This window comes from Pelecanus crispus, chromosome 5 (assembly GCF_030463565.1).
Source record: "Pelecanus crispus isolate bPelCri1 chromosome 5, bPelCri1.pri, whole genome shotgun sequence".
NCBI classification, from domain to species: domain Eukaryota; kingdom Metazoa; phylum Chordata; class Aves; order Pelecaniformes; family Pelecanidae; genus Pelecanus; species Pelecanus crispus.
The window spans coordinates 10,997,529-11,069,617 of record NC_134647.1 but is presented as its reverse complement, the minus strand read 5'-3'; positions in this window follow the sequence as shown (position 1 = coordinate 11,069,617).

Genomic DNA, 72,089 nt, shown 5'->3' with positions numbered 1-72,089 from the left:
CACACAGTAATAAATGTGCAGGAGTAAAATTCACAGAAGGAAAGGAAATATTGGCATCCAACTTTACAATGTGGACAGCATAGTGATAAATAAAATCTTCTATTTTCTGCAAATGGAATACTACACAGATTCCCCCACAGTCCCTCCTCATTAATAAATGGTTGAAATAAACACTCTTGGAGTTATTTCTTACCAAAAATGCATGAGGATTCAGGGCATGTCTACATGTGCTTGACATATTTCACATGTGTAATTTATGCAGCTCCCATATTCCTGGGACAGAACACGTGTTTCACACACGGACTGTGCAGTCCATATTAGCTACAGTCCACCTAGGAATAAGTGGGCAGGCTGCAGATGCAGGGTTATTTGCTGAGCCTTTAAGCATGGTAACAGTGAGAAATCCTGCAGGAAACTTTATTGCTGCTACTCAGGACCAGGCAAAACTCTGCAAAGACTTCAAAAGGGAGTACCTGCATGCAGCTCTCCTCTGCATCTCTGTGTGTATGTGTGCCTGAGTGTCTGTTTCATATACCCTATTAGTGTGGCTTACCCAGGATTCCTTTTCTGGCAATACGCTCACTTTTCAGACCATAATTGATTAATCGGTGGGCAAACGTCAGAGGTCATCTGAACAGAAAGAGGAGGGAGAGCCTGCTCTGTAGGTCTTGGTGTGCAAAGGACTTTGCTCTGGGAAAGAAGAATATTCTTTTGTCATAGGACAGAAGGGACACTGAGAGGTTTTCTGAACCTTTCCCCACCCCAAGGCAAGATCAGTGACACTTTTGCAATTCTTGATGAAGTTTGTCTAGTCTGGTTTTTAGAGACCTCCCACGAGGGACAATCCAGTCTTCCTGCACCTCGTTATCCTTAGTATTGCAAAGATTTTGCTAACACCCAACTATATAATTAAAATATGAGCCCATTACTTCTTGTCTTGTCCACAGTGGACAAGAAGGAGAGGTTATTCTACTTTGCACAACAAAAACTTGAGGACTGTACTCCTGCTCACTTGTTCAGTCCTCCCTTCAGGCTGAACCACCTCACCCCTTTCCAGACTGTACCTTTTTGGGCCTCATTAGGAATTATGTGAATATCACTTTTATTTTGTTTTCTTACAAGAGCATCATAGGAGTCATGTTAAAAACTCTCATTAGTTTAAAATATATGACAATAACAACCCCTTGCCTAACCACAAAGGCTATTGCCCCATCACAGAAAGAAGTTCGCTTGGGTTGGCATACTTGTGGTATGTCATACAATGTATACTACACACTACCTAGGACCCTATTAATCTCTGCTATATTCCAAGTGCTTACCTGGAAAATCTGCTTGAAACAGGATTTTGTTTGACTCTTTGTTGTAGCATTATTCCAGGAATTCATGTTAAGTTGGCTGGTCTATAATGTGGCTGTTTTGTCATATATTTGCTTATAGTAAGGTATTTGCACTGTGTTTTCCATGATGTTCTTGCAGGGAAGCTAAGGGGCCATACTGGCAAGAACAACACACTTGCTCCCACATTGCTGCCAGCAGCCACCTCCTGCAGATCTAACGTGGTACACGCCTTCTCCCTGTGGGGATCTGCCAAATCGGGAAACATTTTTTTTCTAAAGTTCTCTTCTCCTTCTCACAAGACATGGAATTGGAATTTTGGTTGGCTGGGCAGGAAAAAAATTATGCAAAGTCATTGGTTTTCCTGCCTTTGCTAAAGACGAAATCCCTGTCTTCATTTCCTACTCTACATATTTATACAAATGGGTATGTTCACCTCTGAATCTGCTAGCACACTGCTAAAATCCTGTTATGCTACCACAGCTAAAAGCACAAGCATTTGGCTAATGTCACTATGAATATGCTGGTACAAATTCAGAGATGCAGAAGTGATTACTGGATTTTTTGAGCAATATAAATAAACTTGCAGTTATAGCCATGCTATATCTGTACATAATGTATCTCTCATAAAGAACATTCCTGCTTTAAAATCTTCTAAGGTCTAACTGTCACCTCTGTAAGGCAAATATATTCTTACTCAGGATACAACTAATAAAATACTGCTTGGGAAGTTTAAAATATCAGCTTGGACTCCTTTTCAGCATCTGGAGACATAGTTATGAAGTTTGTGTATAAGAGACATTCCCATAAGATGTATGGGAAAAGCACCACAACACAGCTCTCCACAGAGGAGAAGATAAGACTACCAGAAGAGCAAAATTCTTGTCAATTAACAGATGCTAAATAAGGAATACATTTTAAAGAAGTGAAATAAATTCTATTTCTTTGGTAATACTCAGAATCCAAGCACCATCATGATGTTTCATCATCTATTTGTGTCTTTTCTCTCATAAAGCACTTGAAAAATCTTTCCAGCCTCTGTTCCAAGATAAGCTTTTTGTAATGACTTATGATGATAATCCACTCAAGATGTAAATTACTGGGGAGAACAGGAGAGAATTCTAACTGGTTTCAGACTCAAATACATTTGACAGACTTATTTATAAGGTCTGCCATTTCTATGCACTTCCAACTTTCTTCTAAGCTTACCTAATAATAAAATAATCTGTGATTTAAATGTCATGGCATCCTCCTCCAAAGTATGTCCTTTAATAAGATGGGTAAGCAGATTAAATACTTCACCTGAAGGCAAATAAAGAGAAAAACTTGTGAATAGATTCAAGGAATGAAAGTTCTTCAGTGAAATTATTAAGCACTAGACAACACTATCTAACAGCTCCAGTAAGATATAGTCTATGTCAATAGGAATGTGTCTTCTGGCAAAATTTGCATTTTTGTTCCATAATCACCTATCAGTAACCTTGGTTAGTCCTGGGGTATTGTCTGTGCTAAGTTTTTTGTCTTGTGAATTGTAACAGTTGTTATGGCAAATTGACCTGTGTGATTTACTTGACACAACTGGCCTGCAAAGTAATAGCAATTTCATGAACTTCACAAACATCTATAGAGACCTTTGATTTCTTAGTAATCATCGTTTTGGAGGAAAAATGTGATCTCTGTCATTGAAGCTGGAACAAGTTGCAAGTATGAGGTTTTGCTTTAAGGAGTTATGAGCAACATTAAAAAGTCCCTAATATTATCAACTATTCAAGACTAAATATGGGGAGAAATCATCTTCAGGTGGTTTATATCACAGTTGCCACTATACTGAGGTTAAGTATGTTGACAAGCAATTGTAAAGAAAAGGGATTTGAGGTCAGTAACAAAAGTCCATCTGCTACTTTCCTATATTTGTTTCTTTAAGTAAAAATAAGAATGGGAAAAAAAATTGGACCAACTGAAAACTCGCTTATGAAACAATTAAAACATATTTTCTGTATAACTTAATTCACTTAGACCATTTAGAAAATCCTACCTTGCAGGTATTGCAGCATTCCCAAAACCACAAAGACTCCTATCTTTGGCCCAGAAAGTTTAAGGCCAGAAGGGATTGTACTAATAATTTCCTCTGGTTTTGAGAGAAATACCAAATAAGGACTCCTATTCCCTCATTTGACTTCATACCTCCTTTTTACCAACTGTGTATTTTTTTAGAGAGATAGTCAGTTTGGACCTAAAGAGGGACAAATTGGGAAGTGGTCTTAATTCTAGACTGCATTTCTAACCTTACCAACCAGACCTTGTAGTGTCATTTTTTACAGTGCAGTTGCACAACAACAAAGAAAAACTGTCTATTATGAAAAAAACAATCTTTTGAAATAAGTTCTCTCAAACCTATTTTACTTTTTGGATGCATCCCCACCTTCCCAGTAAATTATACACAAACCTTCCCAGTATATGGTATATAGTAAATAGACCTTCCCAGTCTCAGTGTTCATCACCATAAAGAATAGACCTATCCCATTTATAAAGGAAGGTGAAAGACGGGGTACAGCTAGTGGTGATAACTAGTGAAAAAATGTTCTTCTAGGTCTGTTAAGTTATGGAAAGGTCTATGAAAGTTATTAAGGATTCTTGTTCACCATTAATGTTGTTGCACAAGTTTGGACACGTTAGGCATCACCTATCGGAAGTATTGCTGAAAAAGTTTATCATGACAAACTCCTGGACTAAAGGGAAAACTTTTGATTAGATTTATGGAAAATTTGGTCTAATTCCCCTGGAAAAACCCCAGAATGCTAGAATATTACAATGTTATGCTGAAAGATATTTATAGCTGTTATCAAATGGGACTTTGATATATGAACAATTACAGGTTTACTGAAAAATCATGAGAAACTCTCTTCTTTCAAAGCCAGCTGAAGAAACAGCTACATGTTCTCTTGTATATCGATAGTTCAAACAAAACTTATGGTGTTGGTCTGCATGATAAAGACACATACCTAAACCCCTGAAAAACATTCTCAGAGACTGATGAGGAGACTGGTGAATTAATTCTTTTTAACTGCAATTATCTGAATGTGTGGGGGAAAGAGAGTGAGAAATAGTCAGCAAGAGAAGTAGGTGCAAGGATTGTCTGGGGAAGGAGCAGGGAGACAGGGCTCCTTGGACATCAAATTCATCAGAAAGGCAGGTTTACAGGTTTCTGATCAAGCAAACTAGCTTCTGCTCATGATTCTTTTGCATTTAAGAAGACAGGATTTTGATACTATCCCTGTAAATAAAGGTGACTGCATGAAAGAAGGGTGGTTTTGCTTCATTGTTTGCAAGGGAAGAATCCTGCTTATTCATTTCAGTAGCAATCCACTGGGAGGAAGATGATGTTACAGCCTCCCATCCACTTTCTCTCAAGCCATCATTTTGTGACTGAGGCCATAAAGAAGCAAGGAATCCCATTGTCTGGTTGCACTGATGACAGATTATGGAAAGCTAATCTGAGAACTGCAGAGGCAGCCTATGCCTTTCCAAGAGGGCATGAGACTATGGTGGCTACAAGACACCAGATAAGAGTGTTGGTATAATGCTTTAGGTGCCAAACCATCCTGCTGCCTCTTCCCTTCAAGGAGGCATTGACTGTGCTTGCCCAGGTTGAGTTTTACTAGGAGCCTTTTGAAGACTTCCCTTCTAATGTGAGTCAGGTGAGCCTGAGAGTCATCTCAAGATCTTCTGGTTTTTGCTTGGTCAGCATCTGGAATAAGAACCTCCAATACAGACATTGCAATAGCCAGTTCAGATAAACTGGGGTGTCAGCAACTTACTAACAGGCCTTTCCTCTGAGTTTTACACAAATATATAAGCTTTATTTCTGCATCTGGCTTGCTGCTGTCAACTCCTCTCTCTTCTCTCTCCTCAGTAATGTCTCTTGCTGGTTCATGTGACCCTGGCAAGCAACAGATTCCTTACTACTTGTTAACAAGAGTTAGAAAATGACATATTTTCCAAGTGAAGTCGGTGGAAATCCCCTGTCAGCTGTGAATTGTACTATTTAAATTATACTACTGTGCTGACAGATTCAGATTTGCTACTAACCATGTTTGCAAGAAAAATCCAGGTATGGTAGAAAATTATTTCTTTCAAGCAATGCTTTACCTTGGAACAACTATAGAGAAAGGCTTTTGGCTCTGTGAATTACAGATTTCAGTGGCATTTCACTTAATCTTTATGATTATCCATTTACATAAACTGTGAGTGGGTTTAAACTTTCCACACTGCCCATGAACTAATCAGATGAACTTCTCATGGTTCATGTTTTGGCCTTCATTTTTCCTTTGTGTGCTTTCTTGTGATGATTAGGCACCAGGTTCTTCTCATGTGGCTGGATATTTCTGCCCAGGTTGAGGGGCAGCCTGGTACAGGGTGGTGGTGGTTGCTGCCTGCTCACTGATGGTAGCAGGGTCCAGGAGACCAGGCTCTGGAAAACCAATTTGACCTCCACAGCCTGGGGTCTTGAAACAAAAGCAACTTGCCTGAGTGATTACCAGGTGCCTGGGCACCCGTTCCAGCTACTGGCTTTGGGGCAGAGGACACAATACTCTGTGCTTCTATAAAAAATGGTAGATTGGGAGATATGGAAACTGGTGCTAGCAGGATCCTTGGGGAGATAAAATGCAGCTTTGCATCTGCAGTTTACACATGGATGAAGCTTTGGTTCTTCTTTAAGATGCCTTGATCCTGCCCTTTCCCAGGGGTAAATGTAACCGCAGCGGAAAGCTGCAATGTACATAAAGAGGCCAAGGCACCATCCAGTCCAAACCAGACCTGTGACAGTTCCTCACTTGCGAGGGGATATGGCCACAACGTGGGCGAAAGGAAGGCGCCGTGGGTTCCACGTGGCCAAACCACCATGTTATGAGGCAGCTCCACCAATTCATTAAGCTGAAAGACCATCAGGAAGAGGCTGTGGAAAGACTCACGTCTAAACCCCTGTCTGGAGAGCCAAGTATGCGGACTCTGGCTGGAGTCGAGGACCAGGGTATGGCTTCAATTACGCACAGCAGTTGTGCGAGCAGCAGAGTTTATGGAGCCTGGTTTCCTGTGGGTCCTCCCATGTGCCTTCTCTGGTGTCTAATAATGTCATCGTGTCCATGCTGCAAGATGTCCCTCTGGGAGGGGCACTCTTTTGTGTCTCTCTCTCCTGTCTATCCACCCCTTCTTCTTCAACTCGTGGGTCAATAACATCTTTGGGCCCTCTCTGCCCATGTCAGAGGAGGTGGAGGCTGGCTAGCAGGGCTAGAAGCTGGGGTTGGAGGAGGGACTGACTAGCAGATGGTGGGTGCCATTACATAAAGTTTGGTCCCAGGTTTTAAACCCAGTATGAAACTGGAAGTCTTTTCCAGATGACAATAGCCTGATCCTCATGCCAGTGTAGTTAATCACAGTTTGCCTGTTGACTTCAGTGTCCTTTGGAGCAGGCTCAGAGGCCCTTAGGGCTATCTACATCAGCTATCACGGCTGTCTGTGGAGGAAGGCAGCGCTAAGCATGCCCAAATGCCTGATACCCAGGCTGCCAATTTTTGTCTCTCAATAAAATGAGAGAGCAGTGGGGTGGGAAGAAATAATCATGGTGCTTAAGGTATGCATGTACAGTTGGGGTGTCATGACTCCTCCTCATGTTGAGAGCGCAGGAGCCAGGATCTGGCAGCTGTAGACACTAGGTGGTCTGAATTGCTCATTACCCTCTTGAACTTAGGTGCAATAGCAGGCTCTTAATCTTGAATGCTATAGTTGGCAGTCTGAATAGGACCCTTATATCCTGCAGCTTAAGCAGAGACTGTAAGAATGAAAAGTGGTATAATGTAATCCACAAAGAGGGAATAGGAACAAATATTTAGGAATCAATCTTCTTTACTTTATAAGCAGTATCAAGTAACCAGGAAGAGCTCAGCAGAAACTGACCATGGAAGCACCGGAGAAATACTCAGTACTTGGCCATAATTTAATTAGCTCTCAATAGCTTCCAGAAAAAAATCTCTAAACCTGCATATATTTAAGATAAGCCTTTTGTTCCATTTGTAACCCGCAAACTGACAAGGAATCTAGGTCCCTTCCCCCTTCTCAGACTCCATCCTCTTTTTATTTTGTTCCCCAAGTCGAACTTGATGCTGCTTTATTTTTTTCCCTGCAGTACTTTTCTTTGACCTCATTCCCCCCTCCAAGTAACTCTATCCTGTGCTGCTATGTTCATGCCCAGCCAAACCTTTATAGATGGCTTAATTATTTTCTTTTCTCAAAGAAAATTCAATCTGATCCCCAATACACATAGGATAAAATAAAATGAATCAGCTGGGAAGCTGCATTATAAAGGGGGAGGGGTAAAAAAAGTTATGTAAAATTTCATGTCGCTGTCAGACTGTTTTCATAGAATTTGTGTTTGAGATTAAATTAAATCCCTAAAACTGCTTTGATAGCTTCATACTCAGGGTGAAACGAAGCAGATGCATTTTACCCCAATACCATGCTTCTCATCTCCCCTTGCAGAGAGAGAATGAACTGCTTTGTGGAACAGTTCTATATACTTACAGTATTAAGCAATTCTTCTTTTCCCCTGGCATTGGTATTCTTTTATTCAATTTATCTGTACTATAGCTTGGATAATATTTACCAGATGTTAAATAAATAATTTAAGATAACACAGTCCTGCATGACAGTTGTAGCATTTTGGGTCACCTTTTTATTCAATTTTTTTAAAAAAATCACTTCAGTTCAAGATTTCAATATAGTTCAACTCAGTGGTGACACTTAATACTTTTTCCTCTCCTTTAATTTGAAAGTAGTGTTCCCCAAATAGTTCATTTGCCATATTGTTTTTATCTTTAACAAGATAAAATAGACGTAGTGGGTTTACTATTTCAGGCTGATGCTGACAAATATGAAACCAAAGAATATGAAGAGCCAATGTTTTGTAAAAGCCAGTGTTATATAATGAAACCAAATGCACCACTTGGAATTTAGAAAGAAATCCTAGTGTGAAGATAAAAGGACATGAAAGATAGTAAATGCTGAAATGATACACCACATAATGGTATACTGTCAAGAAAGAAAGATAACATGATAACTTACAGAACCATCTCAAAGCCTACATAGGTACTTGACCTATAGTTTGCAAGGAAACAATCTTTTTGTTTCATCTGGCTCATATTAAAAATAGGAAAAACAAAACCCTTATTTTTTTCCACTCTCACACATATGGTTTAAAATCCATGCAATTTTTAACTGTCTAAAATTCTTTTAAGCAATTTAAGACAGAAAGAATTATTAAATCACTTTTCCATTTCATTTAATGAAAAACTGCACCACTGCCGTTGGTCTATGTACTATCAATTTTAAAGCTAGTAGGGCTCCAATTGGTCCTATGTGCAATCCATCACGAGTGGCATCAGATTTGTATTGCCCAAATTGGGTGCTGCTGAAGATAGAACTGAATAAAACCTAACCTAATGTGTAAGTTAACTTTGAGCAAAGCTTAAAATACTTCCCTTCTTCACCTCTTTTCAGTTTTTGAAATGTGACTGTTTCAAAGAGTTTCCAAAGCCTAACAAACCTCGCCACCCTCAGTGCACCTGCACCCAGGGGACTGCCCTTCTCCTCTCTTCTGCAGGACTGAGGGGCTAAAAAGCTGTCTAAGAAATTCTTTGTTGAAATTCACTCTCCTCTTATGAGGAGAAGCAGCAACCTACCAACCTAAATATCTGGTTTCCAGAAACTGCAGTTTAAAATACCATTAGATTGAAGTCAACCTTTCATCTAACCCACGTACACAGTTTTAAACAGCTGTGGTCTGCATATAAATGCTCACAGGTCTGCATTGCAGCTGAGACTGCTTGAAAACCTTCTGTCAATCGTTTTTTTGATAGCAAATTGGGGTTTAATTCAAGTTCTTCTGGATGTTCTTCTCAATATTATAAGTGTCCACAAAGCACAAGAATCACCTCAACCCTTTCTACCAGTTATTTTGAACTTACCCAGGTCTGGTACCAAGGTTTTTGTTTTCAGCTGAAAAAAACCTGATTTTCATTTTCTGAAAGCCAGAAAATCTTTGTCTGGGGTTATCAGTTAAGGATCTTTAATTGTCAATTAAAATCTTGATGACTACAGTTCTTTAAAAAAAACAGGGCCTCATCTGTCCTGCAACTAAAGCCTATTGAACAAGCCTTGCAAGATGAACTTGTCCCAGTTTCCCTGGTGATAATGCTCATTTTCACTATAGCTATTCAGAAGGTTGTTTCTCAGAGGCATTGCATTTTTTTCCCTGTTCTAGAGCCTAGACTGGCTAAATTCTATACTCTCATCTCCCATTCTTCACAATAGCAAAAAGTAGCTATATTACTTCATAGAAGACACTCTTTAACAAATAAGTCGCTAGAAGAAAAGGAAAACCATGATATCTGGAAACATACGCTCTCTACAGCAGGAGCTGGAAGTGTTCAAAGCATTTTGAAGCCTTCTGATTTTACCTGTGACTCCTGTTTCAAAGAGTTATTAGTGACGCTAATGCCAAAGAATATAAATCTGTACCCTAAAAAGACAACTTGCTTTTTCATTGGGATCATTGCCAGGGAATAGATCCAGCACGACGCATTTCAAGGGCTAAACAATAATGGGTAAATTCTCACTTAATTGACAATTATGTGTTTAGCTGGAAAATGTGGTATCTGAAGGCCCACTCACAGTTGTTCACAGGTGTGCTTTGGTATTTATGTGCAGATATTACTTGCTGTGGGGCCCACTGCTAGCTTCTGGCTGCTGCCTTGCCTTGCAGCTCCGGGTACTTGGGAGGAAGGGAGGGAAGGAAGTGTTGCTCAGTGCTCATCGTTAAAGCAATTCAGGAAATAAAAGTGAATGTCTCTCAGCACAATATATTCCTGGGAGCCTAATCTGAATGAGCAATTCATCGGCATGTTTCTATTTCCAGCAGGGGCTGTGCCAATTAAGAGGACTGCATATAAACCCTTCTAGTGATGTACACTGGGAGGTAAAAATAATGATAAAATATGGATTTATTTTTTTAGCTATTCCTTTAGTAATAGTGGAGATGGAGCAAAGCGAGCCTACTGTCTTCTTCTTTCACAGGCTACTTCCATAAGTATCTGGCCAGTTAAGAGGCAAATTCTCATTTGGAAGTGCAAAGAAACTTGTCTTTTACTTCTTATGCACCCAGATGGGAAAAGAAATGTTCCACTGTAGCCAAGATTTGTTCTTGTATTTGGAGAATTAAAAGAAACTCTTGCATCTTTATAGTCAGAGTGTCTTTTTAGCTGTTGCTGGCTGTGAGAAAGGTAGGGGATTCTGGATTAATTTTAGCTACAAAGAGTTATGTCCTTTTATTCTTTTAATATGAAGATGGGATGGGAGAGGAGGGCACACCTGAGAGAGTCAAGCCTGTGGGATTCTGCTCTGCTGAGTGGCAAGGAAATAAAGAAAACAGCTGAAAGGACCCCAGCGACGTTCAGAGATTAGCAGCTTTGGGATCCTCTCTGTGTTGCCTCAGTCAGAGCTGCAGAACTGCTGTTTCATACATCCAACTGTGGTTTTATGCTACTTCGTGGCTGCAATGATGCCTTCGCAGTAGTTCTGCTGTGAATCCATGAGCCTTCAAGGGAGGATTTCAGCCACAAAGTGGGGAGAAGCTCCTCCTGCCCTGGGAGGAGCAGGAATTTCCCTCCACTGAGCAAGAGATAAGAGTTTAAAAAACAACACGATTCCCATAAGAGGAAGCAGGGAATTCAGGTACCTGGAGCTTTCCAAAGAGCTCATCTTGGGAGGCATCAATCGCTCCCAAATCCCAGTGACCTGCTCTACCATGGGCAGCGTGGGACTGCTTGGTTGCAGTGGGCACTGTGCAAACACAGTATGATCGCTTCTCAAGCCAAAGGCTGCCCAGAAAAAATGAAGGCATTTCCAGTTTGCTGAAATATTTGAAGTTCCAGCCCTTGTTTTCACTGCAATGCAGAATGAGCCTGAGACCTTTAGAAATTTTCAGGGTAAGAAAAAACAAACAGATGGTTTTTGCACTACTTTAGTATAGTAAGTGACCTTCATTCAAAACCTTGCTCTAAGGACTTAATTTGAAGTTTCTTCTGCATAAAGGCAGGTGCCAAACCACAAAACTGTTGGCTGTCTAGTAGTGGGAGGGTAGTGGAAAGGAGCAGAAAACATCTCTCTTTATCTGCTCTCCTAACAGTAGTTGTGTCAAAACAATTGCAGCCCTGGCCAGCTAGGATGTCACAAAAACTTCTTTAGACCCAAACCTGAAAACTAGGAGAGCTCCTTGATGCTGGTCTGTCTCACAGATTAATTGGCAAGTGGGTTCCTTATAGCACTGAACAAGCATGTGTTAAAAGTATTTTAAGAAACATTTTTTGAAAGTACCAAAAGAGCAAACAAAGTAGTCTTTGGATGACCTCTTGTTTCTCTTGACTAGCAGTAGCATTCATTAATCTTCAGCATACGATTAAGTCAGCTGTTCAGCTGGCTCCCAGTAAACTAGACTCCTTTAACTGACAAAGCCCCTGCCATCTAAGAATTTGGTTCACTTTTTCATATCATGCTAAAAGACTAAATACAATCCAATCTTCTAGAGCAATATTGAGATATTACATCCAGATGAAGGGTGGGTGTCATAAGAGAACAGGCTGCTAGCAATATTCTCTAGGCTTCTTGCCATCAGCTTGGGTTAAAGTAGTGAAGCTGAGGTAAAAAGTAAAGCAGTTTTTATTCCTGCTGACATATAAAAAAATGCAGTAGAGGGCACTTCATCAATTTCTTTTGTTATATGATTATTGACCTGAGAGTAAAATGTTTATTGCATTCTTTGCTTCCTAATACAACACTTGTTTCATCTTAGAAAGTACTGTGCTTTATATAGTAAATATCCATGCTTTAAGATGAGGGGAGAAAAAAAAATAATTCAGATTCGTACTCGGATCAGATTCCAAATGTCCATGAACGTGTGTAATGGAAGGTGGAAATTTCATATTTCTCCCCTGCTAATTTCATCAGGATGAGACTGCACTATCCGTTCTGCTTTTCAGAGTGTGTCAGTCCTGCCTGGAAAAGCTTTTTATTGTGTAATGGCAGAATGTTGTCCCTACTGTGCTGGGTTATTGAAATAAGAAGCAGAGTTACTACAGTCAAACAAATGCAAACCTTTGTACCAAACTGACAATAGCATTTACAGTTCTCTTCAACTGATGCAAAAACATTTACACCATATGAAAGCTATAAGGCATTAAATGAAGAGCACATTTAAACAATGAGCTGCACAAAGAAGTCCACCTAACGACAACCTGATCAGCTAGCACGGCAGTGGTGGCAGGGTTTTTGCAAAGATGGGACAGCTGGCACTGCACAACTGGTCACACAAAACCCCCAAATCCACTTTAAAATGAATCTTTCCAGGTCAGTCCTGCAACTACACAAAACTATGGCTTGGGCGAGGGCTGGGCATCCTCTGGTCATATAGGTTGTATGATCACTAAAGCATACACACTATACAGTGCAGCATGGCTCAGGGAACTGTTTTCCCGATTTATGAACCCAGTTTCATGAATAACTGTCTAGTTTTTGTTCCTTTCCTCCCATTGTTATTCTATTTTCCATTATTCTCTTCCCCTCCCCACAGCAGAGAAGGGACTTTCATAACACAAGAGATACCGAGGGAATACTGAAGCAATGGTAACTAAGGCACACCAGGGAAGTTGCAGGCAAACACTGATGGCTATGTGCAGCAGAAATACTCTTTATATTGTTAGTTCCATCTCGTCCTGACCTTAATATTCCCTCCAGGGCTTTCTTCCCTGGCATACGGTGCAGCAAATACCTAGGGAATATTGCAAAAAAATGAGGGAACATTATCTAGTTACCTAAGGCAACTGAAAAGTTTTAAAACTGACCAGCGTAATGGTGTTTCACAACTCCCATTTAACAGACAATGCCTGTCTCTCAAAATACCAGCATGGAAATGCAGAGCTAACAGGGAAGTTTGAGTGCTCTGTCTGTGTGTCCTGCCTGCATCTAATTAACAGCCAAACTATTTGAAAGGAAAGTGATCAAATGGAATGAATTAATTTAAAAAATATAAATGGGTATAATGTTTGTACAATAGAGATTTATGTATTTGCTGAAATGGGGTGGTTTCTAAGCTTTTGAAAGCTAAGCCCATTCCCTTGGAAAATAGTGTCTTTTATTTATTGTTTGTATTAGATTTGGGCCTTCTAGGCGCAGTAAGGGATGTTTTGCCATGTGTTGTACAAGCACAGAACAAAAAGTCCTTCTCAGAAAGAACTTAGATCCCAAGCACAAGACATAAAGCAGGGAGTTACAGCCAGCCACAAAGAAATAACGAGCTACTCAACATGTTCAATGTAATGTCTCCAGTTTCACCTTCTGTCTTCAGTTCTACTCTTCATGCACTGCCTCCAGCAAATGCCCCATCTAGTCTTTGAAAATGTTGAGACCTTCGTAATACACTTGCATTTCTTACATGCTGTAATGAATGACAGTTATCTATGTCTCTCTTTGAAACAGAATGCTTATTGGCTTCAGGATACACAGAACTTGGTAGAGAAAGTCGTGTGTCAAGGATGTGGTTTCAGGCTCTCTGCAAACTCAAACCAACGTTGCTGAGCTGGTTACATTTGGGCCATGTCTCCAAGGGTGGTTTTTATTTTTTTCCCTGGAACTGGAGCAGCTGTATTTTAAATGAAAGGCTAAGCCTCAGGAAAATTAATTAAAAAGTTGAGTCTTTACAGTCAACTGTATTGTATGTGTGCTCCTCATGCCAGTTACAGATACTGTATCTGGCAATAATTTGCACTCTCAACAATTCTATTTAATTTTAATTTAGCAAAATGATTCTGTTTAGCTACTAAAGTCATAAAAACAGATTAAAACATCAATCCAATGAAACATATTGAAGTGTGTATTTAATTTTATGCATACAATTGCTTCTATTGACTTCCATTTCTATGTTTCAAAATAAAGAAATTCTTAAGTGTTATAACACTCTATGATTTTAGTACTGACAACAGGGCCAATGGAATTTCGTCAGCAATGAATTTGACCCACTGCGTTGAAAAAAAGGTGAGAAAAGCTTTAAAGAATTCAAGAAGATTCAAGACTTTCCAGCTAAGTCAGAAGATTGCCCAACATACACCCCTAAGCAAACTTCACTGGAATACTACTGTTCATTTTCTTTGTCCTGTTTTGCATGTTTCATCCTGGCTGAAAGGATGACCCAGACATCTTTCTGCTTGCGACAGAAATAAATAATAATGGAAACCATAAGGGAATAAGGGATATTTAAAAGTTTAGAGTCACAGCGGGGACGAGCCACACTTTGCTTTGGAGAAATGGCAACTCAGATGGAGCTATTCAGACAAAAATAAAAACCCAAGACTCTTCCAGATTTTCAGAACCTATTTTTCTTGAGGGAGTCAGCAAAACTCTAGCTTCTGTGATGTTTCTTTCCATAGCCTATACAGCTATTGGAGAATGTCATAATTAAATATGTATAATAGGAAAACATCATGTTACATACATATTCAAGAGCAAATGTTAATTGATGGGCATAAGGGAATTTCTAGTGCAGAATCTGACCCTCAGAGATGCTGTCTTTGAGAACTAGCTATCTAGATACTTATATTACTCCCAGCACTATGATATCTGGGGGCCTTGCAAACGTTAATGAACTTATCCTCACAACCACCTTGTGAGGCTGGGAAGTTTTAGCATCGACTTTAAGGGAGTACAACCAGGCCCTAGGCATGCAGTAGCAGCCACAGAGGAGCTCAGAAGGAATCATGCTTGCTTCAAACAACATTAACTACTTGTTGGATAATAGCTGGGGATAATGGCACATACAGTGTCTGGTGGGTTGCCCCTCTCCCATAAATAATTTGGAGGAGAGAGCCTATGAAACTCCAGTGAGAGAGGTTTTGCAAGGAAGTAGGGGAAATAATACTGCTGAGCTATGGATTCCCTTCTCTCCTCCCTTCCCATCATGAAAGCCTGATGGCTTTCAGTCATTTGCAGTTGTAGAAATATGTGTGTGTGTGCGCATGTGTGTGCGTGCATGTGCTTAGAAATGAGGAATGACGTCAAGGAGGGAAAAAAGACTATTAGACACATTTGCTATGGGTTCGGACAGATATACAATGAAAAGACAATATTTACATTTTTTGACTTACTTTGTGTCCAGTTTCAGTCATATTGCCCACTGCAATAGCCATCAAAATGAAACCTTTTGTCAACTCCAGCATGCAAAAGGGCTCAGCCCATACATGTGCAAAAAGCAGCCACCTTAGAATTCCTGAGTGCAGGAACTCAGGTGGGAATTGCACAGGCACCTTTGGCCATTTTTCTCCATCAGAAGGTCACATATCCCATACAGGTGTGGCATACTGTTTGAAGGAGAAATGACTTTTGCACATATCCAGTTCACCTTTTGGGATGTAATTTAAGAAGGGACTTTTTGTAAGGCACAGTGCATATTTGGGCACAAGGAGGAAGCAGCCTGACAAACTGAACAAAGCAGAGACATTTTCTCTCTCTGCTGAATGTAAAAACAGGGAACTCGCAAAGCACAAGCATGCTTCATAAATTCCAGCTGCTGTCACTCAGTGCTGGAGAGGAATACAGGGGAATATCTGTTACGAACAGGCACCACAATGGTGTTGGTTTTTTTTTTCCTTCCTGGCAGTCCAAGGCAGGTTTGTGTTTAACACTACTCACTGTGAAAAGCCAGTGGCCAAACTCATTTTGACGGCTCTGGGAACAAAATGTGAATATGCAGTAAACAGCCTCAAAGCATGTTGGTGGGAAGAAGTCCTCCTAAGCTCTGCTTCTGCAAGGTGGAGGCATGGAGACCTCTGCAAGGGGGTCTCCAAAATCAAGGGTACATGTGCATAGCTACTCCCCCCTATCCAGAGGGACTACACCAACCTCCAAGAACATCTGATATTGTCCTCGTACTACAGAGGACCTCTCAGTGCCTTTTCCTGCTAAAGTGCAAACGTTTGTCCCCAGAAATTTGGTTGCAGGATTGGGACACTGAGTGTTATAACCATAGTCTAATCAGCAATTTTGTTTCTACTCTGCAAATCCATCATTCATACAAATTATTTCTGCATTTTTGCAGTCAGACCCTCTGAGCTACTTTTTCCCTTGTCTTTCTAGAATAGGAGATTTCAAGCTGTTTTAAGTGTGCTGCTAAGATATACTTACTATAGTGTACATATGGCACAGAAATGGAGAAAAAGGAAGCTACTACTCCCCCTGAGCAGCTAGAAAATACACCAAGGTTCAGCAGAAAGCAAAACATGGAATTCAAGTTTTTCTTGTCAGGGAGGAGAAAGTTGCAGATAACACATAGGGCAGATGTAATTTTTTCTGTGAGCTGTGTTGTACAATTCCTTAAGGCTCTTTTTTTTGTTTTTAGTTAATACAAACCCCCCCACTGACTGCAGTTGGAGTTGCACGTGTGGAAAAATGACAGGATGAGCAAACAGCAGGAAATTCGACAAGCTGACTTGATTAAGCTTTCGTTGAGCTTTGCAACACCTGCCTATCTATCTGTCTTATGAAGCCGTGCCCTAAGTGAGGAGGAATTATTCCTCACTCTTCCCTATGTGCTTTCCTAGCCATGGAGAAAGGGACAAGGACAACAGCCTCTGTACTGGGATCTGGGGAAAGGGCTAATTAGAAAATATGCTAGTTATATGATTTTTTGAGTAAAAGAATAAACTGCTTTTTCTGGAAATATTTTCATAAAACAGCTTTCAAATTTCTTCCCACGCTTCTGAGACTTCTGGTTAGAGAACATTACTTCAAATTTTAATCTTTCTGGGACAGGAATTTCTTTTTTTGCCTTTTGATGACTGCACAGCAGCTAGCACAATAGAGTGCCTGGTTTCAGGTGAAGAAAAAAACCTGATGCAAATGAATAGGAAAAAAATAAGATAACATTGATAACTCTGAAACCAGAGAAAGAAATACACAAAATAAGATCCTAGGTCCTCACAGAAAAAAATTGGGAACCTTGCTTAAAGAATGATTAAAAAATTGGCTCAATATTTATAAAGCATTTTGAGGTATCTCTAAAGGGAGATGGTATGGAACCACAGTGCACCACATAGGGATTTTATGTGTATTTGAAGATAAACCATAAACTATAATCTTTTCCTATTCTTTGATGGGAGCCAAAATTTTGTCCTTTGTTATTACACAGTTCCAATTCCCTGAATCAAACATTTTTGCCACTGTTTAGCACATTGCAAATAGCAGCCCATGTTAGATTGGGATGTTCAGTCTGGAAGTTTATTTGTCAGAGGCACATTGTCAAAACAAAACCTGACTGAAGGTCTGATGATTTCAACATTGGATTAAATCAACCATTAGCTCCTAAAGAAGCAGGAAGGCAAACTCTGTCTCAGTTAAATACATGAAAGCATATGAAATTATTGCCATATTGTTCTGCAATGAATTTGTGATTTATTATACTCTTTGGAGCTGAGAGAAAGAAGGTTTTAGTTCACACTGGCTTAAACCCCTAGAGCCTAAAATGTTAATGAACATACAAACAAGTTTTGCTTACAAAACTGTATTGTGTTAGGTGGTTTGAAATGAAACTAAATCTCTACCCGGATTAATATGGTAAAAGTGAGCTTGCTCAAAACATAACACAGATTCATTTAATTCATAACAAAGGGTTCACATTAACTCTGACCATTTTTTGTTTTCTTTGAAAAAAATGCAGATTTAGCAATACTGAAGTGCTTTCTAAATTCACTGTAGCTTTGCCAAATTGTCTGAAACAAAAACATAATGTTGAAAACGCTACAACGTTTTATTTCATCATTTTAAAAACAGAATGCTTGAATCTAAATGACTTTTTGTTTTGAAATTTCCTTTAATGTACTTAAAAAGTAAAGCTGCTTTAAAAAACTTCTTAAATTTAGAAGGATTTGTTCAATGTGAAACACTTTTTTTGATTCTGCAAAACCACTCGCAAACCACAACTCTGTTTTTTCAGAGAGTTTTAATTCCTCTGGCTTTAATGAGAAATGAATTCTCTATTTAAAGGATAAAAGGTGTGTTTCTTACTAGCATTAGTATAAAAAGCCATAATAAAGATAAGCCATTTCCTAGGCACAACTGTCAGCAGGTCCAAATAAAGGGAATGTGAGAACCTAAGATTCATCTTGACCTGCAAATCTACATGAAAACTATCCTCACTGGGATTTTAACTTACATTGTTTATAGCTGTTTTTCCCTTCACAAGGACTAGGCTACATGAAATTAACTTTATTTATGTTTTTGTTTTCAAGGACTCGGCTAAATTTAAAAATTCATATTTAAATCCAGATTCTGAATCTTTAAAGTCTGAGACCGGAGGTAGATATTCTTTTATTAACTAAAACCTTCCCTGCTTATTCAAGCCCCCTTTGGCTCTCCCTCTCTGTCAATCTAACATTATCAGCAGTTTTATAAGCCCCAGTCTCCTCCTCGTCTTTATCATGCTGTGCTTCCCCTCTTCATTTACTGCATGGCAGCATTTCTTTTCCTAGGCAGGGCATGTCTTTCTCCCTCTCCATCTTTGTTCTCCACTTGGGGTGTTATTGAACCTAATAATGTTTGTTTACAAGCATGGTGAGATGCATAACCTGGTAGAGCACTCCTATTTTCAGGTAACGGCACCTCCTAATTATTCTTCCGTCATTGTCTTCACAGGAATGAAAATGTATTGAGGAGGCATCCTAGTAGTCTGCTCATCTTTTGCATATACCACCAATATGTCAGCTTAACCACAGAGGAATTGACAATTATAAATCTTTTATCTTCTCTATAAAGGGAGGGAATGGGACTAAAAGCAGGGAGAAAGAAAACAAGGCAAGGCAAAGTTTTGAAGACTACAGTTGTGAAAATAATATCTGAAGAATACACAGACCAGGGCTATAATTACAATCTCAGCAAAAATAAGAGGCATTCAGCCAGATCTTTGGCTGATGTAAATCTGCACAATGTACAAAAATCATTAACACAGGGAAGGAGCTGGCCAAGTGCCTTCTGCTTGAGGCATAATATTCATGATTTAGTAATCTCTGCTCTCAGTGATGGAGCTGGGTGGATATTCACCAGGTGAGAATCCAAGCCCTCATCTTAAAATGGAGATGGCTATTGCATACCTCAGGTAAATTCTGTGCAACTATTGCTTCCACCCCCCCACAGTTATCGATTGTTATTATTTCACTTTTGCCTCAAATCGAAGTGTATAAATCTGCCTGCTTATGCTGGGCTCAGCTTTCAGGAAGCTCAGAGTACTTGCTTATGGGTAGTTATCTGTTGCCTTCTTGAATTGCTGTTTGATATTTTATTGGCCACCCAGAAGGGTAATAGAGCAAATAATGTGCTGATGTTAAAATGCAACTCGGGAATAACATTTTGGTGTGTGTATGTGTCTGGGTGTGCACATGTGTGTTTGTTTTCAGGAAAACCTTTGCAACGAGCATATTAAGCACAATTGGACCTGAAAGACAGAACTGTGAATCCAGCCAAGGGTTCATTATTTTCTTGCACAGTTTGGATTCATGCTGAATTACACCAAAGCAAAAATCTCCTGCTTGGAAAAAGGCTGCTAAAATTTCATTTCAGAAGCTCAAAACCCCCATGTTTTCTAAACAGTCCAGTCTCCCTGCACCCTTCAGATGCTCAGCAAAACTGACACTAACATCACCTGGACAAAGCAGCAGCAGGCTCCCACCCGAGACCCGATCTGAATCCTGATCTGCAGCAGAGCTGGGAGAAAATCTGACTCCAGGTGACATTCTCAGCGTTTCTTGGCTCCTGGATCTGCAAAAAAGGTTTTGTTTGGGTGGTTTTTTTTGTTTGGTTGGGGTTTTTTGGGTGACCAGGGCATGGGCTCTGAACTGAATTCTGCCTTGGTTTGGGCAGTATTTCTTTGGATCTAACAGGCACCATGAACTTCACCGTTTCTATTAAATTTCATCATTTCTGCTGAAACTTTGTGTCATCAGAAGGTTTCCAACCAGCCTTTCTTACAGCCAAACTCCAAATCTGACTAGCTTTGGACATTTTTCTCAGCACAGTTTAAGTTCCTTTGCCCAAATCTCTTTGCTCCTACAGAAAGATAAAGCAACATCTTCAAATATACTTTGCTTAAAAACATTTCTGGCAAAACATCATGTTTTTACCAACAGTCTAATTTTCACACATATTTGTGTAAAACACATCATATAGAAAATAGCACAAATTTTAGCATATGTAGTGAAGTGCTAACTGCATATAGGAGGCATATGAAAGCATTCTGGTTTAATTTGAAATTTGGTCTGTTCAGGATCAGCTGGACTTTAAAATCTGGGATCACTTTGGGTGTTCCTCAGCTGAACCAGAGCCATAGGGAGCACAAAATAGTAGAGGCTGCTAATATAGAGCTTGTGAATATTCAGTGCACTTTAGCCTATGTCAGTGGATTTAAAGGCAGTTTGTAAATCAACTTCCCATTCTGTGACTTCCATTGCTGAGTCCAGAAGTTTAGTCCAGGCAAAACTTCCAAAAACAACAGATACCAATGGCTTATTCTGGATATTTCAATGCTAAATAAGAGATGAAAATTAAATCTAAATGGTTTAAAAAAAAATCTGCAGTGTATCTCGATGTACAGGCTGTGAACGAATGAGAACAAGGGAGGCAAAATCAGACATTCAATGTATCAAATGTAATAAATCCTCTGAGGCTAATCAGCCCTCCTCCCCCCACTAACCTCAGCCCCACGCTATGCCAAATAGTGAAAGCAGATGTCTTATGAACAGGTAAAAAACAATCTGAATTCCCATTCCCCACAACTGAAACAAAATGTAGGGTTTGGGGTTTTGATTTGGGAAGCTTCCAAACTGAACTGCATGAGATATTTTATCCAAAGCCCTTCAAAGAAATAACCCAAAAAGAGGAATTCAATTTAGCTGGCACAAGGAGAGAAGATCTATTGTAATATGGAAGAAATTCAAACACTATAGGAGAGCAAAATGACATCTTAAATTGCTGTGATTTATCTTGCCTTGCTCACCTATATTTCATCAAAATAGCACGCTAACAAACCCAGTTGTAATGCTTAATACACAGAAATCGTGTCCCTGTCCCTTTCCCCCCTCTAATTTTCTTTAAGGATTTGCAACTAAAAATGCTCCATCTTTGGGCTTAGAAAAAAAATATATCTTTCCTATGATCTTCAAATTATTGCTCTTGGCATCAATCTGTGCATAAAGAATGTATTTTTAAGGTGCTTCACTCCTCAAGAGAATGTAAATGAAATAAGAAAAATCTTATATTGGAATAGCTGAGACAAGAATTTTTCAGATCTCTGTGTGTGTATTACAGGTTCATTTTCCTGACTAACTACTTCAGGAGCCTACCAGTGTGATTTACGTCCATCACAGAGATAGGTTGGAGTAACACAATATCATTCCTCGTTCTCTGACTCACAGCCTGGTTAGCTAGTTTGAGATGAGTCGAATTCAGCAAGCATAAGCTGACACTTTCAATAGCATCGTGCCTATTTATACACACAATGAAACTGGATGGAAAGACTTGTTTCCGTCCAGTGGCTTTTTAGCGACCGGTATGAAATTCAATAATCTCAATTCACTACCGATTAGTCAAGATAGTTATATCCAGTCCCTAGCCTGCCTTGAGTCAGACACAGCCTGCTCTCTGCTCTTTGCTTTGAACAAACTCTGGCCAGGCTTTGGTGTGCCAGGCAGGCAACTTTTTGTAGTACAGCCCTTGCCAGCCTCTACTGTCCAAACCACAGCTCGGCACCGTGCTTGGCACCCATCCTGGCAGTACGCGTTTGTGGGCAGCCATTTCCCTTGTGCAGAAGACCAAGGGCAATATGTGTGTAAACTGGTGCTTCTGTCCCTCCTCTGGGAGTATCTGGAAGAGCAAAACCACCAGGTGAGACTGCTTTTCTCTGCCCGAATTTTACATCTACTTAAAGGCGCTTTTGGATCAAAATGATGCTTCCAGGGAAATGATGTATTAAAGGTTAGAGCAACAAAGCTGGACAAAGCTTAAGGTGATGACTGCACCATTTCCAGCCCTTCACATGACTGTGGAGCCTCGATATGTTAATAATAGAGTTTCGCAAAGGGATGTTGGAGGTATTTTCAGAAAATGGCTGAGGAGAATGCCTTTTTTTCCCTTCCTTTTTCTTCTAATACTTGTACCACTGAAACAGCCCCCACCGCTGGAGTAGGTCTCATACCTGCATCTGTACAATTGTCTCTACAAGGCCTTCTGTTGTTTGGGGATCTGTGGGGGAGATAACTAGCAGGAAAGGAATCTGATCTCAGTAGGTCTTTGTGAGAGTTTTGATGCAACCTTTAGCTAATTAGTTTCATTTAATATAAATTCTCATGGCTGAAGTTCTCAAGAGACAGGAGGACTGTTCTATGAAAGGAAAAAGCTCTTATCCTTAGCAATACTTTTGTATGCTCTGTCTTCTTGGGGGAAAAGGGGTAAGAGGTAGGCTGTGAAAAGCCACTATTGCCAGAACATATTTGGAGGGTTGGGTTTTGTACAGTCATTCCTGTGTGATATAAGAAACTAGTTTGTAAAATGTGTACCCATAAAATACCCATTGATTTGTAGAACAAAATGAAATTACTCAGTTGTAGGGACTCCACCTGGTTGAATTGATGCTGCATTGTAGTAAACTTTTAAAGTCATATTGACCATAACATGGCTATGAATTTTTTCCCTGACATGGCTTCCCTTGACCGCAGCCCCTGTAGTCAAGAAACAGGTCCAGTAATGGAGGTGAGACTTGAACTGAAACCTTGAGAGGTCAGATCTGCTGTAACAGTCACAGGGAGCTCAGGAGCTGAGGCATATTTCTGTAGGTAGCTGTATTGCTCAGCCTGAGATCCTCGCTGTTAGCTGTTTCAGACGAGCCCTATGAGCAGTAACCCGGACATGTTTATGTAGTATAGGTAAAGGAAAAACAGAGAACCACATTCCTGTCTGATGCTCAGAATATAAATCTGTCAGAGGAGCCTTCGGAAGAGATTTTGGCCAGGGAGTAATGAAGTGAAGGATCTGTAGGTGAGTACAGATGACTTAGTAAACTAACGTAATGGCTGATTGGGGAATTAGCAGCACAGGGAAAATCTGGAGTGAAACGTACCCTGAACTTTCTTTGTGACTATGCCACTCGAGTTTGCTGAACGTATTTCCTTAGAATTAATGGCGATACTGTAGAGAAAATTATCTGTTGCATTTTGGTGTGTTTTTGCATCACTTGCAAAGCTCCTTCCCTCCTGCTTCCCTCTGACTTTGGGTGAACTGGGAGTCGTGCTGACTGAGCGTTTGCACGGTGCCCATATACAACTCTGGTGGGGTGGGCGTGGGAAAGGGTCAAAAAAAGAGCCAGGCTCTCCCTTCCCTATTGAAATTCAGTCTGCCTTAGTGGAGGGCTGGCACAGGGTAAGCAATGCGTAACAAAACTGGGGCAGCTTGGAAAGCCAGAGCTTGAAACTCAGGAACAAGTTCCTTTTCTGCTGTGAGTCCTCCACTCCAGAGAAGAACCAGGATTTAATTGACTTAAAGTGAAGCTGGATTTACTTAGTTAAAAAGGAAGTTGATTTGTAACTGGTTGAGAAGCTAATCTTTATGATCTAAGATAAACTGAAGAAGAGATGGCAAAGATGTCACTCCACTTCATAAAGCCTGAGTTTCCTAGGCTAATACACAAAACAGTGCAGAGGAACATATTCTGCTTTTTATACAGCATTGCCCAAAGGTTTTCCAATAATCAAACATGACTAGAAAATGGACAATGCCTTTTCAAAAACTAACACTGTGCTATAATTTTCTTTTTGTGTGGCTGTTTCTTCCCACGACTTTTTTAATTTCATCTCCTTATGTTTTCATTCCTCTTTCCCTGTCTTCTTTTCACACATTTCCTTAATCCTATGCCACTGAGTCCCTCTGTTCATTTTTCTGCTCCTTTACTGTTATTAATTCTCCCCACCCAACTGTTGCCTGGGTTAACTATTCTGGTTAAGCAGTAGGGTTGGAAAAGCCAGCACTTATTTTGAGAAGACCTTATGGGGAAAGAGGATTCATACTGTAATCTCAGGTGAGGGTCTAAACATTTCCCAAATTCTCTGACCCCTAAATATGAATATCATTTGACTTTGAATAATGAGCTATTCGTTCATCTCTATATAAAACCTCATGTATCCTGACAGTTCCCTATTGCCTTCCTGTCTGAAGTGGCTCAGGAGTATAAATTATTCTAGCGAAGGTTGGCAGTAATTTATGCTCAATAAATTGACTATAGATCTGCTTGTTTCAGTAGGTAACATGGGAAGGACTTATACATTTTGCTAAATTCCCTCATTTGTTCTCGGATGGACTACTCACCGTCCTGGGGCTGATCATGAGTCCCAAAACGTCATGATAGGCAGGCGCTCTTATGCCTTCAGTAAAACTACTCCTGTGAGTAGCAATTTACTGGTGTAAGGGAAGAGGTAGCCAGGCTGGCCATTGAAAAGTCACGGGCACAACAATGTGGAAACTGGAGGTAACATTTTGCAAAATATGTAAAGGACAACTGATGAAACAGAGACTAGCAATGGCTGTTCTTAAAGAAACCCCCCTCACTTTAACTGGCAGAATTTTACTGTATCTCTTTAGACTGATTTTTCCCAAAAGAGCATGAAGCAGATAGGCCGTGTCGTTTTTTGTTTTCTTTTTTTCTTTCTTTTTTTAAAATGTAAAATGGACTAGTTCTTTTGTAGGACTTCTGCAAAAAAGGGTGATACAATCCTTTTGTCCAAGATGCAAAAGACAGAAAGTAATTCATCACCTTTCAAGTACAATTTATTATGGGTCAGGGAGAAAGGTTTCACTCATGATCATTAGGTTTTAGCAGTGCAGATGCTGGACATGATGAACCAATGAGGCTTATCAGGTGTGATAATCAAAACAGATTTTCTTTTGTATCTGCTGTCATTTCCTCTCTCTCGTAGAGAAATCTAGAGTTCAGATGCTGACTACCATTTCGTAAATATAGACATATTCCTTTATTCTTCTGTGCAGAAATTATCACCTGATATTTTGCATCAGAGTGATGGGAAAGATTATCGTGCCTGAAGTTTGATGCAAGTTTTGAACCTGCATTCCTGGGCCACATGGGAACTGTAAGGGCAGCTCCACCTGCCTGGGCACGAGCACTGCTCTTTTCCTTCCACTAGTACCTATGGCATGGCACCCATGCTAATGCAAAGCAGTGGGCCAGGCAGACGCACCCCATGGCCCACGTGTGATCAGTAGGCCCCAGGCTGGTTACCTTGCACTAAGCATATGCGCAGAAATTTTGAGCCAGATCCTGCTGTGAACAATGCACAAGCAGAGCCCTATGCAGTCTCTCTGTAGACAAAAGGCTTTGTGTCGCTGCAGGGATCTGTGTGCATATAAAACTCTGGTTTACAGTAATCAGCATAATTAAAGGGCCAACTTTGCATTGTGGTGTAATTCTGGCTCTATTCAGTCAATGAAAATGTGGCTGTTGAATTCAGTGAATCCATGGGGCCAGTCCAGCCACCCACATAATTCAGCTTTGCTTTCCTTTGCAGTTTTATAAACTTAACTATTAGCATAGCACCTGAATGCCTCACCCATTAATGGCTGTAGCATGGCAAGATGCTCACTGTGAGGCTCACTGAGAGAAATGGAAAAGCAAAATACAGCACTCAGGGGGTTTGCTGACAATGTGTTTTCAGTACTTGTCAATTGTATAAACTGAGACACCATCAGCTCCAGATACCTCAACCAGCCCAGACTACTGTGGGGCAAAGGCAGAAATGGATTCACTGACACCTAAGACCTGAAGTTTACAGATTAATATTGAAACCTCTGAGTATCCCCAAAGGCAAAGAGAAGTACAGACTTTACTGCACTAGATGCCTCTGTGCTCCTGTATCGCTAAGCGTGTTGAACAATTTTCCAGCGGGGACTGAATCTATATATCTACACGCACATATATATACAGTATATATGTATGTATACACACACACATATATACACGTATACAATGATATCCATGTATGCATACACATAATTATCTGTATTTCAGAAAGCTGCCTGCAGTTCCAAGGGCAACTGAGGGTTCAGAAGTAGTGCTCCAAATGCTGGCATCATTGTGGTCTTATAAGAAATCAAAGAATTTGTGACTGCAAAGCTTGATAGGACAACAACAACATTGGTCCCATTCTCAAACAACATCTATCAACATTTATAACAAAATGAAAATTGAGTCAGTTACATGCAAAATCAGTTATTGTGGGGTTTTGGCAAGGGAGAATTCAATTCTCCTCTCCTCTCCCTTTCTTCTTCCCTCCTTCACTCTCTTTTTCTCTCTCCCTTTCTTTCCATTCTTGTAGTCTGAATCCAAATGGCACTTTTTTTTCTCTCTTTTAAAGGACATGCTCCTTCTACAGAGTATGTTTTCCATCTGGAATTACATGTGAGCTATAATTGGGGTTACCTGTAAGTTTGAGAATGTGAGACTCTAGCAGACAGATGTGAGTATTTCAAGGGAATAAAAAGACATGCCATATTTTTCCAATCACTTTACAGTGATTGTTGCTTTTTTATGAGCAAAATAATCAAATGAGTCATTTCCCCCCTGCCCCTCGCCTTTATGTCAGTAGCTCAGACATCAGTGAAGATGTGCTCTCTGGTGCCAAGATAATGGCCAGCTTTTATTACCATAGTGTCAGAACACCCATTTTGTGCCAAAAAATTAACTTAAGAAAAAGGAAAGTATCTCTCCTTCCACTCACTCCCTTCTCTCCATCAAATAAAATAACAATTCTGTTGGATTAGTCACATTTAACGCAAAATGTCTAGGATTAGGTGTCTTCCTTCCTATCTCATACAAATAAGCCAAGTAAAATAAATGTCTGCTCATCATTTCAAGTAGGAATGAACTTAAACTGGATGTCTACTATGACTACAGATAAGCTTTGGGCTTTGCTGCCACACATTCTCAAGCAGATATGGCCTTCTTGTTAGGAAGCTGCTGCAGGGATCAGTGCAGGGAGGTCCAGTCCCTGTCCTAACCAACTCACATGGGATCTACATGCCTTATATCTCAGTTAGCTGCTTTTTGGGTGTTTCTAAGTGCATGATACTTACCAGAACCGGAGTTTGTAGAGCTTTGGTATACAGCCTAAATTCAGTCTCATCTATAAGGACTAATCCCATATGTACTGAGATACCCTTTTGTAGATAATGCTGATTCATACAATGTCACCTGCCCACTGAGCCATACCAAAAGGGCTCACTTTACTTCCCAGACCATCTTTACTCATATTTTTCACATAGTAGTTCAAAGTCAGTGATTCTTTGACATTTCCTCTTGATGATTATCTTTTTGTGCCTTTAATTGTAAAACAAGCACTAACATGTTTTGGCATTTTTTTTTTTTTTTCAAATAGTTGGCCAGCCACTGGTATAAAGTATTATCAAAATTCCTTCAATGAATGGACAGTGAGACTGAGGAAACATTTTGTCAGGGAAAGGGGGGAGGGAAGAAGAAAGATAAGTTGCTGTCCTTCAAACTCAATATCAGATAAGGAAGTCTCCTAAGGAAAAAAAGCCTAAACTGTAACAGGAGCAGAAGCATTATATATTTAATTGCAGCAGCTACTGGTCTTTCATGAAGGGAGCCTCTAATCAAGGGCTTTGATTATAAGGGACACAACACAGCTGAGATAAAAATCTTATACAACATTTTGAAAAGAAAAATTCCTCAACCTGGTCTTTTAAGAACACATTAGGTAGTACAAACTACAAATGTGTTGTGAATGAAGTCCACTTTTCAACAAGGATACCTTTTGCTTTGTTTACCTAAAATGTGACATAGTGTCCAGTCTACAGAAAAACTAGTTCATCCAAACACTGGCACAGGAAAATGCTTAAACAAGCAGGAAGAAGGGCCATTAGGATGAACTCTTGTACTTAAATGAGCTATGCATTAAATGTGTTGCTGAAGTAGACCCACCAAGCTAGGGCCCTCTTCCTCCAGGGGAAAATTCCCTATAGCCACAACACAAGGACATATCCCAACTCATAACGGTAAGGAAGAAGCGCATAGTCTTGTTCCACCTCACTTTCTTTTCTCATTGTTTTTACCTCTTTTTAAACTGAAGATTTCATCCTAAAAACTCTTAAATCCTTCTGTAACTTCACACATGCAAATTGTGTCCTTCTAGCAGTATATGGGTCTATTCATGTGAATAAAGTTGTGGAATTTGTTAAAAATTGATGGGATTCTCAAATTTAGAAAGTCAGAAGGACCTAGAGCCTGTAGGAAATTTGTACAGCTTCTAGCACGAGGGGTCTCCACCTGTGGCCAGTGTCCATATGTGTTATCATAAAATATTACAAAATTGAGTCATCTTTCAATGAAAATGTAAAGCACTCATTTCTAGGTTTGCTGGTTTTTTGTTTTGTTTTGGCTTTTTGTTTTTGTGATGCTTGGGGATATTTGGAAAGAGACAATACAAAATATATATTTGAGAACAAATCAAAACAAAGTTAGAGCTCATAACTACTCTACAGGGTCTCTTGAAAGAGTAAGCTATGAAACAAACTCTGAACTGAGATCAGTCTAGCCATCTAAGCTTTATATTAAAGAATGGTTATCCATCTGTCATCTATTTTGTGATCCTTATCCATGCCTACATGTGAAGTCCTCGATCACATCCACTTCCTCTGCTAACCAGTCACAACTTGAAGAGTTTAGCCTGCCTTCAGAGCTGTTTTCATCAGTTTCAACTTCATTTTCTTTAACCCAAATCTGCATGGGTTGTGTATGTGTAGTTTTGGGATCACCAGTCCAGGCACTGAGTAGTTTATTCTGCCTCCTGACGATCAGGCTCCTATTGCTGTACGATTTGTACCCAAGTGCTGAAAGGGGCTTGTGCCTAAGTGACGAAAGAAATGTGCTTGAGCCTGAATGAAACCCAGTCCTTTGCTGCCAGCTCGGCACAAGGTAAATACTGGAAAACCCAAACGGTAGAGCGCAAGTGAAGTATTGCATAGCTGTAAAGCTGACGTGGTTGGAAGATGAATTGCTTCCACTCAGGGTCTGATCCAGGCAGAGTGAGCTCAGTGGAACTCTTTCTAGTGGAAATTAATTCTAGACTTCATTGATTTCAAGAGGTGACTGTCTGGATGCCACCAGATCTTTCTTCTCTGATTCATGAATGGGATGGTTCCCACTGCTTTTATTGCCTTTTTCTGTCCATCTATCAGAGTTTAGAAGAGAGTTGTTGCCTAGACCCTTTAAGTTCACCAAGTTAAACCTAACACTGGCATTACACTTTGCCTTTGCAAGAACATGCAGCTGTAGTTAGTAAAATACTGACTCAACAGATCCATTCACTGTGGGGACTCATTTAAATTGTGCCACATCTACTGAATTTCCTGATAATAATACGTTTTTACTACTGTACTTAGCATAACACAGATCAGCCCAGCTAATGGAAAGGGAGTGAGACTCTCTTCCATCATCAACAAAAGTCTGCTCCAGCTGCCCAATCCTTACTACAGGTGATGAAGTGTGAATCAGACAGAGCACAGCTCAACTTTCACATGCAGGATTAGCTGGCAGGATTGCTGGATAGAAAAATAATTTTTTCACCATTAGAATGAGCAAATTTGATCTGGAGTCAAAGAAGCACCCTACAATGCCATTCTTCACGGAGTGGCCTTTTAGCACAGAAGCACACTTGAGCCCATTTCGTAGCTGTTAAGGGAAGAGCAATTCTGTTACTCCCTTGAATACGTAACAACAGAGACTGGTCTGTTAATACCTTTTTTGCCCAGTTTGTTGACAATTCTAGGACAGTTATACTTTTTTCTTTCTTCCCCTCTAGTTATCCATGGCAAAACAAACAAAACTGTTTTCTCAACAGAGACCACTACCTGTTGATTTACATGCAGTAAAAGTCCAGTGCAAATCTAAACTGTGAAAATAAGACTCCCGTTATTTAACTTCAAGGATGGTTCCTCATCAAGTTGGAAAAAAGAGGAGAAAATGGAAAGAAGCTGTTTGTAAGAAACATCTGAATATAGTGGGCCAAATTCTGCTACCATTTCTGCAAAAAGATGGCATCAGATCTGGGTCTAGCAAAAAAAAAAAAAAAATCAAGAACATGTTTAATTATTAGCACATGAACAATTCTTTTTGCCCTTCTTGGAAGGGCTACATGATATAAAATATGCTTGTGGGATCACCACTACTTCCACACTCCAATTTAACTACATGCCTATGTGTCTTGCTGGAAAGTACTCAGCACTTGAAGGACTAAAATTCAGAAAAGATGTTGAGCACCTAAGTCTTCCTGAAGGAAACGTGCTTGATTACAGTGGTTTTTAGCCAGGGGCTTTTAGCCAAAGGTTTTAAATATGCTTTAGAACCAGATTTAAACCTTCAAATCTAGACTAAAGTATGGGCCTCTCACTAGTCTATGTAATTAAAGATAGAAAAGGTCAGTCTCGGACTCTTCTGCTTTGTTCACATAACAAAGAAGAAAGATCTTCATGGGAACAAAAAGCAACTAAAACCATCTTAATCCTGACTCAGCTATTTTTTTATTTTCTGAGGAGCAATTTCAAGCCTAATTCTGATTTTGAATTTGAATATGAAGCTACACATCACAGCATAGCATAGCTATCACTAGGCACAACTATTTCATAATCTTGCAGTTCAAATACGAAAAAGCCTACAGCCCTCTCTATAGCATTTTATGTAGTTAAACATCGCACAGAGAAGACAGGGCTTCTCTTATGAGAGTTAATGAACTATCTCCCCATTTTGATCTCATTTCTAAACCTCTCATTTCCTTCAGTTTTTTGTTATTAATAATCTGTAGCTACTGAAACAGAGACACACACACAGAATGGCTGAGCTTGGAAGTGATCTCTGGAGGCCATCTAGGTCCAACCCTCCTGCTCAAGCAGGACCACCTAAAACCAGTTCCTCAGGACCATGTCTAGTCAGCTTATGAATATCTCTGAGGGGGACTCCATAACCTCCTTGGGCAACCTGTGCCAGTGCTCACTGACCTTCCCAGTAAAAAAAAGTTTTCTGATGTGTTTCAGTTTATGCCCACTGCCTCCGGTCCTATCACTGAGCACCACTGAGAAGAGCCTGGCTCCATCCTCTTTGCACCCTCCCTTTAGGTATTTATATACATTGATAAGATCCCCCTCCCTGAGCCTTCTCTTCTCCAGGCTGAACAGTCCTAGCTCTCTCAGCCTTTCCTTATGTGTCAGATGCTCCCTTTTTTTTCAGGCTGGGTTGTACCCCTTTCCAGAAGGCAAGTCTCTATGTAAATATTCCTTGTTGCTACCCACTTATATTTTATGCCTGTGACTCACCACACTTTACATCTCTATCTGGCATAAGTGCTTCATGTGATACTATGGCCAGCTAAAAATCAGCTGTTTGGATAAAATACTTAGGAATCCTTTAGAGAGAAAACCACAACAACCCATGTCTGCTAACTCAGGCTATAGTGAGCTTTTCTCACCATAGCTCCAGGACTTGAGATAAAACTTTTTCATTGAGATCCTTTTCCCAGTTCCATCAGTATGATCTTCTGTTCAAAGAAGTCTCACTATTTCAGCAGGCTGGGTTTCTATAGTCCACAATTCAAGCCCTCCATTTCTTCCTCCACCTAACTGCCGACAAAAGAGTTGAAGGAAATGAGCCCATAAATACCCCCAAAGAAATAAATTCCCAAATCAGCATGGTAAGAATAATCATAATAAAATAAAGTCTTACAGTAAGTAGATTTTTAAGGTAATGAGATTTCATGAGGATTACGAGAGACTTTTTGTTGCTATGGATTTTAAACAGAAGTTGGGCAGACACAGCACTGATAAGAGATAATATAAACCCCTTGTGATATATAGGTAATTGACCTCTAATTAACATTAGAGGATAGGTCTGCACCAACCTCTGGGCCTTTAACATCCCAGAATTTGTGGAGGATTGTGGGCAAGTCCTGAACTTGAATCTGTAGCTCGGCATCTTGCCTGACACTTTCCAGACCTGAACGTGCATGTGCCATGACTGTGAGGTTCGGTGCTGTGATTCATTTGGTAGAGACACCTTCTCTAATTAAAACACTCCATTAAAACCTCTTGCAGGATTTGCCTTAATCACAGCAGCAGCTGACTCACACAGAAAATGGAATATTTTGTTTAGGGTAACTGCTGTTATAAGCTGATCATATATGATATAGTCCACCAGGATATATTCAAACAAGTTCATTATACCAAGTCTGAGTTTTAAAAAGCAAATTCCTTCTACAGGTGTGAAATTTGCTTATTCTGAACACCAGGGCTTAGTGTGCTCATTCAGTCTAGAAGAAATGTATGACTCATACAAGGAAATACTTTCTGGCATGAGGCATAATTGTTCCAGTGAACTCACTGCAACTAGGGATTACTGAGTTGGTCTGAAACCACAGAATAAACATTTAATAGGCAACAAGAGTATGTTGTATGCTTTTATGCTAAATTGGCTTAAATTACTGGATGGACATCTCAGTGGCATCAGCTGGAATTACTGGAGGCTGAACGCGGTAGATCATGAATTTGCTCTGACATAATAAGGAATGTATTAAAAGCTAAGTAAAAAATAATTCTTAGGCACCAGCGAACAGGAGTATTTTATAGGGGTTTCACAGAATCAATTCTACCAATAATTATATTCCCTTTTCATCAAGGTTGTGAAGACAAATAAAAAATGTATTTGCCAATAAAGTACATAGATTATGCAAAGGTTGGTGGAATAGTAAATACTAATAAGGAGAAGATAGTCACTGAGAGGAACCAGGTAAATTAGGCAAATCCAAAGAAAGCACTTATCAACAGATCCAAACGCAAAGGCAGAGACATTCAGGGACCAGAAATAGAGGCCATGCTTTTAGAAATAAGGACCAGTATCCTGGAAAACAGTGATTCTGAGAAGTTTCTTGGATAAAAACACATGAGCAACTGAACCTGAGCTCCCAGCTCAATCCAGTGGCAAATCCCGTAGTGCAATCCTGAGGTGAACAAGCTAATATGACAGGGAAGGGTGTGCTTCTTTGCAGTGATTAGACTTCTTCAATGCAGCTGTAAAAGCCTTTTACTAGAAAGAGATTGCTCTATCATCTACAAATATTGCTTTGTGTCTTCAGAGCCTATAGCTCTGGTGTCCATATTTTTCCAAGGATGTTAAAAAATAAACTGATTATAGAAGGAGGATTGTAAAAACCTATTCAAAGCCTAGAGAAAATGCTGAGAGTGACAGACCTGATATTTGGTTTGATTACCTTATCACTTGATCATAAAGTCTAAAATACCTTTTTGAGAAACTCAGGATTTTTAATTTACCATAAAAAGGAGTATGAAAGACTGATGATTTAAAAAGTATATCAGACAAAACTAATAGTAATTAAAAAAACACCAACCCAAATGGACAAAACTTCTTGGCAGTGAGAGCCATGAGAACTGAGGGGTTCTTCATTTCTTGATGTCTACCCAGTAAAACTACATTCTATTGTAAAAATGATGTTGTGCCAAAAAAAATATGCTTTCATCAGGGTCAAGTGATTGGTCTCAATGGAAGAAAAACTGGATGAAATTCAGTTGAATGTGATACCCAGAAGAATAAACCAGATCATTTAATGGCACTTCTGCCCATAAATCCATGAATATTCATATAAATCAGGATCATGAAAATGCAGTCAAACTCTGCTTTTGCTTTGGCTTTGAGCTATGTTCACATATTTCTTGTGCACTAATTTAAAAAATATGAGCTCAAATGAGTCACCAAGTTTCCTCTGGTTTCCCAATGCCACCCAAAACCTGTAGACTCAGATCTAAACGAGCTCACTTTCTTCTAATTTTTTATTATTATTATTATTATTTTTATTTCAGGCAATTTTAACAAGCTTTATGGAAATTTGCAAACAAACTTGATCCTGTCAAGTTTTAGTATGTGCAATTTTCAAAGTGCGGCTTTTAATTGTATCTGCTGTCATCATGTCTTGGGGCTGGAAACTGGGCTTCTGGATACTATAATAATACACACTATTATAAAAATAAAGAGCAAAATAGGAAGTTTTGGGTCACAGCTGCAAGGCTGTTGCCAAATCACTAACCTCCTCCCCCTCCAAAACAGCAATAAAAAAATAATCTCTAGAGATTCCAGCACTGAAGGCAACAAAGTACAGTAGTTACATTTGGAGATAGAATCCAGAAACTGCCAAAATGAAGATATGCAATCTCCACTAGGGAAGAGGTGATGAAAACCCAAGTACATAGTCTGACAAGTGAATCATGTCAACAAAAAGAAAGCAACAAAAATCAACTTGTAAAAAGCATCTCTGTGTGTCAAATTGTTCAAAGCAATGGACGCGTTGCTGAAATGAATTCAATAAAGATGAACATCTCATCATAGCTTTCAAGAGTTGAAGCTGCATACCAGAAACAGAATGAAATTCCATATCGCTTTGCAGCTGGTAATGTAGGGGTGATAACAGTGTAGAAACACTGCCTGCACTGGATCCAGATCCTCTGTGCTCAGTAGAGCGATTGAGTTTGATATCCAAGGCTCTTGAAATAAATATGAGTGTGTTTATTCTTAAAGGTGCACTAAAGAGTCTGTATCATACCCAAGGATGTGGGAAGCATGCAGACTGGTTGCTTGTGAAATGGTGGGAACGGCAGTGAGATTTCCTAAAATCTCTTTGCAGACTTGGACAACTTCTGCAAACCAGCTCAGTTTGGTGACTTGGTTGTAAGGCAGTATTGGTAATTCCTGTAAATTCCACATCCAGCCCACTTAGGACCTTTCACTGGAAAATAAGAATGCCTGTATGTTTTCTGGGAACCATTCCTTATCATCAGGAATATTGTGTGCTGAAGAAGTCTTTAATATGAAACAACTACTTTTTGCTGTAAATGACAGTTTCAGTGAACCAAGTTCTTAGTAATCTTGCACACTACCTAGTGGATGGCAAATGCATAATAAATTGGATGGATTTTCAACAACTTTGAAAAATTCCACTGTAAAAAAATTAGTGGTGATTGCTTTGAAAAGATATGGTGCATGGACTCAATTCATCCATCATGTAACTGTGTTGCCTTCATTGGAGTAACACAGAATTCGGTTTGTTCTCTTGCTTCACAAAGTAACTTGATGCAAGAAGGTCTGTAAAGGTGGAACATTTGAAAAACACAACTAAAGCAAGATGTAGTAGCTACACAGAGATAAAAACCAAAGACGAGGCTGAACAGTGATTTTGGAAAGTATTATTACTTATTGCTCACATGAATGTATTTCAAATGTAACTTGAACATTCAACTGTACTTGTATTACTGACCTAAGTGCTGCTAGTGATAATATGCCTGTTCCAGTGATATTTGTTCTCATATGATTTATTCTGATTCTGAATATCTCTGAGCTTTTATACAAAAATATAAGAATGCAAATTATTAGAAGTTATGTAAAGGGGCCTGATCAAATTATGAATAATGTGGAAAAACACATTAAAACTTAAATTAAGGGCATGCAAGCCAAAGATGAAATAATTTCAAGTAAAAAACCAAACCAAACCAAAACACCAGCAAAGAGAAATACATTTTCAGTTGACATGCATTAAGGAAAAATAGTGCACATAATTAAACCCTCTTCTCAGTAATGTTTCTGCAAGTAAAAGAACCTTTTTCTACAGTTTCCATATTCTGAAATAATTCATTCAAGAAATTTTGCATGGTGCATTCAACAAGCAGTCCTAGAAACCATGGTAAGAATACTTTTGAGAGCGGTGTTAAGAGACCAGTTCTGCCAAGCCAAATGGAGCCACGTCAAAATGGCACCAAGCCCAGCTAAGGCTTTTCTGTGTACCAAGCAACATGAACACGATGGGAATGCGGCCAATTCAAGCACGCTGTGTTTCTGCTGAAGGAATAAAAGCAAATGAGAATTTGTTGCTCCTATTATTCTCTCTCATTGCTCCACACTATGCAGTGGACAAAGTATTCTCTTTTATTGCTGTTGCATTTAAAATATATATAAATACTATCAGCCACTGTGGCTCTGAATCGTTCAGCTTCTTCAGCACATGCCTGATGGCATAAATAGTCCCAACAGAATCAACAGGATTATTTTTCCTTTTAAAGGCAGGCACAGGTTTAGTATCTTTACCAAGATGAGATACTGATTCTCTTTTTTTGTGGCTCAGTTATTTTCTTTGTCATTCTTCTCTTTCACTTCTTTTTATTCAAATAAACTATTTCTATCTAAACCAGGAGTTATGCTAATAAAAACTCTGTGTCCCCAAATGTGCAACTTTCTCACAAGTCACCTTAACTTGCATGAATAGTCCCATTTGACTTCAGCATTTTAATGCAAGTAAGTAAGAACACTGAATGTAAGTCAGGGAAACACACTCAGACCCTCACCTGTTATTTAGTCACTGATACTGATAACTGATAGACCCGTGGAGTAAGGAAACAAAAATTGTAAACAAAAAAAATAAACACAGCCCCATTTCCATAATGAGCTAAGAAGCTGGGTGCAAAAGGTCAAAATCTAGACAGAAAGAAGATTAATATTTTCTCTGTGTCCTTCTGTTGTCTGTATCACCTGGAGCAGGAAGACCTGGACTTTGTTACAGGTAAATAATTACAGTTGTATCTGCCATAAATATCCACTTGAAGGGGCTACTGCAAAAAAATTGAGATTGTATCTCCAAGCAACTGTCAAATGGCTAGAATAAATTTAGAGGGCTTGAAATACTGATGTACACTTTCTATCATAGATATCTCTTGGTCTAGACTTTCAGGCTGCATTTTGACAGAACACATTGGATGACTGTGAAATTAGGGACTCAGGACCAAAAAAATTACATAGTGTTGGCACTTGTGGTTTGTGTCTTCTTTACCTATGGTACTAACAAACAGGAAGTCATTGCTTCACAGCAAAACCAGAAATATTAACAGGACATATCCTTTTGCATTTTAAACACAGAAGGCAATAAATCTTGGACCATGATGGCAAACCTAAAGAGGTCACTGAGTAATGGTAAGCATAATATCTGTACTTTTCAGTGCTATAATAAATCTGACAGTGCTCTTTTTTAAAGTTGGGATGCTTCTGTACAGACTGAAGATCAAAAGTTTCTCTGCCCCCCAAAAGAAAAAAAAAGCACACACATGCACTGCAATCACCTGTTTTTCATTTTGCATATTCAGTGGAATATGGAACAATAGAGAGTGAAATAATATGCCTGTCTCTTTTAGTGTGGGTGATATTCTTATAAGCACTGGCTGAATGAGAAAAATCTGTCCCTTATTTATAAGTATAGATAGCAAAGTCATTCAAACTTTGAACTTCCTTGTGTGTTTACCCCCCTCTCCTACTTTCCCAAACACACACTAAAACATCATTATGGGGGTTCCTTCCCGGGCTGACCCAAAAGCTCTGATTTCAGTTTAGATCATCACTCCAGTGAAGGTAGCGCTGACCTCCCCGTAGCCATATCTGACCATATCTGTTTTCAGGGGTCATTCTATGCCTACTCCAGAAGACTCCCCTCAACATTTCTTAGGTCAGATTGATGCGTTTTGGGCTACAATCTAAGATATTAATGCTTCAGAGCCTCCAGCTTGGAAATCTTTTCCTTAATACATAACATATGTAGAAATACTGTGTTCCTCGGAACAAGCATCTTGCAGACACGTAACAGTTCTGCCAAACAGACCTATTTCCACCTGCACTTGCAATGCTGTTGCTACCCACCACCCAAGGTTGAACTAGCTGCCCGGCAGTGCAAAGCTACATAGACTCTATGCTTTTGTAATAGCTAGTGTAAAAGTAAGTAGCAAATAGTATGCATTGAATTTTTTTTTCTTTGTGTGTGTAATTATAGATCTAGCCAAACTCCAGAGACTATTTATGCTAACCTCCAAAACAAAGAATGTTAATAATATATAGGAGAAGTAAAAGGATGGGAACTCTGTTAAACAGGAAGCCATATAACATCTTGTAAGATACTCCTTTTCTCCTTTCATTTGCATCTTGCCATGGCTCTTCCCTGAGTCATGACTTACCTAGCTTACAGGTCAGCCCACATGTTATTGCTTGGCAGACCGTGATAATCAAAGGAAGAATAATGATCCAGGAATATTCAGCAGGACAAGCTGAGAAAAGCAGCACCACTGAGCTGCCAACTTCAGAGGGTAAGGAGTAAGAAGACAAGAAACCCAGCTGTTGAAATGAGTTGCCTGTGGGATGTGTACATAGATACCCATCACTGTAACTGGACCTTAGGACCAGCTTTGGTCCCAGGTGATGTGTGTTTTTCAGCGTGTCTGAAGTTGAACTGCAGCCTGAGTATTACCTGTCAAGCCTCTGTCTCACCATCTGTGAGACTGAAGATGCTTAAAAACATGGCAGAGAGTTTTGCCTGAAGCCTTTATCTAGACTTTGGGAACTATTTATACTGCTTGCTTATATTAATCTTTTCCCACTTCTATGTTACAGCAAACAGAAATCGCTTGTTGTAGGGAATGGCCTGTATAAAAGGTTCTCACAAAAGAAAGCTGTAACCCATTGCTGTGGCTCATTTTTCACACCAATGTCTAGTAAAGCAAACCGTCTCCTGGGCTCTGATGACTGCTGAGCAACGTGCCCTCTTCACTGTCCAAGTTCTCCCCAGCCTAGTCATCACCTCGCCTACTCTGAAACATCTGCTTCTCCCACCTCTCTGATAGTGATACAAATGATAATTTTTCAGTCTTCCAGCAATTATCTTAGCACTTTTTCTCATGTTACCATTTCAGTGCAGAAGGAGCTCCCTGGGAACAACCACCAAGCCACTAAATCTGTCTTCATGACACTTTACTGTCTGCAGATGGTGTGTGATAGACTTTGCTTTTCAAAATGAGTATTTCATCTTTGGTAAATTGTTTTGACTGCATCTGTGAAGTACATCAATTATCCTACAACTAAGGATAGAGTATAGATTTATGTATTACCTGACTTTATGGACTAAAATGCACAACTGGCCATTAGCTATAAATATTATAATACTTGCTTTGACACTGGTCAAGTAACTGCTTCGAAGTGCGCTGGTATCAAGGGAAAGATTCCCATGGGCATCACATGAGGTGAATAGATTCTCGATTTGAGTCATGATCTAGATTAACACAAAGTTTTATGCGTATGAATTTAGGTTGACAGAGTTTGTGCGTTACTCATTTGCCACTGTATAACAAAGGGACAACTCTTTTTTTACCAAGCAGTGATCGCATCTTCAAAATCTTGCCAGTGACTGTGGAGCCTGTAGCCAGATATTTAAAGGTTCCCAAATCGGTTAGAAAGTTTTGCAGCCTCTGTTTGCATTACATTTTGAAAAGAACATGATTAATTCAGTCCAGGACCACAAACAAAGGTTAGTAACTCTGTAGTTGGAAATACATGAAATATTTTAAGCCTCTTGAACTCTATTACTCAGGGATATCTCCAGCTAGTAAGTGTAAACAAGCTAACAGGCTTGCTTTCACCCCTCTCTTACCATGAGTGATATACCAGTATAATGCATGAATACTAATGTAGCAGAGGACACAAACAGGCCCAGCTGGAACTGTTTATTTAGACTTGCCAGGTAGAAAGGAGGCAGATTTAATTCTCTCTATCACCAACAGTGAGGCTTGCAGAATGACTAGAAGGAAACTCAACCAAAGGATACATAAGACCAAGCCGCTATTTAAATGTTATTTCTATATTATTTTCCAATTCAGAAAATTAGAAATGATGTAAAGAGATTTAGGCCTTTCTGTATGAAATGAGGAGAGGAGAGTAGAGGAAGCCTCTGGTGAAACATGTGGCTGGTGCAGGTCATATTAACACTTATGGACATGTAAATGTCAATAGGTTACTGAATCACATATCTAAATTCTGCTTGATGGTAGTATGTTAGTAACATAGACTTATACTAGTCCAAAATGACACTGTGCTTGCTTTTCTAAAATAAATGCATTACAAAGCCAGTTTTGCTTTGTAGACAGGAGTTTTCCAGAGTAGGACAAAGACAGCACACTGTTGGAACGGGTCCAGAGGAGGCCACAAAAATGATCCGAGGGCTGGAGCCCCTCTCCTACAAGGCCAGGCTGAGGGAGTTGGGGTTGTTCAGCCTGGAGAAGAGAAGGCTGCGGGGAGACCTTATTGCTGCCTTTCAGTACTTAGGGGAACCTATAGGAAGGAAGAGGACAATCTTTTTAGCAAGGCTTTTTGTGACAGGACAAGGAATAATGGATTTAAACTGAAGAAGACTAGATTTAGACTGGACAGAAGAAAGAAATTTTTTACAATGAGGGTGGTCAAGCCCCGGCACAGGTTGCCCAGAGAGGTAGTGGAGGCCCCACCCCTGGCAACATTCAAGGTCAGGTTGGACGGGGCTCTGAACAACCTGATCGAGTTAAAGCTGTCCCTGCTCACTGCAGGTGGGTTGGGCTAGATGACCTCTAAAGGTCCCTTCCAACCCAAAGCATTCTATGATGATCCTATGATCTGAGAGCCCCCTTCAAACATTGCTGTCCTTACTTGGGATTTGCAGAACTCATTGACCACTCTGAGGCACTGAGCCTTTACTTGCACTTCACTGAAGTTGTCATGGTGTGTCCGCTGCTCCTGTCACGCTTGTGAGTACAGGGAATAAGAGAGACACGCGGAATAGTGTAATTTCTACATCCACATCCAGGAAATGCAGCTGTGCTGAGGTCTCTAGAGCTTAAGTGCTGAGCTGCAACAACTGGGCAAGGCTACAAGAAGCACCAGCAATTGCCTGGTAAAATGGGATTATTTCATTCCCTTGTTCCTTGGGCTGTCCCAGACATTCAATGCCACTGCTATGGAGCTCACTGAAGCAAAGCCAATTCAGCATAAACTCAAGGTAAAAACTAGTTTGCTAGCTCTCTGAAGGTTGAAGAAAGGATTATGTGTAGCAGACACTGATGTGGGCTGCTGTGCTCTGCTGATTCATTAGCCTATGTCTGGCTATACTTTTCTAAAAGTTTAAACTAAAACTTAAACTAAGCCTAAGCTTTTCTGTTTTAGGAACAAATGAGGATAAAAATTAGCTCTTTTAAATACAAATGTCTGTTGATTCCCAAATGAGCTTAATAAATTTAAATCTTTGACAGATTTATTTGGTAAAGCAGCGAAGTTCTGAAATATTTGCTAAGCTCTGTTACGGATTTCTGAAGATTTCTGCTCTGTCACTGGAAGAAGCTGAGGAACAACCTGCTCTCCCCAATAGGATGAACGAACTGGGGTCTGGAAGAGCTTTATCCTCAGCAGAGTGTCAGTATTGGCTCTTGCTTTCTCTTCCAACATGCAGCACCCTACAGAGTCCTATAAAATACACTATTCCTTTGCATTCATTATGGCTACTCACTACAGCCAGTACCTGGGCAGTTTAGGCCAAGCTGGTAAGATGGAAATGCAGGGCATGAACCTAAAGGAGGAATCATAGTCCATTGCTTGGGTAGAAGAATGGTTGAAGAAGCCGCTCTCCTAACCAGTGAACCAAAGCCCTCTTCTTGAGTTTTCAGGCTGTCAGAATGTGGGAATCTAAATGTAAGTGTTTGGGCTTGGCCTGAGCTTGAGTACAGAAATGTGAAAGTCAGCCACCTCCAAAATAGTGCGCAGGTTTAGAGACAGAGATACTCGTATTGCCTACTTTAAGCATCTCATTTAGGAGCTGTTGATCACCATTGGGAGGGATGATGTCCTTTTTTCTGGTGACTGTGCAGCCTGGCAGATCATCTGCATGAAGCACCCTGACTGGTCTCCATTTTAAATTTCCATGGTGAAGGAGCAGAACAGAGATCCACCGTTTCACTGCAGTGAGTTACCGTATGAGGAAGGCTATCTGAGCTAGAGCATGAAGCAGAGAGAATATCTCAAATGTTACATCATCAACATTTGAAAAGCAGCTACTAGATCCACTTCCCTTGCTACTCCCCCAAGAAGCAAAGCTTAGGCAGTAGGCTACTTGTAGATGTGATTTTCATAAAATGCACAGTTCTACTTTTGGAAAAAGAAGTTGGGTGCAAATTGATGACACATATCCTCTTCCATGCTAAATAATCACCTTTGGTACAGACAGAGGTACTTGTAATAATACTTTGCAAACAAGTTCTGATGGCAAGAGCTTTTTGAATTCACATACTGTAGTTCATCCAGGGACTCCAAAGCCCTTTATCATCATGACTTACATTATTTTACAAAGCAGAAACTAATGGACAGAATATTCAAGACCTGTGCCTATGGTTGTACAGACAGTCAACAACAGAATTGGGAATAAGCCCCATCTCACAGCTTAGACTTGTTTCACAAGGTCACAGACAACCCTGTGGAGGGAGGAGAAAGATTCCTATGTTTCTGCACCGGCTACAGTTTTTGTCATCAAAAAGTTACAAAGCCCACTTACACGATAGCTGGCAGAAATGCAAACACTGACATGGTCACTACCTAGTGCACTCAGATAAGTAATATTCCTGTTCAGTAAATTAGCACGTTCATGACTTATATACTTCTGTCTGTCAGCATTTTTTCTTAGCGTGCATAGACCACTACATCATTCAGAGGTTAGCAGGAAACAAAATTAAACCCTCAGTGTTTTCACCACCATACAACTTGCAAAGTCATTTTTCAATGAACTTAACAGGTTATCTGGGAAAAGACTAATAAATAGTGAGTGTTGCCTTTGACGTTCCCTTAGCAGAACTCATTGTTCATCTAATTTTTGCAACAGATTTCCTACCTCATTTAAAACTTCAGCTAGAAGCGTTTTCCTGTTACATATTGCAAACAGACATATACAGTGACTCAAAAGCTTGGATCGGGTTGTGTAGTCAATATAGTTTTTGGCAAAAGACCGGGAAGCCTTTTTCTGGCTGAAAGCTAAGAATGATAAAAATAGATCCTGATTTTACAGTCACTGTGACAAACTTGCTTCCAAAAGCTTCACAACAGCACAAAGGGAACATACTAGCAAAAGGGAAGTGAGGTGGAAAGATACATATTTTTCCCCAACAAGACTTAAATTCACCATCTTTTGAGGTTTACAGTGATCTTATATCATTGCATATGGCATGCGCTGCACAATGGCAACCAAGAAGTCAGCTTAGCTTGCAACCAGCCATTCTTTTCCAAAGCTTTTCTGTGAGCTCAACACATTTAATTCACAATCACTTATAGAGCTTATACAACCCCATAAAATAACCTAGTCTCCTGAATCACGTCTTACCTACAAGATATAATTTTATTCTATTTCATATGATTTCATTATCTTATTTTTGTCACTTGATCTCATTTTTCTTGGGGTTCTAAAGGATTTAACAACGAATGATAAGAATGAGATTATCAGCACAAAAATAGACAATAATTAAATGTCAGTCATGTCTGTGACAGAACAAATGCAATTCTGTATCTCACTACTTTTGGTGCTGGCTAGTGCAATACTCATTAAATATTTTTGCTGTTAATGCTGATAGTTTTGCAGTTATTTCAAACAGATGAAAAACATTTCACTTACCTACCCTTCATTCTTCCTCCTCTGCAAATAAGTTTTTTCCAGTGAAAGATTAGCATAGTTGGTACCAGGAATTTCAAATGGGATTGTTTATGCATCAAAGAGTAAGTATTAATAACAAAAATGCACTCGCAGTATGATTGCTTTGTGATGATTAGAATATAAATTGTTGGTTCTATATATACAGACACACACACACTGAATTATATGCCTCACGATGGTATGCCTTTTGCATTCCTCTAACATCTGACAGTCAGATGCCATGTCACACACATACTTGTCAATTTGTTTTATCACTAAAATGTTTGTCTGTGATGTTGCATGGAGCTGACAACTCAGCACACTCAGAATCCACCTGAAAAGATGTTACCCAAAGAAATATCTTGCACTTATAGGGATGAGGGGGAAGGAGACAGCCCCTGCCCCAGGATCAAGCAAGTGAAAGCATTAGCTTCACACAGAAAACTAGTTTTCTCATTGTTGATGATGAGAGGTACATGCTAAGCAATAAATTAAGCGAGCACTGTCAGTGGTGGACAGAAATTCCTTTCTGCAGGCTCCGCTCCACCACTTATGAATTATGGGGTCATCTCTAACTTGTGAAAATAACTCACATATCACACTCTCCCCATCTCTAAACTTCTTACTACTCCTACCTGGGAAGCTGGCACAAAAGCGTTAGAGCTGGACAAGGATCCAGGAGACAGAGAGGGACTATTTAGGAAATTGCCCTATGGCAACTCTGTCAGGCTTGTGGGGCTTGTGCAAACGCCAGCCAGTGAAAGCCAGCCCCTGCCACTCCTACCTCTCTGCGTCATTTCTGCCCTTCATCTAAGGGGAAGATGCTCTGAAGCACAGCACATGGCTGGAGAGGGGCTGAAACCGCACCTGTGCTATGGCCCTTGTCAGAACCCCCACCGCCCTTCAGAGGAACAGAAATTTCCCAGGAACACAGTGAGCAAAACAACCAGATAAACAACCAACCAAGACTGTGAAAACTATGGGAATAAATAACATGGTGTTAAGCACAGGCTAGGCTAAGTATGTGAACCTTCAGTCAAAGTTTTGACCTCAGCTTTTGCAGACATACCCAGGCTCACTTTAATTGCCTCATTTGCAGGCTGGAAGCAAAGCAGCTGCTGCTGCACAGAGCTCAGTGCAGGTTGCAAACTCCCCCCGACCGGGCAGCGCTGAGTTCTCTGCTGCCGTGCTCGGGTCAGCCCCACTTACCACGCAAAATAAATCTACCCGTCACATCCACCAGAATTACACAGCTGATAACTGAGCAGTAAGAAATTGCACTGAAAGAAAAAACTACCCCTCTGGTTTTGGTAACGTGGGCAACTGCCCAGCGCGTCCCTGTGATGGGCTGGGGCTGGCTTTGATCAGTTGCACTCTTATTTAGCATCTGAAGCAGCTAGTGTATTATGTCCTTCTCACTCCTTTAATAGGAAAGGGCTGCCTTTATCCAGGAGGCAGAATCATGCTTATTATCATGTTAATTAATACATTTCTAATGAGAAGCTCTTTCTCCAGTTTACACAGAGCCAAAGTGAAAATTGAAATGATTTTGCTAATTTAAAAAGAAATTATTTTAAAAATAAGCAAGGAAGAAGCTTCAAAGAACCAAACAAAAGGAAAAATATTGGAGCTAATGAAATGTTGGTTAATTATCCTTTTGTTCACTCTTTTATATCTTTTCCACGTTCTTAATTGTCTCATCTAATTAGATTATAACTATTTACAACAGGAATTATATTTTACTCTGTATTGCATATAGGGTCTTCATAATACAATGCAAATAACTACTACTAATAATAATTAATGAATAACTTTCTTTTGCACTGTGAGTCTTTCCAAGCCAGAAAGCCCAGCATGGGTGTAGCATTCAAGTATAACCTGTTTCTGGGTCTGGCTTTATCAATGATAGAGGAACACAGCTCGAGATGTTGCAGACTTGGTTATTTCTACTCCTTCTGTGCCACAACAGCTTCCTCATGCTCTAGATCACTGTTCTCAGACCTAAGATCATCAGCCGAAAGCAACCATTCTCTGTAGGTTAATCCTCTTTGGTATTTGCTGAAGGGACCGTGTTACATTAGGCAGCATTAGCTGCTATCTTTAGGAGGAACTTTCCTCTCCTTTCTGAGGTTGTCCAAGAAAAGGTTTGTCTATCTGATCTCAACATCACCAATATGTGTTCAGAGTCCAGGAGAACAGCGAAGCCACTGCATTTCTGGTGCTGAAGTGCAATGCATGGGGTCCTCCGCACACTTACAGCTTCTTTTAGGAAGGTCAACAGTCCCTCCCCATTCCTCAGAATCTTTCTTCTGAGCGGCTCAGTGTTGCCTAATATACTTGTTAAGTAACTGCATAAATTATTCTTTTTCATTGTAGTATGACACAGATGCTTCAAGAGAGGCTGAGGGCTCACTGAGACAGTGGCTCCATGCACCCAGAGTCAGAGACTTTAAAGAGCTAACAGAAGACAGATAACAACATTTCCTTTCTGCCACCTGTTAATTCTTTTTAACAGATGGAGAACTGGAGAATGGAGAGATTAAAAGCCCTGATACAGGAAACCATATTTTTTCAAGACAGTGCTTAAACACATGCTTCTGCAAGCACAGGCTTCTGTCCCAGTGAAGTTGAGCACGTGCTTAAATAGTTTTCTGACTCAGGATCTAAGTGACTCTTTCAGGGTCATAAAAGCAGTGGAACGAGCTGTCCCTGGAAATCCCGGTTCACATCACAGCCTTGGTCTTTCTTCACACGATTTCTTTCCAAAACCATAGCTCTGGAGAACTCTGATAACCTCTTAGGCTCTCCAGCTGGAGGCTGGCAGCCAAATCCCTGAGTCAGTTACTGAGATAACAAGGTTACTTCAAGTTTGTGTACAAGTTGCAGATGTGAAACCAGGCAAAGGTGAGAAAAATAGAAATAGCAATTAATGGAATTAAATTTCAAGTCTCCTACAGCTTAAGCTGCTGTAAATAAGAAAACAATGGGATTTACCTGTGTTTATAATGTAAGTCAGAAGAGAATCAGATCCATGACCAGTTACAATATCATGCAAACCTTTGTGGCACTTCTACTCATTTTAACATTTCATACCTTCATTAATTTACCATGAAAATGATAAAATGTTCAGAATGGAATACTAAATCTCTATCAGTTCTTAATATATCATTGGCTTAGGAAGCAAAATATTGCTTGTGAAGCTGAGAAAGACAGTCTCAGGGGAGCAGCAATGGACTGAAAGTAGGGAGAGGTCTCCCACAAGCTGCTTCTTTGACCTTGGGCAAGACACTTAATTCCCCTGTGCCTCAGTCTCCCATTTGTGTACTCAGGAAAACAATTGTCTCTTCTTCCCAGGCTTTGCCTGCCTTGCCCACTTCAGCTTACTTTTAGAAACATGAAGGTGATGTTGTTTTTAACTACCACAATCCCCTCCTTCCTTACCTCAAATTAACTTCTTGCAGAACAGCACCTATTCAAGCTCTCCCAGAAAGCGTTATGCAGAACTGTAACCTCATAACAGCTGCATGTCAAATCTGGCAGTAAATTCTGGACAGTTTTCATAAAAGCGTGCTGTACAGTCTCTTGCAGTATGATAAACAACTAATGCACACATTGCAGGTACTATAAAAATAATCCACAAAGCCTTCCTATGCAGCTACAAAGAGATTTTAAACTGAGATAGGGAATGCCATAGCTTGTACCTGGGCCCTTCCAGATGTGCTGCCTTGCTCTCTGTTGCTCACGCATGCAGAGATGAGACCTCCATGACTCCTCCATGCTTTATTTCTCTTTCTCTGGTGCATAAGCTGCCTGGAGAAAAGGGTGTTCGCCACAGTGCCCCACACAAAAGGGACGTAATCTTTGCAGGGGACTTTCATTACCCATGCTGTAAGTTTAGCAGAAAACATCTTTCATCTTTATTTCCAAAAGTCTCTGTATGTTACTGTACAGATACTTAAAAATTAAAAGCACTAAAGATTTTTTTTTAATAAACCTTCCCCTAAGCATTGGAGAAGTAAAACAGATGATATGAAAGGCAGAGTGTTAAACAGCATTGTAAGGGGAAAACACTTCAGTTATCAAATGGATGCTCTTTAGGTCCTTATTCCATTAAAACCTGTATCTGTGTTGCTTTCATGGAGGATGTTTTGCTATCACATGCAAATTCCTTATTTTTCAAGGAAAGCTTTACATAACCTGCCTATTTGGCCTTTGTTAGTCATGCTACGAAAATTTAAAAGCTTTGAAAATTGTCTTAACTAAAAAAGCCACAAGAACAACAATGCACTTTCTTCCAGTCACTGATCAGGCTTCTGGAGAGTAACTAGTAACGTGAATTTTAAAGAGCAAAAGGCAACAAGAAAATATTTAATAGTACAACTAACAGCACAGCATACCTTCTGCAGAAACCTGTCTGCTTTACTTTCCTTTTATCAATATTGCCAAGAAAGTAAATTTGTCACTGTACAGTGAGAATCTCTCAAAGATCTACTTTAATGTTTCACGCTACGTTTGCAAAACAAGAGTAATAAAAATAATGACACCATTATTACTCTTCCCTCTTTGTTTTCAGTTCATCACTTGCATATTTGAATAATGAATTATATTCACATTATCTCTACACTTTTGCTCTTGACTTCCTCTGCTGGCTGAAAGTAAAGCTATTATCCAGTTGTCAGCTCTGAAGAGCCATTCAACACAGCAGCCAATGATCCTGACATGTAGATATACTACTATGCAAAATTATCTAGAGTACAATTTCAAGCTATATATGAGAAAATTACCAGCCAGCGTAAAAATGAATCTTCAGCTTAGGTGAAATATTAAAAATTTCATCAGGGCCACTTTAGAACATAAATAAGTAGACAACAGAATTAGTTGTGAATTAGGCACAAAAGGCTAATTAACACTATTGTATCATCTTGATTGACTTAAAGTCTATTAAATCACTATTTTATTGTTTGAATTTCTGAACCTTACAGGAAAAATAGAACCTTCTATTAAGAGGCCCCTGTTCATTCTCAGATCTGCAGCTTTTGACTGAATTTCATTAAGACTCATTCCACTAACCAATACTTTGCACATGTAATTTCCTGATAAAGGAATGATTGTTTGTATCAGTTGATTTATATAGCTTTTTTATTAAGTGCTGTGTTAAGTTATAAACAAATCACATAGAACAAAACCCACATAATTTTCCTTTAGTGTCGCATCCCTTCATGTAATTATAAATATAACTGGAGCTTCAGATGAAGTCAGATTTTCACGATGCAGTGGAGGGGCATATGCAGCCTAACAGCAAACATTCTCAAGGGTAAAGACTTCCTTCTCATCATGCTCAAGTGTTTTTGTCAGGAAAGAATAACTGGAGGTTGGGAAGGTGAGGAGGTACCCTCTACCAGAGAGAAAGCAATGTCCCCAGGATGACATTGAACAAAGAGGTATAAGAACAGAGTGGAAATCAGAGTAAGCTACTGTGCTTGCTTTGAAGAATTATTTAAGAGAAGAGCAGCTGTTGCCTCTGTGGTCAACATTTATTCTTCTAAATCAGCTGCCTCAATCTCTTTTCTACCAATTAGACCTACTCCTGTTCCCATCACTATGTTAGGAATGCTCTTCAGATTTTTGAAAGGGAAGAGACAAAAGCCCGACTCGTCTTTAGTGCAATACAAGGTGGAAATAACTGGTTATCTATAAAGAATGAAAAGTATGTCTTGTGGATCTCCTTTGGGGATGTCTCAGAGCCCATCAACTTTTATTGAAATTTAGAGATGACTGCAATGGTTTGAAATGTATTTTCATGGATTACAGCTCCTGAAAATTTACATCTAGAAGAATTTTAGCTCTTTACCAACACTCTTTCGTCTCATAATATCACCTAGTGTAACTTAGCATTGCAATCGCCTCACCTTAAACATGGATGTGTAAGCAATCAGACGAAATGATTTATCTAAGATCATGGAATGAGAATAACCTTTTGCCCAGGAAGCTCAAACATGTCCTCTTTCTCCTCCCAGAAATCTTGTTTTTATGGGATTTGAGGACAGTAGCCATTCCTGGATATCTGGCAGCTTGGCAGTAGTTAACAGTACCTCTCTTTGGTCTGTGGACATCGGCAAGTCCTGGACAGAGGAACATCTTCTACATATCAATTGCACGGTGCAGGCAAAATGAGTTGGATGTGTTCATGAATGTGCCAAAAAATGTCGACATATGCACAATAAACCTGATATGCCTGGCTTACTGCACACTGGGAATCCATCTCCATAATGCATGCATGCATATTTCTGCCTGGGAAATCATGGACAGCAGCATGGCAACCCTACATAGAAAGTCCTCTTTGAAAGCCATGCTCTCAAGCCAATGTTTAATTCATTAGGTTAGCCTTCCTTAAACAGTGATCAGTAGAAATATTTAGCTCATGATGCGTTAGAAGAAAGTCTAAGACACTCCTTCCCAAAAAACAAATGTATTAATTCACATGTGTTACAAAGAAGGAAACAAGATGGAGGGAAATTAAAGTAATACATTCAAAGTTTAGCTCAATTGTTATTTGTAAATGAAAATTGCTGTGGCAGCACAATTTGGGATGTGGATTTTTTTTTTTTTAGCTGTAAGATGTGGCAAAATGAACTACAGAAGTTGAATAAAAATTAGGTTATGCTGATTCTTACTCTGTTGATCTGCCATGAACCATAGCACTGTCCACCTGATAGAAACAGCAGTCTGTGCTGTTGGCTAAAGTCTGGCTTGCCTCCCTCAGTGATCTATTCAGTGTGCTTTCAGATCCAGAGTTATCACGTACTAAAACCTTTGCTGTGTAAATGGTTAGAGAATTGAGCAATGGTTAGAGTATAAGCAACCTATCCCATGCTACATGATCACTCAGTCATGGCTTGCATATCCTTCCAGCAGCACCTTTGTCCTTTTAAAGAGTCTGAGAGAGCTGATAGTGGGCATACAGATGGGTGAGAAATATTAGAGCAAGCTTGTGTCTCGACTTGGAAGCAATAATTAAAGTTAGTTGGGATTCCTCCTACCTAGCTTCTGAACCAAACTAGGCATCCAGATACCACCTACGGGGTGAAAAAGGTATTTCAGAAGCATGATTTGCTTTGCCCACCTTAGACAAAAGACACCTCTGAAACATCTTTTCTGGACTGAAGAGGCAGCAAGACAACGCAGAAGTAGTCACCTACAGCACGGAATTCTTGAGTTAGATGAGGAACTCCCACACCTAGAACCTACTTGTTAATACTTACATTTAGATATATGCTTAGATGTCCTTGGCACTGAGATAGAGGAGCCCTAATATTGATTCCATGCCTTCAGGGCTGTAAAAAAGAGCTAAGAGCAGTCAGGTGATGTAGTACTACAAGAAGAGGCAAGTGAGTCCTGCTACCTGATGTTGGTGCTTGTCTGGGAGCTGGAAGGCTTATTTCCAAGTCTCTGCTTGGCCACAGTCTTTCTGCAAGTGTCCCTGGGCATGTCACTTAATTCTTTCTTCTCCATTCCCAGTCTGTAAAGTGAAAGCACCAGCACTTAACTACTTCACATGGATGTTGCCAGAACAAATATAAGGCAATTTGAAGAGCCCTGATGATATAATAATGAGAATCAGATAAATGCCACTGATGTGGGAAAGAAAGAGGATCAAAGAAAGAACATCAGAAGTATGCAGTCACATCTGAAATTAACAAATGGACATTTTAAGTTTCAAAGGAAATCTTTTGGGTCATTGAATATACCATTCTACACAGCAAGCATTTTTCCTTATATAAATATTCAAATATGTTCCCACCATAATACAGTGTTTCTTATATTGAGAAAGAGTGTTACTCTGTTCTCCTCATGGCTAAGAAGTTTTCTGTAATATTGAATTAAATAAAACTTAGGATTTCACAATTAAAAAAGAAACAAGATGCAATTAATAAAAAACCTCAGACATACGGTGACAAAGTAGGGACTTATTGTCATTTAGACAGAGGTGACAAAACTTGTATTGCTGAGCTCATTTGACAGAAATAGATGCAGTATGCCAGTAAATTTTAAATGGAGAAACAATTTTGGCCATAGCTGTCTTTGGAAGTCCAGAAATATTGAACAGGAGCTTGACTATCAAGGAACAGTCATAATAAAGTGATATTTTTGTCCCAATGTTCTTTTTTAGCTAATATCATCACTGATGTGTTCAGATCCATCTGAGCCAGTTACTCTTAATCCAGATCCCAGTTTTATCCAGAACATATGCCTCTGGGAAGATGCATTTTCATACAAAAAACACAATACAGTTAATATGGCCCTTGTAGCTCAAACCTTTCAAAAGAATCCCTTCACCCAAATCAACAGTACAAACTCATTGGTCTGGGTTTTTCTCTGGGTATTGGCAGGTAGCAAAGTGCTTTATTAAACTTCTGTAGCAGCAACTGAATGTACCTCTGAAGATAGATTATTTTTAATTTAGTGCTACAAGACAACTCATGGGCTTCATATTGGGCAATCAAATATTTTCATAATATTTTGCTTGTTCAACTGTTTTTTCAGTCAGTAAATCCAACCCCAAAGAAAACAAACAAAATCCCTAGATTTTCCAGAAAATGCAAACAGTAAAACTGAAACTACCTGGGATAAGGTTGGCAGTTATTGCCACCTGCATTTTCCTAAATAAACCTTTTCCTTGCCTTTTGTGCCAAAGTAAAACTGAGAGGCATGGAAAGTGGTAAGTGATGGAATTTGGAAAACCCACACCACCACAAAACCCAGGTATATTATTGTTACTGATATTTCTTGCATCAACGTAGTATGTGGTGGTTTCAAAGACCAGGACCCCATTGAATTAAATTCTATACAGACTAAGAGATTGGCCAGGGAATCTTCTGGCAGAGCTAGCAACTGACCTCTATTCCCACTGCCCTCCCCAGTAACTATCTTTTCCCTTCATCGCGCACACTTCATACAGGAGTAACTCAGAACAGACCTCGGGCTCCATTTAAAAGGAGAGTTATATTTGCTAACAGTAGTTTCTAATTCATGCTCATCTTTCATCTAGAATCTGTCCTTCTCTGAGTTTTGTTTCCCTGCTTATTTCTGTACCTAAACCTGGGACCTAATAAGTCCTGGGGACAATTTCAAGCCTGCTTATCCTTGAAGGTAATTTGCATGAGGATTGAAGCTGGCCAGAAACACTCTCTTCTTGTAGGGTTTGCATCCAAGGAGGAGCATCCAAGCTGTGTGGTCCCACTGAGGCTCTCCACATGGTATCACAGGAGGGGAAGGACATGTGCATGGGGACAGCATGCTGCAGTAGGGCATGGCACAGACCGATTGCTCCCAAAGGCCAACTTATGCTGCACATACAGCAGAGCAGTCAGCTCCTGTTCCCCTCCATCTGGAGCAGTGTATGATGTCCAGGCTGGGACTGCTCTGCTGTAGCAACCCCAGCTTTCCAGAGAAAATCCTGTCCTGCAGCAATCACATGGTCACATTTGGCTGGCCATCCCTTGGGTTTACCTTTTCCTAGAAGCCAGGAAGGTTGCTTCAGACAGCTTGGACAGCTTGAGTCTCTTCCACATGGTCTCACTATGAATTGCTTTCTCACAGATTTCTTTTCTCTCCAGACTCCTTTTTCAATGTCCGGTTTCTCACAGACCTTTTGAGCACTCTTTTCTGCCAAAAAAAAGCTGTGCAGTTGCACACAGCCACACATTTTACCAAGTGTAAGCTCTGGTCCCTTGTTTCCAGACCTGGAGGGTTTTACCTGTTGGCTGTTGTTAACAGTCCCCTCCGGAAATATCTTCATCATCTTCTTAAGAAAAGAGAGCTGTGTGTCTTCATGGACATGTGGTCCCTACTTATGATCTCACTGAAGTTGGTGACCAAAATCCCCATTTCTATGCAAGAAAAGTATGACCCAATACCCTCACATGAGTAAAAGCAGACTCAAGTGCTAAACCCTCAGCAGAAAAATTTTGTAAATAACCTTGCTTTATTCTGATTCAGGTTATTCCAGTATAGCTGGCATTTAGAATTGCAGGAATATTTAATTATATAGAAAGCCTTAAGGGGCAATAACAAGCTGGTTTCTGAGCTAATGGGAGAGAAAAGAATACGAGATTAAAATCTAAAAATTAAATAGAGGGTCATTCTTTTTAATGACTAATAACTCTCAAAGAATTTAAGTTTCAATTAAATTCTGACTCCAAAGGTATTTATGTAGTCATGAAACTATTTTTAAATACTTCACATTCAGAGTGCTCCAGTTTCCTCACTGGTTCTGGCTAATGTCAGGCACCATTGTGATATCTGATCAACTTTGCAGAAGCACTGTTTTTTGCTTTTTACCTCTTGTCCAAAGTAGTGTTTTTATTTTCTATTCATGTCTTTGGAGTTTTTCAGGATTTCTTAGAAAATTCTGCTGCCTGCAGGATAAATAGTGCAAAATTTAGGCCAAACCAGGTTACTTGCACCTTTAAATACTGAATGAAAAGAAGTAGTGAGAGTCTGATGGGAAAGTAACATAAGACAGGCAGCTAACTGGGCATTAGACAGTTATTGTCTGTCCTGGAATAAAGGAAAAAAGGGGCACTTCTCCCTTGTATGTCAAAAACATTTATTTCATACGACTGCAGAAAAAGGAAATTGAAAAGCACCCCTTTTCATAATAGGACACACAGCACAGCATAAGGTAGCTGCTGGTATAGGTCTAGAAATGCATAAATATATTTCAAGTCTAACAAAATACAAATGCTCTCATTTGGCAACATGCAGACACAGAACTCTCAGATGTTAAACCCAAACCCTTTCACACACATTAAGAGCAGAGCTGAATCAGCTAACATCTTGCATTAATTTATATAAGGAGCTCAGGGATTCCCAGGTTTTAAAGTATTGTGGTTTTCTAGAAAAAAACCCAAACACCTTCAGTTAGAATCCAGCTAATGTTGGAAGTAGGAGCCATGGCTCACACCGCTCATGCCTGGAGCACTGAGGGCCTCCGTGTGAGCGGAGATCTCCTCTCACCAGTTTGAGAGCGGCCCTAGTGATTATGTCTCCTCAGAGCACTCTGTGAGTCCTTTATAAGTCTTTGTTTTATAAGGTGCATTATTGCATCTCCAGAGTCTACAACCTCAGACAGGTTTCCATTGCATGAGACAGACACCTCCACTTTCTTGTAGGCCCAACAGCAACTGCAGCTTAGGCATGCGGGTGATGAATCTCCTCTCCTCTCCTCTCCTCTCCTCTCCTCTCCTCTCCTCTCCTCTCCTCTCCTCTCCTCTCCTCTCCTCTCCTCTCCTCTCCTCTCCTCTCCTCTCCTCTCCTCTCCTCTCCTCTCCTCTCCTCTCCTCTCCTCTCCTCTCCTCTCCTCCAGCTCCTGAGGCATAGAATTTCTGTTATCACTAGCTACCACAAATGGACACTATTTCCCACTGTACTGATGCACTACAAGGAAGAGGTGCAGCTCATGTCCATAGTACTTGGGGTTTCTTCTGTTGCTATTGGTGCCCCAGATTACCGAGATACCTTTACATTATGTTTTCCTCTTAAAGACCAAACTACAGGATACCGGCAACAGGGTCTTCCAACCCAGTCCAGACTGTGGTCTAACGCTAAGGCCATTTTTCAGTCTGCCGGTTGATGGATATAGTGTATCAGGTGATTACATGGTCCTCTTCCCGGGATAACTGCTGCACAATTAAAAATTAAGTCAGAAGGCACCTTGAAGATCCCTGATGTTGGAAGGATCTTGCTGATCAAGGATGACTTTTAAAGTTATATTATAACCTGGGTAGGCATCCCTGGTCTGGCACAAAACAGCACCTGGGCTGAAGCTCTCGTTTCTCACAGCCCAATGCCCCGATTTTCTGGTCTTTCCTTTTATGACAACCTTGTGATGAAAGTATGCCAGCTCTATCCAGGGAACCTTTACTTGGAAATATGGGGTCTTGAGAGGAGGTCAGAAAAGAACTCATCCTCCTCCTCCCCCAGACAAACAAAATTTGTTTTGATTTGATTATTTTCAGGCTGAATTGTGACAGTTTTTAGTTGTAAGAGATTGAATTTTAATTTAATCTTTTTTTCAATGAAAACCAAAGAAATGTGGATGAATGCAAATTCTTATTTTCATGAAAACATAATTTCTCATCCAAAATCAAGAAAACAGTAATAAGAATACAAAACGAAATTATGGAAAAATCCATTTGAATCAAGAATATAACTCTATCACTAGTCCCAAGCATATTAGCATCTTTTGTTTGCCGCCTATAACAATCTGGAGTAGGCGTCTTTGCTGTGTAGTCAATATCTCAGACTTTCTCCAACCTGTCAAAGACAGAAGACAACACATATTCATTGCTAGAAAAATCCTTAAAGGAGTCTCTGTAATTACTTTAGGAATCTTCAGTTCAGAACTTGTATCTCTCTAACAAAATTAAAAAGGGAAAAGATGCACAGGAAATGAAGAATATCTTACTCGTATGTCATTAAAAGTATATTGGGCTAGTTACTATAAATTTTTATGGTATGAGATTCCTGGATCCCATGAATAAGAAAGAAGAAATTACATTTTTATATAATTGTATTTTATGTGTATATATTTGTAAAATTTTATATAATTTGTCCATTTTACAAAATGGGAATTAGAGATTAGACTAAAGATCTCTTTAATAAAGGATGAAGCTAGGTGTTAGAATTTCAGATGCAGGAAAAAGCAGCTTGACTTCCTGTGAAATATTTGGAGAAAAGGTTGGCTCTTTACAGTAGAGGCAAGTGATGTTGCGCATTGAGCAGTTGGCCCTTTGGAGAGCCAAGGGGCATACAGCACACTGAGCAGCTGTCTTAAACGTAGAAATTCACTCCAGCCCACTGGAAGGGGCTTTGTCTGCTTGGCCTCAAGATGGGATTTCTTCGAATCATAGAATCATAGAATTGTTTAGGTTGGAAAAGACCTTTAAGATCATCCAGTCCAACCATTTCTTCTGAACATAGACACATGTACCCATTGAGCCAAAATTTGAGAGGGGATTAAACCCCCCAGACTGCTGGAGCCCCCCACCTCCCTGTCCTTTAGGCTGTTGGCTTGACTTCTTCCTCAAGAAAAGAGAGACTTGGGCTTGGTTTTGTCCACTGTCAAATAACGTTGTATTGAAACGGACCACTGTCATCAACCCTACTCTGCAGCATGTCCATGGCTAGAGACACCCAGCTCAGAACAAGGTACTGATGGCACCCGGGTGCCTACAGAGCTAGGTGGCAGTCGGGAAAGCGTTTTCAGGTTTACAACTGTATATATATCCGCCCAATTATACCTAAATGCCACCTTAAGGATCTAGATCAGATTCCCTGTCAAGCCCTTGAAATAAAATCAAAGCAACCCTCGGTGATAATCTCGCAGGCACTCAGAGAGTCCGTAGCAGATTTTGCAACTAAATGCAAGCACCTCAGCTCTGCACTCATGATTCTGTACCGTCTCCTTCTTCTTGTACTGGGGACACGTTGCAGAGGCAACATCAAAATTTAACTTTGGGTCTCGAAATTTAAGGTAGGCTGTCCGGAATCCATTAACTTAAATATATATATATAAAAGGGTACAAGGGGAGCTGAAAGACTATAACACATCTATTGAATAAATTAAGCAACACCATCCTCAGCTGGTGTACATTGGCATAACCATTTACACCAGTGAAGGGTTAGCAGGATTTGTTTTTTTCTAAGAAAGAAACTGCAGCTGAACTCATAATCCAGTTAGTTTAAAAACAGAAGACTTGATAGCATTTCTGCTTTTAGGGCGGCTTATGATTTTGGTTGTGAATTTGATGCAACACTGCAGGAGATATAACAATTATGTCTAACACACACGTGCACGTTACATACACACAATATACACATATATTAACATATCTCCATTTTCTTCATTCCCCACAAATTAAAGTGACAAGCTAGATGTTAGTCCTTTCCAAATTAATCCTGTCTGAATCACATTAGTGTCATCTTCACTATACACCAGTAACCGCTAGGCTATAAAATTTATGATATAACATTCAGAATTAATCTGCAAATATATACTAATTCACACTGACCTTTTTTCAAGCTGAGGCCTTTTTAGCACTCACAGTAGGTTTAACATTGCCCTACTGAGTGTTATTACGAAGCAGTCAATGGTTGTCCGTAATTACATCATGCAAATGACATTTGCTTTTTTGTTTGAGCTTATTCCCTCCGATGTTTCCTTCTTTTATCACACTCCTCACACATCTGTGTCCCTGAAATGGCACTGTAAACTCCTCCTCTTTTGGTCCCCAAGTTCCTTTTTCTGTCTTCCCTGACTGTCACGCAGCCACCGCCAGCAGTTTGGGCTGGTGCGGCAGTGACATATCCCTCTGACATAGGTTATGTCGCCAGCTGGTTGGAACAGGTGTACGCTGATTTTACCATCAAATGGCAACACGCACTTGGCTTCCTACCAGCGCACAGGCATGAAAAACCTGTTCCCTTAAAATTTCTTCTGAGATTGATGGGCTGTTTTTTGACACAGCATCCAGCAACAATTTCAATTCCCAGATTATTTCTCACCATTCAGGCTTGTTCGACAATAGCAACAATAGAAAGTCGCAGAGAACTTCGTGTTAGTGGAGACAAATTACCAGGTCTTTGCCTCTCTTTCTTCAGCAAAATAAAATACAACTTCGGCTGAAGAAGCATGAGTTCCCAACTGCTTGCAAAACAACACCTGACACCAAATGCCTGCCTTTTAGAAAATAATCGGTGCAAAATATGAAGTAACATTTCATAAAATTCCCATCAAAAAGGCAAAGAAGGTAACAATAGCTCTTAATATCAAACTGCTTAATCTGAAAAAAAAAAATCAACGCTAGGATACGCATCAATAGCAGTATCTGGTCACGTCTGTGTCCTGCGAGTCCTATCGGTGAAAACATAAGGAAGTTGAGGATACAAGGCAGAGACCAAACATAGCAGCTGATGATCTTCATCTTCCCAGTGTCACCTACAGTGGCAGTGCACTTCTGAAAGTACAGAGCTCAGCCCAGCTCTAAAGTACATTTTTGAGGCTGAGCTCATCTTTTTATTCTGTTCCCAGAGTAATAAGTAATGCTCTGATTAATTCTGCAATAGACAATAATCTAATACTAAAAATATCTCAACTTCCATTAAGCCAATTCTGCAGTCTTTAAAAATCCAAGGCAATTATACTAGTTTATATCTGACAATATGTCTTGATTTGTGAATACTTTGGGAAACCCTCATTCTTCACAGCTGAGAAATTACACTTCCCATTAAAAGCCATTGCTTATATTATCTTGCTAGGGCATCCCACAGTAAACATTGGACAGGAAAACAGACTTTTTAATGACAACTGATCAGATGGTCAATGGCTGCAAGTCACAACTAAAGTAATCAAGTTAGTAAGACGATGTTATTTTAGTCTAAAACCAGCTGAAAAGCAGAGGTGCAGGAGGGAAGTAGTGCATAGTTCAGCTGTTCCTGTTCTTAATATTTCTTTTCCTACCAGGATAATTTTAAAATTCTTTTTCCACAGCTCCTTTTTAAGTGAAAATTTTCCCAGGGAAATTCCACCCATCACATTCCTAACAAACTGCCTATCAAATAAAATTGCCTGACAATGCATTTGTTAGAACTATAAAGAGACTTCCTTAAAAGGCTTTTATATTAAAAAAAGGTGTTTGTTTGTATTAAGTACTTAAAGCTCTGTACTGATACACAGCATAATAGGGCCGGTGCCATGGTAACTACCGTGTTGGTTTTTTTAATTGAACAGCTGACTTTCAGTAGTGAGAATAGCTACCTACTTCCCTGTTTTCTACAATATACCAAGGCTCTGTCCCAAGGAAAAACAATGAATTAGGAGCTGTTAGCGTGTGCTGACTTGACAGCTATGTTTTTTCAATACAGTAAGTGCAGTTCATATAGAAAAGGTCCGCAAAACCTGCCATAGCGCGCACACATCCTTCTTCAATAACTTGATTTGAGATCAGCTTACAATTGCCTTTTTTTTTTTCTTGGTCTGTTATTAAGGACAGGAGGTGTTTGAAAGAACTCATTATGTCCATATACAGCCTAGTATAGGAAAAGACCTACATATTATTATGTGTTATGTATAATTGCACCACAAAGATGACTTTTTCCTCCAAATAGTTAATTGGGATGCAATACTGGTTATTTTAAGCTTTACAAAAGGGTTCTTTACATAATAGAGTGGCTGTTTCGTGCAGCTCCTATGATAAAATTCTCACCAGTCTTAAAATGACAGATGTAATATTACCTTTAATAAGTGTCTACCGATGCATGCAAATTGAATTAAATAGTGGGAGTACAAATTTGTCCAATAATTAAGATAAAAATTCATGTCAGCTTAAGCCCTGGTGTATATTAGTAACCCTGTATACTTCTTTTTCTGCATTCTCTACCAATTACTTTTAGTGTCGAACTCTTGATTACTGTAATATGTAGTCCTTTAAAAAATTTAAAAATATTTTAGAAAGTATTAAACAAACAAAAGACTTCTTTTTAGAGCACCTTCAATACAAAATATTATATCCATAACTTCAAAATCAGAGAGCCTTACAAATTGCTTAAAGTTAAAAACTCCCCACATTTAACTAAATTCTAACAGAGTGTAATAGAAATGTGAAATAATAAGTATAGATGTACAATAATAAGTAGAGCAAGCAGCAAACAATTTCTCCAACCTGTGAAAATATTCACTATTTTAGAAAAGGTCTCTGTTTCATGTCAGGGCAAAATTCTACTGTCAGCCCAAGTTTTCTACAAGCCAGTTATGAAATTTAGATATTGGACTTTCTCGTTAGTCTCTCTTTGAAGATATACTTGGAACTGGAAATTCAACATTTTTATGGTTAAGAAACTCACCTAGGACATGAAACAGACAGCTCAGGTGCTTGAACCTGGGTTTAAACACTTCTTGTAAATGTCCTAAGTCATGAGCTGCTCTTGGGTAATATCCTATGTGCTATCATTTTTGACCTGAGATACTTTCTTGGATGTGATACACCTTATAAAAATGTTATTTAAACTGCTACAACCCTATATAAGTTGTAATTACAATAAAATGTTGTTTTTCAGCCAAACCCCATAAAATCTGTAGTAAAAAAAAAAATCTCTTGGCATAAATGAATGTACTAAAACTGCCTGGAATATGAATTTACATTTTTTTAGGATTCACTTTAAATCAGAAGCTTCTTATCTAACATATTTCTGTATTAGTAATGTCATATTCTTAAAGAAAACTGGAGTCAGAGGTCATCTGAGGTTAATCATTGCATTGTAGAAGGCAATTTGTGCTTGACATCCACAGTGATCTTTAAGGTAAAGAATTCAAATTCACAACTCCAAAAGCCTGATACATATTTTGGAAATGAGGTAAAATTGGAACTTTGTCCTGAAACATCGCAATTTTATTTTTGTGAAGATCTAGAGCCAAGGTTCCCAGATCTCGGCGTTGCTAACGTTCAGGGCTGAACTCTGGAGCAAATGTCCATAATTGCTTTGCTGATGCAGTGAGGTGTCCCACGAGGAGAACCTACCTGTCGGTCCCAGCCTGATGGGATTCTCCTGAAATTAGCTGGTCTTCTGAGTATTGCAATATTTGAAGATGAGATATAAGAAGAAGAGTGTTTGCATCCTGGATTCAAAAATATGTTCACAACTTATGTTAGTGCTCCTTTAGCACCGAGTAACAGAAGATGTGGCTTTTGATACACTTGGGATGGTTTTAGTCCCTTTACGTGTAAGATATAACCTGTATGGATTCTCCAGTGACGGCTAAACACACCTACCAAACTTTGTAGCCATTTAGCAAATTTAACATCTGTCAAAAAGAGGTATCAGCTGGTCTGAAAATCCAGCCTTTTTTGTTTAACTGCTTTGTTATCACCTGAAAAAAGCAGCCAGTCATCATATAGGCTGACAGGCTACATAGGTAGAACAGCACGTTTAAAGTAGAAAACCAAACCAGAGCAGAAACGCTGGACAGACACAGTTCAGCGTTACTTAGACCCACCATCAGACTGGGAGCTGAAGCCCACTCTTCTGCTGCAGGCTTACAGCATAGCTCAAAATAATTTTGGAGAGGTCTGCATGCTGCTGCAGCGCAGATCACCCGACAGCTCCGGCCACGACGTTGCACCGAAGGAGCGTTTTTTCTTACAGGAGCCTGCCCTGCTGAAATCCCTGACTGTGCTACTAGACATACCCTTATTATTGCTCTGCCCATCTGTAAAATGGAGATAATAGCACTACGCTAGCTCAGAGGGATGTCGTGAGGATAAATACATTAAAGATAATGAGGTGCTCAGATACTACAGTAATAGGAGCCATATGAGTAAGCTTTGTTTAAATTCGTGTATGTTAATAACAGTGTTCGTTCTGTCTCTGCTATAACACCGAACTTGGCAACATTTTAAGCATTATAAAGAGTCATACTGTATAATGAGTGAGATTATAGAGCTGAATGGATTTGGAAGCCAAGACTGGCCTAATAGAGCAAATAACACAGACCCTGTCATTAACCCTCGCCTCCCTTTCCTGCCGCACCCAATGGAGCAGGCGCTGCATCGTGGCCGGACAGCCCCCACCCAGGCAGCGCCTGCTCCTTCTTCACATGCCCCACTCACATCTGCAAGGAGACAGCCAGGATCCACGCCTGGCAGAAATAAGCGTAACTCCAGTTAAAATATTGGTTTGACCTTACTTAAACCAAGATAAGGTGTCCTTGATATTTCAATATACTGGAGGTGGTGGAATCGCTTCCCACGCTGAGATCCCTTCTTGAAAGAAATGGCACTAGAATGGGTTCAGAAAACCATCCCTGCAAATGCCCAAATACTGGTTTTTTTCAGGCCCTTTGACAGTAAAGAGCATTTTCCATTTTTTTTTACCCTCAATATACAGATAAAATGAGAGAAGCAAGATGGGATTTTTCACTGCTTGAAGCTTCAGGAGTCAGCTCGAGTTTTACTTTAATCTTTGCAACCTTGTGAGGAGTTCAAGGCTCAATCACTAGAACCCATCAATAACAATATGAAAATCAGCGCTTCAGGTAGGTGTTGCAGTAAGAAAACACCAAAATGGTTGCCCTGTAACTGTGCCAACAGCAGCTGGAAGTGAATGTCTAATTTAATGCAGTCTCCCAATGCCTCTTGCCACCAGCGTAGATACAGTCAGATGTTCAGTGAATTTATTTGGTTCATCCACTGACTGTTCCAGCGGCCTCCATAAAATGATATGGAGGAGAGATGTTTGTACCGCAAAACAACAATTGCACAAGAGCAAGGCAAGAACTTCAATAAGCCATAAACAATAGTGTAACTAATCACTGCAGTAAGTGTCATAAATAGTTTCCTCAGCCAGAAGGAGTTACAGCTATTATCTTCCCTAAGGGCTGAAGCAACAGGGCTTTTGGGAATCTGGACTTCCCGCTACCCTTTCCTGAAAAAGGACAGTAAAATACCTCTTGTGGGTCAACGCCATTCTGTTCAGCATTTCTATAAGGGACTACACTGGACAATACACAAAAGAAGTGTTGCTTTCTCTGAAAAGCAACAACACATGATGAAAGAGATGCTTTTAAACAGGTTGAGCACCAAGGGGCTGAGTTTCCTCCACCCTGATCTATGGGAGGAATAAAGTCTCTGGAAGGAGCAGGCCAGGGTTGTTCCTGGTATTACTCTGTATTTTCATTGACTGTAACAGAAACTCTACCTAATTACACCTGTGATGAATTTGTCCTATCTGCTGTAGACATTACTGAGGAGTGTTTATTACAGATTGGTGTGTGATGGTGTCTTCTCTGTAATCCTCACAAGTAGGTCCCATAAAATGTGAGTTGATGACAAGGATCAGCCTAAGATTTAACATCCTTGTCTTTGCTGGGCTTCTTGCCATTTTTTTTGAATGTAGTGTGGTTGGTGAGTTAATATACACAGCTATTCAGAACTATAAATGACTATTTACCCTGCAGCCAGCTAAAAAGCTTCAAACTATATCACAAATGAGGGTATACCGGGAAAATGGCTACTGTGGTCTTTAATTTGTCAATAATGATTTTAGACCATGACCCTTAATAGGACACTGTCACTTGTGCTGTGATTTATGCCTAGTGTGATGACATCAGTACCAATACTGCTGATAAAAGAACACTTATATTGAAGCAAACAGGATGATGAATGGAGTACAAGTCTACTTACTCATTTCATTACTGACTCTTCTGTTCACCACAGAGCTAATGTAGCGAGTCATTGTCTTCCTTGGGAGTATTTTGCAGGTTGAATTTAATGGCACAAATGTGTGATATGTACTTCAGTCCTGGTGTTCAAAATGGCACAACCATAGATTAGAAATATATGTGTGTTGGATAGCTTACGTATCAAACAGAAAATAACTTTACATCAATTTTTAAATAGAAAACAGCTAGAAAGTACTTCTCTTTTTTTTTACTGCAGAATTTCCAAGGTTTATGAGTGCACTTAATTCCTCCGCAAGTTAAATTTCTGTGTATGTTTTATAGAGTGGACAAAAATAGCAAGTAGTATTACCAGCACAGTTAAGTATGACACACATGCTTTTTAAGGATGCACAGTGTTGGGTTTTTTTTAAAAAGAAGTTTTCCACTGCAAATGCAGAAACATTAATATATAGCCATCTTAAAGAATGCTTTCATTAGCAAACATTTGATACTGAAACCTTTGCTGAAGTAAACAATGTAAATGTTAACATTAACCTTAATCAGACCTATTTCCTAAGATATAAATACTCTACTAATGAAAGAGTCTGTCAGCATAATCAGGAGAGCAAAGAAATCCCCTAGGACTCTTCAAGCGTGTGTATGTCACCAATAATTCTGCTAACCCTTGAGTGCTAGTGACTTTGAATGTAGAGAAGGGGAGGTAAATGCAGTTTTATTAGTGCAGTTTTATTGCTATGGCCAGCTGCACTCTTTTCTCTATAAAAGGTAATTACTTCCAATAGTAACAAGCTAATTGATTGCTAATTAAATCAATTGGCACACTAACCGCTGTCAGAAAGTGACAGATTAGCTGGTCACATGACAGTGTGTTAGTAATGAAAAGTGGACATGGTCTGAGTGTGATTGACACAGCAGATGAAAAGTGATTTGGAATCTCCTAGGTGGTCATGAAGAGGGCATGGAAAACATGATTGATTCAATGGCGACTGTCAGGGAGGAAATGAGAATTGAATGGGATTCAGTGTTGCCCTGGAACCTCACCACATGATGCTCCAAGTTTTTTCACATGTAAATAAGCTAGACAGGGCTTTCTGGCAAATGAAAGGCAGGATGGGGGAGGAAAATGGGTGGAACAGAAAGTGAAAGTCAAATCAACAGAACTTATTTAGAAACTTCAGTTTGCTTTGCACAGTGGAAACAAACCCACAAATTTTTAATGGGTATAAACTCCTGAGCATCAGCATTTCAGTGACTAAGGGTATGTCCCAGTGTGTTATTTTCATTAATTGTGAAGGTTTGTGAATAATTTTAGGAAGGCCTTCGTAAAAAGAAACATCATTTTTAGTCTGTTGCTTTAGTCTCCAAGAACTCTATGTACTTTATAAAACAAAGGAGAGGAAAATGGAAATAATTTGATACTACTAATATTGCATTGAAAAGTGCATATACAATTACGTATGTATCCCTCTCTCTGTCCCCATCTCTTTTAGGTATATGTATATTTTTGTATAAATATACAGCAAGTTCAGTATCACAAAACCAAATTGATTTCCTAAAGATTAAAGGCTCATATCTAATATTTAACATGCATTTATTTTTCCAAAGCTTAGTATTATAAAGTAGTCAATATTAATGCCTCAGAGCCCAGCCTTTTAAAGCAAAATGGGAAAATGTTGCTACTATTTTTGCTGAAGACATTCCATACTTGCTATAGAGTTATTGCCATCAAACTTGAGTAAGAGTTTCCAAAACACCAAAATTTTTATATAGTCTTTGAATAAGAAACACTGAATTAATAGCAGCAGCTCCTAACAAATGCTGACATTTAACTGTAACTGTGAAGGTATTATCCAGATACATCTCAAAAGGAGACAATTATTACTGTTTTATTGACATCTAAGAGGGTATGAGCCAGGGCTTGTGTGCTTTAGTCATCCTTTCTGAAGAGAAGTGCCACTGCTAAGGACAGGTGTTGTTTGGCGGTGCACCCAAGCCAGCTATTCCTTAAGGTGTTTCCTATTAGCAGAACCCAGACTGGCGTTGTACAAGATGTGTGGACACTAATTAAAACCCACCACTTTTTTAAAAGGAAATGGGACTTCTGGCCTCATCCCGTTTTGTCATACCACCTTAGTTAACTGCTTTCAGGATGGTGTGGGCAAGAGGTGCCAGTAGTTATGACTGATCTTACTTTCTGTAATAACGAACAGAAGTCAAAAGAAAGATGCACCTCTTTCCAATGCCATAGCAGCTTGTCAAGTTGCTGAACGAGGCCGTGACTGGGTGGGAAGAGGCATATGCACAATCTAGAGGCTTTTGTTGTGGCTAACTGATGGAAAATGGGATTAGAAAGATGCAGGTGATGTTTTGTGCCTTAGTTTTTGGCCATAGTGTTCACCAGGGCAAATCAACATAGTCTTACTGCAGGGAGCGGTGGGATCTGGATCTTCAACAGAGTAAAAGGCAAAGTGCATGTTCTGCCTCCCTTAACTCCTCCTAAGTCTCCTGAGAGTGCCACACTGTCATCTGCTTCCTGTAACTTGGCTTTTTTGCTTCCTTCTTTTTCTGTTTTTGAATGGATGTGAACTGGCATCTCTTCGAACATGTAGGTACTAGCCCAGGAGAAGGGAAGAAGGACCTTCATTCACAAGGATTTTAATTCCTTTAATCCAAATAAGCCTAGACTTCTCAGTTCATTTCTCCCCCAGACATGAGAACTAAAGCCAAAGGAAAAATACTGGAAAGAATCCTAACACTTTAGTGCCATGCCTGAATCCATGAGCTCTTATGTAAAATCATGGACCAAATTATGCTGTACCCTTAGAGGACTAATAAGCAACACCCCTAGTTAGGTAAAACACACGTTATATGAATATAACAGTATTTTGCGGAATACATTATGGAGTCATTGCTTCCTCTGAATATTCCTTTTTTAATTCCATTTTATAGATTATGAAGAATCTTCTCCATCAAAGAACTTTCTATTAGGATAACTGGTGAAATTATTTCTTGATACTAACTTTTTCAAGGATGTCAATTCTTGCTCTTATGAACCATCCCTTCACTTTCACATGTCTATCTTTTAACCACTTACACAAATGAAGACAAAGTTCATGCACACAAGTTATTAGATATTAATTTTTCAATTACTCTTAATCATGCAGCATTTTATCTTCTATTTTCAGCCAAGTCTTTTAGATCTATAAACAAGCATAAGCATTACATACAGATATATGTTTTGTCATTTATCTCATCTGGTGAACCAAAACCCAGAAGTTATGGAATATTACCAGCAAAAAAAAAAAATCATGCAAGCATTTTGGCATCAAATTTCAAGCCAGGCTAACTTCTAAACATGGTAGCAGTCAGTAATGACTCATAAAAATCTTCCCTGTTGAATAGCAAGGTATTACAAAATGCTCTGGAAGTTCCACAGAAAACATTAAAATATATATCTCAACTTCATAGTGTGTATTTTTGTCTTTTAAGGTGAACTACTAAACTTACTTTTCTTATAATGAAAAATTCCTCCCACCTGGTCACCACACAGTGAGGATGAAATCACAATCGCATTCTGGATTTGACCTGCCAGAACAGCTCAAATCCAAAATAAAAAATTTCCTGTGTTCCTACCTCAAAGAATGCAGACTTATGAGTCAGGTCATGCAGAGCTGAGACAGGTACAGACACAGGGAAAAGTCCTTTTTATGTGTTTTCTATCTTCTTATCCATCAAATCAGCTTCCTTACTCTGGGGTGTATGTATCAAACCCTATATGTAAGCGTGGATCACAAGACACATACCACGTACTCAGGAGAGCTGGAGGGAATGGTAGTGGTGGAGGTCTGGAAGCAAGTTCACGGGTGAGAACTCCACCACTGCAGGTGGAGCCTGGCTGGGTATGAGCTTGGTACAAGATCCACCAGCCCAAGCTGTTCCTCCCCATTCCCATCTTCCAACAAGCGCTGATTGGGATTATCCAGAGACACCTGTGACAGCAAAGCCCCACGGCTAATCGTGCAGCATGTGTGTCCAACTTGGAAAATACTCCCGAGCCTGTATCGGAATGTGTTTTTTCTCCAAAACAATGGAAGCCAGAAAACTACTTAAAATGCCTTTTTTTTTTTTTTTAAGGTGAGTTGCTTGCAAACTGAATTGATTTTAGGAACTGTACGTTGAGTGTCTGCAATCAAGTCCCAGATTTGGTGTGCTGGGCAGTGTCCTAGACCTTATTCCACCAGCTCTCTTGAAACAGTACACTGATTTATGCACCCAAACATAAACTCAGGCTCCCCAGGTAGGCACAAGAGCATGAAAATCTTGACCTTAGCTATTTACCCAAAATCCCAAATGGAAAATTTGTCTTGTAGCTTGGGAAAGAAGTTGTGTTTCTTGATACTTGGTCCAATGTTTAGGATCATCTTCCCTCATGATTAATTCAGCTGCTGTACAGGAAGAAGCTGTGAAAGGATCCTGCCCTTCATTGTGTTTTAAATATATCCTTTTAGCAAACTAACAAGGAGTGGGAGGGGAAAAGTATTATCACAACTTGACATGCTACCTCACTGATGGAAATAAAATTGAATTAAACTTATGTGGATTCAACAAAGCTGCCATTTACAAAATAAAAATAACCACACTTATGACTGGGTTATTTTAGGTCACAGAGCTCATTCCTTGTAACACTGATCAAACTGCAAATGTAAGAGATGTTTAAATAAATCTCATGGTATCTGTACATTCAAGGGATTTGTATTGTTTGGATCAACATGGTATCTGCTTGCCTACTTCCATGGGTCTAACTATCCCGTTCTGCCAATTATAACCAGTGGTTTGTCTAGTTGAGGCACTTGGGAAAGATAAAGCAAATCCATTTATGGTGTGAAGTCAATACAACATAAATTAAAGCATGTCAAATCCCCATGTAAACACTCTCAGCTAAAGGGGCTTTAGATCAGGTGAAGCCTTCATACCCAGATTAAGCACTTTAACCTACACACATTGACATCATAAGTTTTCTTTATTTGCCTTATTTTTTCTCAGTATCCCCAAACAGGCAAATTGTCTTATGCTCACATGCTGTAGGGAAAGAAAATCCCATGATTTATATCAAAGACTTTATTTAAGCCCCACAGTGATACCCTCAATACATTTAGTGACAAAATTCCCATTGACTTCAGTGGAGTCATGCCTTTTACCTCAACCTGTTTGAGTTTATTTTAGCAGAAAATAGTCTAAGGAGCTGCCAGACTTCATCTACTATCTGTTGTTCAGCATGAAAAGAAAGGCAATAATCTGACCCTGTTTATCTGAGTGCCAGGATTGCCTCTCGCCAATGATACGGAAATATATTCTGAAAGGATTCCCAGCCACAATCTTCGGTCTAATCTGATGTTTTTTGGTAAGAATTCTTAAAGACACAAGAATTAGTGCTGCCTGGGCATCATTTAACATAGCAGAAACATATGAAATGTCTGTATCTGCTGGGTAAAATGAATCCCAAAAGGGTAACATAACATATGGGTAGAACTTCAATATCACTTACCCGCTCTCAACCTGCTTTGAATTCTGCCATTTGCTCCCTGTTGTGAAATTCAGTTTTTTCTTCTTTGGACCTGATCCAAAACTCATTAGAGCCAGTGTGAATTTAAATGAATGGACTTTGCATCATGACTTTAATTAAAGCCTTTTACAACCCCAGCCCTCTGAATGTTTCACCCTTGCTGAAACACTCTTGTCTTTGCTGCTTCTGGTATTAATGACACCAACGTTATCCATCCCCACGTAGCCTGTTCAAAGGCAACTTTTTCAATTACCATCAACTGCCATCTCTATGCTAATAATTCACTGATCTACATCTCTCTAGACCTATCTTTGTGTCCAAATTAAGGTCTCGGTCTGCCTTTTTAATGTCCTCTGGTGTTTAACTATCACCTAAAGCTCAGCATGGCAAAAACATAGTTCTTAACCTTTCCTTCCAAGCTTTCTCTCTCACTTTTTTTTTTTGTTTGTTATGAGCAATATCACCTTCTTATCTGATTCAAATCATAACCCTCATGTTAACTTTGACTCATGTCAATCCCTAGATCTTTGGATACCTGCTTTGCCTAAACCTGGCTGGTCTAGCATCTCTGAAATATAGGGTCACTCCAAGTGACTCAGGTTCTCATCATCGTACCTCTCAATGCAATATCATTTTCTCAGGCCCCAAAAGAGTGCAAACTTACTCCACTCATACCCAGTAAGAATGCTACCAAAAAGAACATTATTTAGCCTGTTGCTTTGACTATGCCTTTTCCTTCCTGAGTCATATATGGACTGCACTTCTTCCCTTTCCAAGCCCTTCACAGACTCCTGACAGTGCATCTACTGTCTCTTCCTCACTATTGAAACATTAGCCCACATCTCAGCCCCTCTATAAACTCTTCATCAAGCCTTTTTTGTTCTTTTTCTTCTGCGTAATTGGAAAGTGCTCAACATAAATATGCACAGAGGTATCTCATTGTCCTCACAAAACTTATTTTTGCTGGAAAAAAGAAAACCAAAATGACAGTGGTCAGACTGCTTGATCATTCATACAAAAAGTGTTTCATTGCTTCTTTTTACTCCCTTTTTGACTGTATCCACTTGCTGTCTCTTATTGCACAGCTGTATCACAAGATCTTTGGATAGTGTTTGCTTTTTACTTTTGCATTCATGCAGCCTCAAAGCAAAAAGGTCTTTAGACACTGTGATAACATTAATCCGTTGGAATATTTGTTAAGATTTTGAAAAGGTCAGAAAGCACATGATACAAAAGAACATATTTTTGGTACTTTAAATCATTGGCCCAATAAGTGAATGTGACTAATATTTAAAAGTAAAATAAATAAATGAATGTTTGTATAGCACCCAGGTGATGAGTCCCTGATCTTACTGGGTCCTTCAGGTACCCAGGTACAGTTAAATAACAGAATCATCTCACCACTGAAAAGCACAAATTTTTAATGCCAGTGCTTTATGGCAAAGGATATAAGAATGAATGAAATGTTTGCTTAATGTAACTTCTGTAGAGAAATGATTTGTAACAATGCACCCTGTAGTCTACATTTATGTAAGGCTTTGTTCAGTGCCTCACAGACCAGGCTTTAGGCTTCAGCATTTTGTGGCACAAAATCACCAGTTTTATGTGTCCCAACATACAGTCTGGTCCACACCGAAGGGGGACCAAATGTTAGTTTTGGGGATATCACTGCCCACCTTCTCCCTCCTCACATTATTGCATTCTGCTTCTGGCTCCAGCTCCAAGGAGCACTGCTCAGGTCCTGCTTTCTCTGCAGATGTGATCACTCCAGGCTCCATGCTATACCTCATTTCCAGTCTCGGTGTGCTCCACTAGCAGAGAGGCTAGAACTGTGTACAGATCTGGCTTTTATCTATATTTATCACTGTGACTGCATACACACATAATCTAGTACCTTACAGTTACTAACACAGAAGAGATCGGAGGTCACAGGGCAATAGCTGGTTTTTTCAGCTTAAAGCTGCTGAGTGTTAGAGACAATATTTCTAGCAGCAGCAGTGATGTGTGGACTAGGTCCTTTGGGCAGGAAAGCAGGGCTTCCTTTTCTCTTCAAATTTTGGAGTCAACACAGAAGAAGTCCTAGAGCAGCAGAGTCACTTCTGCAGCTGCTCTTGTCTCTAAAGGAAATAACTTGATGAGGAAGAGTGGAATTGGCATTTCTAATGATAGGAAGTGAAAC